The sequence below is a fragment of the Zosterops lateralis genome, assembly GCF_965231275.1.
Source record: "Zosterops lateralis genome assembly, chromosome: 4".
Lineage (NCBI taxonomy): Eukaryota > Metazoa > Chordata > Aves > Passeriformes > Zosteropidae > Zosterops > Zosterops lateralis.
This window is the reverse complement of record NC_139765.1, coordinates 73,296,915-73,367,068: the sequence shown is the minus strand read 5'-3', so window position 1 is coordinate 73,367,068 and position 70,154 is coordinate 73,296,915. Positions and strand designations below refer to the sequence as shown.

Sequence of the window (70,154 nt, the reverse complement as noted above, 5' to 3'; positions counted from 1 at the left end):
CTTTGGGGACAGAGCCATTGTCACCTCCTGTCCCTGATCCCAAAGATTCGTGTCCCTTTGGGGACAGAGCCATTGTCACCTCCTGTCCCTGATCCCAAAGATTTGTGTCCCTTTGGGGACAGATCCATTGTCACCGCTGATCCCTAATCCCATCTCTGATCCCAAAAATTCCATCCCGTGCCATGGGCAGGGCCTGGCACTCCCCTCTGGCCCTGGCTGGTGGCAGCACAAAATTAAATCAAAATTAAACATAGGGGTAGATGCCCCCATCATATAATAACCATCAGGGCTCTTGTTGCTTCATTAGGTGTAATTTATAATAATTAATGATATTCCATATTTGTTTGCCTTGATGGTAACTTCACTGTAGCATGACAGTGTTAATTATCACTAATTACCACCAAAATTTATTAGTGCATGTCATAATACTTATTTTAATATAATAATATTAATATATATTATTTCCAATAATTTTGGTAATTCTATAATGTAATAATATAAATATATATTATTTTTAATCATTTGTTTTAATTGTATTACTGTAATCCTATTGCTCACTATATATTGGTATCATTAGTTTGTATTACCACTAATATTTTATTTTAATTATTATTTTAATAGTATTTTAATTATTATTGGTGTTATTACATTGGGATTGCTAATAGTAAAGTGGTCTTGCTATTAATTTATATTCTTATTATTAGTCTGATTTTTACCACTAATATCACTCTATTAATTACCACACTCAATACTACATTGTGATTAATAATAGCAATATTAATACTAATAATCTCTATTTTTATCTATACTTTTATTATGTTATTATTATAACAGTACCACTACTATTAATTATTACTAATGCTGATGGTGTTTTATATTACAATGGGATTGGGCAAGAACAGTCGTTAATAATAAGAGTAATTTATAGTAATTTTAAGAAACTTATGGAAACAAAGGCACTGATCCTTGCAGTATGTGGGAAGTGATTTAATAGTGCTTTGTTCTACCTTAATGCCATTATATTATATAATATTATATTATATATTATATATTATATTATATTATATTATATTATATTATATTATATTACATTATATGCTATTATATTATATTATATTACATTATATGCTATTATATGTTACTATATGTTATTATATTATGCTATTATATTATATGTTATTTAAATTATATTATTATATTATTTAAATTATATTATTTAAATTAAATTATTTATATTGTGTTATATTTATATAATTTTTATTGTTTCATTCTATTCTATTCTATTCCTACTATATATATATTATATTATATTATATTATATTATATTATATTATATTATATATATTATATATATTATATTATATTATATTATATTATATTATTATAATAATTATATTTATTTTATTATATTATATTTATTATATTAATTATATTATATCATATTATATTTAGTCTATTATTTATATTCTTTCTATTACATTTTTGATATTTTAATTATCATTTTATAATAATATACTATTTATATTACTTTATTATTTAATATTATAGCATATCACGTTAAAACCCCTTTTCTACAAAACATTATTAGCCTAAAACACAAAACGTGTAATTTTTCTATACCCTTTAAACAACAGGAATTAATTTCCATACATTATAAAATCCCACAGACGCCTCCAATACAACAAAAAATAAACTTACAATAAGATTGCAGGGATACCTTACATAGAATATATTCATAAAACCAGGATCGGACCTTTCCCTGTGTTCCCTGTTCAGGACACAGCTGGATGGGGCGGGGGCACATCTGGGCGGGGCGGGGGCACATCTGGGCGGGGCGGGGGCACATCTGGGCTTGGCATTGGCACAGCTGGCGGGGAGAGAACTGAGTCACAGCTGGCGGGGACAGAGCCAGGTGAGTCACAGCTGGCAGGGGCACAGCTGGCAGGGGCACAGCTGGATGGGTGTGGCACATCTGGAGGGGTGTGGCACATCTGGCGGGGCGGGGCCGCGGCTGAGCGCGGCACGGGCGGGCGGCAGCCGGAGCCACGGTGAGGGGCCGGGCCGGGGTGTCCCCTGTCCCCGGGGGTGTCCCCTGTCCCCAGGGGTGTCCCCCCTGTCCCCGGGTGGGGCTGTCCCCTGTCCCCGGGAGGAGCCGCCCTACAACCCACCCCTGCCCTATAACGGCCCAGCCCCCAGCCCCATAAACCCCCCGCGCATGCCCTAGAAGTGTCCAGCCCCCAGACCCACAATGCCCCAGCGCATGCCCTAAAACCGCCCAGCCCCCCGCCCCATAAACCCCTCGCTCCCTGCCCTAAAACCGCCCAGCCCCCCGCCCCATAAACCCCTCGCCCCCTGCCCTATAACTGTCCAGCCCCCAGCCCCATAACCCCCCTATAACTGCCCAGCCCCATAAACCCCTCGCCCCCTGCCCTATACCTGCCTAGCCCCCAGCCCCATAACTGCTCTCTCCGGGTGCGGGGGGTTTGGATACCCCTGGGGTCCCTCCTTTGCCATGGGAGGCTGTGTTTGGGGTGTTCCCAGGGTTTTTGGGATGCCATAGGGTTTTTGGGGTGCCCCCAGGGGTTTGGGGTGCCCCCAGGGTTTTGGGATGCCCATAGGGTTTTTGGGATGCCCCTCTGGGTTTTTGGGGTGCCCCCAGGGTTTTGGGGTGTCCCCAGGGTTTTTGGGATGGCCCCAGGGTTTTTGGGATGCCCCTCTGGGTTTTTGGGGTGCCCCCAGGGTTTTGGGGTGCCCCACTATTGAGGCTGCGGTTCCCGCCCCCCCAGGAGGAGCTGCCCGGCCCGGGATCCCGGCAGGATGACTCTGGTCCCCATCGCGGCGCTCTGGGCTCTGTGTCCCCTCCTCACCCGGGCAGGTACCCAGGGCCGCGGGGTTGGGGGGTCCGGGCAGAGCTGCCCCATCCCCGGGGACCGACCCCCTTCCCAACCCCCCGTGCCCCGAGGGGAGGGCGGGGGAGCCGTTCCCGGCAGGCGGTGACTCACCGGGCGGCTGCTTGGCACCGCCGAGCCCCGCTCTGGCACTGATGAGTCCTGGTCCTGGCACCGCCGAGCCCTCGGTCCTGGCACTGCTGAGTCCTGGTCCTGGCACTGCTGAGCCCCCGGTCCTGGCACTGCTGAGCCCCCGGTTCTGGCACTGATGAGTCCTGGTCCTGGCACCGCCGAGACCTCGGTCCTGGCACTGCTGAGCCCCCGGTTCTGGCACTGATGAGTTCTCATCCCTGGCACCACCGAGCCCTCGGTTCTGGCACTGATGAGTCCTGGTTCTGGCACCGCCAAGCCCTCAGTTCTGGCACCACCGAGCCCTCGGTCCTGGCACCACCGGTCCTGGCACTGCTGAGCCCTCGTTCTGGCACTGCTGAGTCCTGGTCCTGGCACTGCTGAGCCCCCGGTCCTGGCACTAGCCGCTGCTCGGCCCCACTGCCACCTCCGGCCGTGTCCCCACAGATGTCCCCTGTCCCCGTGTCCCTGGCCCTACAGATGTCCCTCTGTCCCCATGTCCCACAGATGACCCCTGTCCCCATGTCCCCACAGATGTCCCCTGTCCCCATGTCCTCATGTCCCCACAGATGTCCCCTGTCCCCATGTCCCCATGTCCCCGGCCCCACAGATATGCCCTGTCCCCGTGTCCCCACAGATGTCCCCTGTCCCCACCCTCCACCCCTCTGTCCCCCACCCCTGTGCTCACCCCCCGTTGTGTCCCCCCGCAGACCCTCCTCCTGTCCCCGTCCCTGTCACCGTCACCGCGGCCATCGGCGAGGACACCTGCCTGCCCTGCGGCTCCCAGGCCTGGGCTGACCTGCGCGGGGTCACCTTGAGCTGCAGCCACCAGGCCGGCGGTGACAGCGCTGTCCCCGTGCTCAGCCACCGCCTGGGCTGGCACCCGCCGCCCCCCGAGCCGGCCTGGGACCCCCCCGAGCAGCCCCACGGCCGCTTTAGGGGCAGGGTGGCCTTCTGCCCCTCGGGGACAGGGGACAGCGGGGTGTCACTGCTGCTCAGGAACCTCAGCCATCCCGATTTTGGGAATTATTCCTGTTATGTGGCCCGAGCCGAGGCCCCGCAGCTCCTCTGCTCCCTGGTGCTGCAGCCTGCGGGGACGGGTGAGTGGGGCAGGGGGTGGCACTGTCCCCTTTGGGGTCCCTGTCCTGCCCTGGGGTGTCCAGTCCTGTCCCCAGCGGGGTGGTGACAGAATCTGGGAGTCCCCAATTCCCTGCTGTGTCTGTCACCTGGATTGTCCCCATGTCCAGCCCTGTCCCCGTGTGGGTGGTGACAGAATTTGGAGGTGTCCCCATTCCCTGCTGTGTCTGTCACCTGCCTTGTCCCCATGTCCATCCCTGTCCCCACCTGGGTGGTGCCCCCCACTTTTCACCCCTGGGCAATCTGGGGGTCTCCCCCCATTCCTTGATGCATCTGTCACCTCCTCCAGCTCTGTCCCCATCTGGGTGATGTCAGGTGTCCCTGCTCTGTCCCCCTGGCGTGTTTTGGGGTCCCCACATTCCCTGGTGTCCCCTTGTCCCCCCTGAGCTGTTCCAGGTGTCCCTACTCTGTGCCCTTGCCTTGTCTGGGGTCTCCACATTCCCTGATCTGTCTGTCCCTTGTCCCTGGTGTGTCTGTGACCTCCTCCAGCTCTGTCCCCATCTGGGTGATGTCAGGTGTCCCTGCTCTGTCCCCTGGCGTGTTTTGGGGTCCCCACATTCCCTGGTGTCCCTTGTCCCCCCTGAGCAGTTCCAGGTGTCCCTGCTCTGTCCCCCTGCCCTGTTTGGGGTCCCTGCTGTGTCTGTCTGTCCCCCGGGGCAGTCTGGGGGTCCCCCAGGCTGGCAGGGCACAGGGGCCGTGGGGTGGCCCTGTGTGGTGTCCCCACGTGCCGGTGTCACCCCGCAGAGGTCCCCAAGGAGCCGGACATGGTGATGGTGATCTGTGCCCTCACGGCCGCCTTCACCGCCGTGGCCATCGGGGTGTTGGTGTGTGCCCGCTGCCAGGGGCACTGCTGGGGGCGCCCAGGTGGGGGCACTGGGGGTGCTGGGGGGCACTGGGGGTGCTGGGGGGGCCAGGGGGTGTTGGTGTGTGCCCGCTGCCAGGGGCACTGCTGGGGGCGCGCAGGTGGGGGCACTGGGGGTGCTGGGGGGCACTGGGGGTGCTGGGGGGCACAAACGGGGGTGTTGGGGGGCCAGGGGGTGTTGGTGTGTGCCCGCTGCCAGGGGCACTGCTGGGGGCGCGCAGGTGGGGGCACAAAGGGGGTACTGGGGGGTTCTGGGAACACAAACGGGGGTGCTGAGGGGTGCTGGGGGGCACAAAGGGGGTGCTGGGGGGTTCTGGGAACACAAACGGGGGTGCTGAGGGGTGCTGGGGGGCACAAAGGGGGTGCTGGGGGGTGCCTGCTGCCAGGGGCACTGCTGGGGGCGCCCAGGTGGGGGCACAGGGGGTGTTGGGGGTGCTGGGTGCACAAATGGGGGTGTTGGGGGGCACTGGGGCACTGCTGGGGGGCACAAAGGGAGTTCTCGGGGGGACAGGGGGTGTTGGTGTGTGCCGGTGCCAGGGGCACTGCTGGGGGCACACAGGTGGGAGCTGGGGGAAACAAAGGGGTGCTGGGGGGCACAAAATGGGGTGTTGTAGGATGGGGGCAGTTGGAGACCCCTTGGTCCTGACTGGGAATGGGATTCTCTGTGGGGAGGGGTTTTCCAGCTCCCTTGGGGTGTTGGGATGGGATGGATCCATGGGATGGGATGGGATCCATGGGATGGGATGGGTTGGGATGGGATCCATGGGATGGGATGGATCCATGGGATGAGATGGGATCCATGGGATGGGATGGGTTGGGATGGGATCCATGGGATGGGATGGATTCCATGGGATGGGATGGGTTGGGATGGGATCCATGGGATGGGATGGATTCCATGGGATGGGATGGGTTGGGATGGGATCCATGGGATGGGATGGATTCCATGGGATGGGATGGGTTGGGATCCATGGGATGGGATGGGATCTATGGGATGTGATGGGACCCACGGGCTGGGATGGGATCTATGGGACGGGATGGGATGGGATCTATGGAATGGGATCCATGGAATGGGATGGGATGTGCATGAAGGTGAGGAGGGGATGGGGTGGGGATGAAGACAGAGCAGGGATGAGGACAAGGCTGTAGAGGGATGAGGATGAGGACAGGGTCAGGGATGGGGATGGGGACAGGGATGGGGACAGGGACAGGGACAGGAGCAGCTCCGTGTGGGGCCGGGGCTGTCCCATGGCCTCCCCTCACTGTCCCCTCAGCCCCAGAACCCGCAGCCGTGGCTGGAGGGGAGGAAGGAGAGGTGGCCCTGGGTGACCTGAAGAGTCACAACTCCTGAGGCCACCCCCGGCTGGACAGGCCCACGTGTGACACGGGGACAGGACACGGGGACATGACACGGGGACAGGACACGGGGACACGACACGGGGACAGGACACGGGGACATGACACGGGGACAGGACACGGGGACAGGACACGGGGACACGACATGGGGACAGGACATGACCCCGACTGCCCCAAATGGGGGACAGGACTGGGCTGATGCTCTGGGACAGGGGTGCAGGGTGGTTTGGGGGGGTGCACGATGGTTTGGGGTGGGGGGCTCTGCTGGGACCCCCCGGGATGGGCAGGGGACAGCTCAGGGTCCCCTCACCCTGCAGGGGACACCTAAACCCTGGGGTGACGTGGCTGGGGGGGAAACAAACCCCAAAACCCCAAATAAAGAGCCTTGCTCCAGACTGGGGGGTGACCCCTCCTTCCCATCTGTGAGGGCTTGGGGGGCTTGGGGGGTGGGATGTCCCCATTTAGGGACAGGCTGTGGGGTCTGTCCCGTTTAGGGACAGGCTGTGCGGTTTGGGGGGTGTCCCTGTTTAGGGACAGGCTGTGGGATCACAGAGTTTGTCTCCATTTAGGGACAGGCTGTGGGGTCACGGGTGTCCCCAGGTGTGCTCATTCCCTCATGGTCGCTGGGTGGCGCTGTCGGGGGCGGGGCCAGACTGGACACTCCCACAGACACGCCCACCACACCATATATGGCCATGTACAGACCTGCTTGCTTCCGTGGCCACGCCCCTTGTCCCACCCACATCCCAAAGGTTCCCGAGGGGGGGATATTTGGGGTCCCTCAGCATCCTAGGGGCTCTGCAGGGTCCCCGGCCTGCTGTTCCTCCTCATCCTCCTCCTCCTGTGGTGACCACTGCAGCTCAGGGTGGCCATCAGAGCCTCCCTGATCCTTCCCTGTGCCCTCCTCTTCCTCCCTGCCTGTCCCACCCCATGGATCCCATCCCATGGATCCCCATCTGATCTCATCCCATGGATGCCATCCCATGAATCCCATCTTATCCCATGGATCTCATCCCATCCCATGGATCCCCATCCCATGGATCCCCATCCCTTGGATCCCATCCCATCCTGTTCCATGAACCCCATCCCATCCCATCTCATGAATCTCATCCCATCCCATGGATCCCATCCCACCCCATGAATCCCATCCCACCCCATGAATCCCATCCCATGGATCCCCATCCGGTCTCATCCCATGGATCCCATCCCATGTATCTCTGTCCCATCCCATCCCATCCCATCCTGTTCCATGAATCCCATCTCATGGATCCATCCCATCCCATTGATCCCCATCCCACGGATCCCATCCCAAAGATCCCATAGATCCCATCCCGTCCCATGGATCCCATGGATCCCCATCCCATCAGGACACACCCGTGGGGACACATCCACAGGAGAACAGATCCCGATGGATGGACACGTGGATTTTTTTGGGGGATCTGGGTGGGTGGACATGCAGATCCAAAAAGGGTGGACAATCCAAATCTGACCTCCACAGGCCCCATCACGTTTATTGTAGGGCCAGAAACTCCCTCGTGATGTTCAACCCCACCAAGACCCCGTGGGGTGTCTCAGGGTCTCTCTGGAGACCCCCTGAGCATTTTGGGGGGTCCTGGGGGCTCCTCCCTGCCCCATCCCCAGGAAGTGACTCTTCTGGGGGTGGGACTGGCTCCTCTGTGACCCTAAAAAAGGGGAATTTGGGTTTTGGTTCCTCTGTCTGAAGCTCCCCCCTCACTCCGGAAAGGGCCGTGCCAGCAGCTGCTCCTGGGGGATTTCCAGCCGGGCATGGAAGAGAAATAATTAAAAATTGAATAATAATAATAATAATGAATTAAATTATAACTGCAAGTCTGTGCTCTCTCCAAGCAAAGGGTGATGGGGCTCTTGTCTCTGCCCAGGCCAGTCAAGAAAACTGAAATGTGAGGCAAAAAATAGGGCAAAATTCATCCCAAAAAAAATGGGATTTGAGGGTTGGGTATATAAAAAAAAAAAGGGATTTGAGGGTGGGATCCTGCTGGGGAAGGGAGCTGTCGGTTCCTGGTGTCCCGGGGTTCCCCAGAGCGCCCCGGTTTTGGCAGCAGAGGGGAAGGGGAGCAGTTTGGGCTCCACTTCCCTGCAGGGGAGAGGTCACCGAGGACACGCTGTCAGCACTGGAGCCTTTTGGGCTGATTTCAGCAAATTCGGGTCGGAGACTCAGCCACGCCCTTTCAGGAAAACCCCGAATTGTCTCAGCTGGGGTGACAACTCCCCTGTGTCCCTGCTGTCCCTCGTGTCCCTTCAGGGACTGTCACCTGGGGCAGAAATCAATTACAAATTACAGCCATAATTTAAAAATTCGACACTCCCTCCAAGCTGAGGGGTTCTCTGCATGGACCGCAGGCCTGGAGCACTTTTGGGAAGGGCGGGATGGTCCAGGCGGGATTTGGGCCGGACCCAAATTTGTGTTCCACGCGGGTGGGAGATGCGGTGCGCTGGCCCTTTAAGGCACCGACAGGTGCGCGGGGGAGGGACCACACGGGATGAGTGACGGGGAAGTTAACCAATAGCAAAGCAGAGTGAGGAGAGTCCAGCCAATGAGCTGGCGGGAATGGGAGGGGCGGGGCAGGGCTGGCTGCGGGGCGAAGCGGGGTCCGGTCCCGTTCGGGTCCTTTCGTCCCCGCTCGGGTCTGTTCGGCCCCGCTCGGCCCCGCTCGGCCATGGCGAGGCGGGCGGCGGCCCCCGCCGGGCCCCTCGGGGACGATTTCTCCTTCGTCAGCCCGGTGGCCAAGTACGTGCTCTTCTTCTTCAACCTGCTCTTCTGGGTGAGTGCGGGGCCACCGCCACATCCCCGTCCCGAGGGGCCCTGGGGCTGTCCCCATCTCTGCACCCCACTGGGACACGGCCATCCCCGGTATTGGTGGGACCCCCAGCCCTGAGATCCCACCGGGACCCCCAGCCCTGGAGATTGTCCCCATACCTAAACCCCATTGGGACACGGCCATCCCCGGTATCGCCGGGACCCCCAGCCCTGAGACCCCCACCAAGACCTCCAGCCCTTGGGATTGTCTACACCCCTGAATCCTATTGGGATCCTACTGGGGACCTTCATACCCGGGGATCCTCCATCTCTGGGGACCCCACAGCCCTTGGGACTGTCTCCATCCCTAAACCCTAGTGGGACCCCCGATCCTTGAGATCCCACCGGGACCTCCAGCCCTTGGGATTGTCTCCACTCCTGAACCTTATTGGGATCCTATTGGAAACCCTTATACCCAGGGATCCCCCATCCCCAAGGACTCCCAGCCCTTGGGATTGTCTCCATCCCTGAACCCTATTGGGACCCCACATCCCTAAGATCTCAGGGGGACCCCCAGCCCTTGGGACTCTCTCCATTCCTGAACCCTATTGGGGTTCCCTATCCCCAGGGAGCCCCCATCCCTTGGGATTGTCTCCATCCCTGAACCCTTTTGGGATCCTATTCGGAACCCCCATCCCCAGGGATCCCCCATCTCCAGGGACTCTCTATCCCTTGGGACTGTCTCCATCCCTGAACCTGACTGGGACCCCCCATTCCTTGAGATTCCACCGGGACCTCCAGCCCTTGGGATTGTCTCCACTCCTGAACCTTATTGGGATCCTATTGGGAACCTCATACCCAGAGATCCCCCATCCCCAAGGACCCCCTATCCCTTGGGATTGTCTCCGTCCCTGAACCCTTTTGGGATCCTCCATCCCCAGGGACCCCCAGCCCTCTCTCAACCCCTGGACCTATTTGGGACCCCACATTCCCAGGATCCCTCGACCCACCTCCATCTCCAGGACCCCAGGGGAACCCCTTGACTTTGGAGCTGTCCCCACCCCTGGTCCCCACTCGGGATTCCCTGGAACCCCCAAACCCCATCACCCCACTGTGACCCCTCATTCCTGGGAGTGTCCCCATCCCTGAACCCCACTGGGATCCCCCATTCCAGAACCTACAGAAGGAGTTTTTGGGGTCCTTTGGATCCCCATCACTTCACCAGGACCCTTCCTGCCCCCACACAGGTGACAAACCCCCAGAGAGGGGGACAGAGGTCCTTCTTGTCCCCAGCCCACTCCAGGGATATCTCCTGCAGAGAAGCCCCAGTTTTCTATGTTTGGGAGCCTTTTTCGATTTTTTTTTTAATGTTTTGAGGGGTTTTTACGTTTTTTAGAAGTTTTGTGTTTTGAGTATTTTTTATTGTTTCGGAGACTTTTGTACTGCTTAGGAGTTTTGAGGTTTTTTTATGTTTAGGGGTTTTTTTTAAATGCTTTTGCAGGGTTTTTTTTGGAGGGTTTTTTTGCGGGTTATTTCCTTGTTTGCAACCTTATTTTTGAGGAAGTTTTTTGCTTCTGATAAACCACATCCCTGTGTCCAGTCACCCATAGAGGAACAGTGCTGGCTGGGTGACCTCAAGGGAGGTGGGGACAGAGGTGACCTCAAGGGAGGTGGGGACAGAGGTGACCTCAAGGGAGGTGGGGACAGAAGTGACCTCCCATTAGGTGGGGACAAAGGTGACCTCCCACTAGGAGGGGACAGAGGTGACCTGGCTGTAGGAGGGGACAGATGTGATGACCTCTCAATAGGTGGGGACAGAGGTGACCTGGCTGTAGGAGGGGACAGAGTTGACCTCCCACTAGGAGGGGACAGAGGTGACCTCAAGGGAGGTGGGGACAGATGTGACCTCCCACTAGGAGGGGACACAGTGGACACCGGTGTGACAAGGGGAAACTGAGGCAGCTCACCAGGGCACCCCTGACTCTGGGGGGCTGCAGGTGGGGACGTGGCTGTGGCACAGGGGTGGTGACACCCTGGGGTCCCCTCTGTCCCTGCGCAGATGATCTCCATGGTGATGGTGGCCGTGGGGGTCTATGCCCAGCTGCTGAAGCACGCAGGTGAGCCGAGGGCCCTGGCGGGGGCACGGGGGGTGGTGGCCACCCTGGTGACAGCTGGTGGCTGTGGTGACCATGCTGGTGGCCGTGACAGAGGCGGCCGTGGCGTGCCTGGCGGTGGACCCTGCCATCCTTCTCATCATGGTGGGCGTCCTCACCTTCCTCATCACCTTCTGTGGCTGCGTGGGCTCCCTGCGGGAGAACATCTGCCTGCTGCAGCTGGTGAGTGCTGGGACACTGCTGGGACACCGCTGGGGACACTGCTGGGACACTGCTGGGGACACCGCTGGGACACTGCTGGGGACACTGCTGGGACACTGCTGGGACACCGCTGGGACACCGCTGGGGACACTGCTGGGACACCGCTGGGACACTGCTGGGGACACTGCTGGGACACTGCTGGGACACTGCTGGGACACCGCTGGGGACACTGCTGGGACACTGCTAGGACACTGCTGGGACACCGCTGGGACACTGCTGGGGACACTGCTGGGGACACTGCTGGGACACTGCTGGGGACACTGCTGGGGACATCTCGGTGTCCCTCCCGTGGTGCCCTCACTGTCATAATTCCTTTTCCCTCACAGTTCTCTGTCTGCCTGACCATCATCTTCCTCCTGCAGCTGGCGGCCGGCGTGCTGGGCTTTGTCTTCTCTGACAAGGTACAGGGGGAAGCAGATATATATATATATATTAAAAACCATATATTTTAATATACATATTAATATATATAATACCATATATTAATATATAACTATATAATATATAAATATATTAATATATACTTATGAATATATCGATATATAATTATATATAATTATATAATATGTTAATACATTAATATAAATATAGTAATATATAATTATAGATGTAATTATATTTTATATATTAATATATGGTTATTATAAATATATACGTTACTTACTATTAATATATTAATTAATTGTTATTAATAGAAATTATAATATATATAGATATTTTGCTGTATAACTATATATATAAATTATTAAACCCATATTGTTCTATTATATATCCAAGCATGAATTCTTGTAGTTTCCATCAGGCCCAGTTCCCCAAACATCGTCTTCTCATGATTCTTAAACAACATTCATATTCAATTACCCAACAATCATTACAATTAACAATCACATCATTTATCATATGATGATGATGCAGGTGCCGTAGTTTTGGTTCCCTTTCCCAGGCCTACCCAGGCCCAACCTTTTTCTCCACCTCCCCTGAATCTGTTGTACACAATTCCCAGGATTTTTAGACTCATTTTAACCCTGTGCTGTCCCAGGCTCGGGGCAAGGTCAGCGAGATCATCAACGGGGCCATCGTGCATTACCGGGATGACCTGGACCTGCAGAACCTCATCGATTTCGGGCAGAAGGAGGTGACCAATCTGGGGGGGCTCTGCAGGGTTGGGGTGTCCCTCCAGTGGGGGAGGACTCTGGGAAAGGGATTTGTAGGGGATTCTTAAAGCTTGACAGGAGGCTCACACAGTTTTGTGCATCTCTGTGCAAATATTGAGGTAAGAAATACTGATTTGGAAATGCCAAATAGAACAGGACAGACATTGTTGAGAAAAAAATGGAACTGGAAACAAGTTTCAAAGGATGGCCTTGCAAATAAGACTGGATACTTTCACCTTTCTATATCTATTATACAAATAATACCAGATATAGAAAGATGAAACTATGAGGATGGAACTGTGAAAGGTGCATTGTAGCAGGACCCATCGGGGTAATTTTAGATGATTGGCTTTAAGGCATTAACAGCATTGTGTGACAAAAGCTGGAAGGTCAAAAAATGCTTATAATGTGTTATAATTAGGAAATAATTTGGCTTCTGATTGTGCTGGTGTGAATTGTAACATCTGTATTGTCTCACCCCTCATATGAGAGTAAAAATAGAAAAAAAGCTTCTCACTTGCCCCATCTGTAAGTCAGAAAAGGGCATAATCCCACAGAGGGCACGTCCCTATTCTGTGTCAGGCTGAAATCTGTGGGGCAGCACAGGCTGGGGACATTGGATGGCTCTTCCAGGAGGATTTGATGTCCACTCTGATGTGCTGCCCGGGCAGGGGGAGAGCTGGGGGCACAGAGTGTCCTGGGCTGGGGTCCCCTCCTCGCTGAGCCCCATGCCCTGCCCACAGTTCAGCTGCTGTGGGGGTGTCTCCTACAAGGACTGGTCCCAGAACATGTACTTCAACTGCACAGCCACCAACCCCAGCCGGGAGCGCTGCTCTGTGCCCTTCTCCTGCTGCCTGCACAACACCAGCCAGGTCAGTCTGGGGTGGCCTCATCCCCTAGGGGCTGATCCCCTGTCCTGCCATCCCTGGGGCTCTGTCCTGCCATCCCTGGAGCTCAGAGCAGGTCAATCTGGGGTGGCCTGGGGGACCTGCCCTGAGCCTGTCCTGGCATCCCCTGGGGCTGTGCTGAGCCTGGAGCTGATGGCAATGTATGGACCCTATCCACCTTTGGGGTTTGGGTTCCCCATCTCACATTCTGGGTTTGGGTTCCCCTTTCCACACTCTGGGTTTGGGTTTCCCACATTCTGGGTTTGGATTCCCCCATCCCACACTGTGGGTTTGGGTTCCCCACATTCCACACTCTGGGTTTGGCTCCCCATCCCAGCCTCCAGGTTTGGGTTCCCCCATTCCACATTCTGGGTTTTTGTTCCCCCATTTCACACTCTGGGTTTGAGTTCCCCATTCCACACTGTGGGTTTGGGTTCCCCACATCCCACACTCTGGGTTTGGGTTCCCCACATCCCACACTCTGGGTTTGGGTTCCCCCCATCCACACTCTGGGTTTGGGTTCCCCCATCTCACACTCTGGGTTTGGCTTCCCCACATTCTGGGTTTGGGTTCCCCCGTCCCACATTGTGGGTTTGGATTCCCCCATTCCACGCTCTGGGTTTGGGTTCCCCATCCCACACTCTGGGTTTGGGTTCCCCATCCCACACTCTGGGTTTGGGTTCCCCACATCCCACACTCTGGGTTTGGGTTTCCGACACTCTGGGTTTGGGTTCCCCACATCTCACACTCTGGGTTTGGGTTCCCCCATCCCACACTCTGGGTTTGGGTTCCCCACATCTCACACTCTGGGTTTGGGTTCCCCACATCTCACACTCTGGGTTTGGGTTCCCCATCCCACACTCTGGGTTTGGGTTCCCCACATCCCACACTCTGGGTTTGGGTTCCCCACATCCCACACTCTGGCTTTGGGTTCCCCATTCCACGCTCTGGGTTTGGGTTCCCCCATCCCACACTCTGGGTTTGGGTTCCCCCATCCCACGCTCTGGGTTTGGGTTCCCCACATCCCACACTCTGGCTTTGGGTTCCCCACATCCCACACTCTGGGTTTGGGTTCCCCCATCCCACACTCTGGCTTTGGGTTCCCCACATCCCACACTCTGGGTTTGGGTTCCCCTATCTCACACTCTGGGTTTGGGTTCCCCACATCCCACACTCTGGGTTTAGGTTCTCCCCATTCCACCCTCCAGGTTTGGGTCCCCAAATTCACCCTCTGGGTTTGTGTTCCCAAATCCACCCTCTCAGTTTGGGACCCCCATCCCAACCTTTGTGTTTGGGGACTGCTGGGTGGGAATGCTGTGGTGAGGGTGGGGAGAAGTCTCCCTCCCCAGAGCTGGAATTGGCTCTGTGGGCTGGCGTGGGGACACCGAGGAAGGGGACACCCCACCAAGGCAAGTGCCAGTGCTACTGGTCACCCCAGGGGTGCCCCCCAAGAGCAGGGACCCCGGGGTGTCCTGTCCCCAGCCCCTCAGTGCCGTGTCCCCTCTGCCAGGCTGTCATCAACACCATGTGTGGCCACGGGATGCAGGCCAGGGGCTACCTGGAGGCCAGTGCCTTCATCCACACCAACGGCTGCATCGACAAGCTGGTCAACTGGACCCACAGCAACCTCTTCCTGCTGGGGGGCATCACCCTGGGGCTGGCCCTGCCCCAGGTACGGGGCACTGGGGGGTAGAAGGGGCCGTGCCAAGGCTCTGCTTTGTGGGGTTTTTATGGGGAGCTGCCCTAATGGCAGCTGATGGCGACATGGGGGAGTGGGATGGGATTTGGGCTGGGGGAGTGATGCCAATGTCAGGCACGGGGGGTGTGGGGTGACACTGCCTGGTGTTGCTCAGTACCTCCCTCTCCCCTTCCTCTTCCTCCCTGTCCCCCCTCCCTCTTGCTCTTTTTCTCCATTTCTCTGGCTTCTCTCCTTCCTCTTCCTCTCTGACTTCTCTCTTCCCCTTCCCTCCCTCTCCCTTTCTCTCCTCCTTTCCTTTTCCCTTTTCCCTTCCTCTCTCATTTCCTTCCCTGTTCCCCTTCCTCTTCCTTTCTCCTCCCTCTTCCTCTCCCCCCTCCCTCTTGCTCTTTCCCTTTCTCACTTTTCTCTCCTTCCTCTCCCACTTCCCTCTTCTCCTTCCCTCCCTCTCCCTTTCTCTCCCCCTTTCCTCTTCCCTTTCCCTCTTTCTTTTCCTCTTTCCTTCCCTGTTCCCCTTTCTCTTCCCTTCTCCTCCCTCTTCCTCCCCCTTTCCTCTCTCCGTCCCTTTATCTCACTTTCCCTTTCCCTGTCCCCATCCCCACCCTCTCCTCCATCTCCCCCTTCCTCTTCCTCTCCTTTCTCTCCTTATCTATCCCCCTTTCCTCTCCCGTCCTTTTCCCACTCCCTCGCTCTCCCTTTCTCCTCCCTCCCCGTCCCTCCAGCTGGTGGGCATCATCCTGGCTCAGCTCCTCATCAACCAGATCCGCGACCAGATCAAGCTGCAGCTCTACAACCAGCAGCACCGGGCAGACCCCTGGTACTGAGCGGTGCTCCCGGGGGACATTCCCAAACCCCGGATTCCCGAGGGGATTCCCTGGAGAAGGAGGGAATGCGGACACTCCGTGCCTTTGGTGCTGGGCTCGGCCTGGAGGTGCCGAGCTAGAGCAGGAATCGCTGTCTGTCTGTCTGTCTGTCTGTCTGTCCACACAAAGCTTCGCAGTGGGATGTGCTTCCCTCTCTCCCGCGTGTGCTGGAGGAGGATGTCTGTGTGTCTGTCTGTCTGTCTGTCTGTGTGTCCGTGCACCGAGCTGCCTTCGCCCAGGCCGGGCTGCGGGACTGGTGACATTCCCCCCGCATGGCCCTGGTGTCCGTGTCGGTGTCGCCGTGTGCAGGGACAGCCCAGGGCACGGCCGGTGCCGCTTCCTTGGCTTTTCTCACGGACAATAAAGACACGAGGCCGGACGCTCCGAGCTCTGCCGGGCTGCGCTGGGGACACCGCCATGGCCCTGGGGACAGCCAGGGGGACACCACGGTGGCCCTGGGGACAGCCGGGGGACACGGCGGTGGCCCTGGGGACAGCAAGGGGACACTGCGGTGGCTCTGGGGACAACCAGGGGACACACCGCGGTGGCTCTGGAGACAGCCGGGGGACACACCACGGTGGCTCTGGGGACAGCCGGGGGGGACACTGCGGTGGCCCTGGGGACAGCTGGGGGACACACCACGATGGCTCTGGGGACAACCGGGGGACTCCACGGTGGCTCTGCCGGGGGACACACCGCTGTGGCTCTGAGGACAGCCAGGGGACATCACGGTGTCTCTGGGGACAGCCGGGGGACACCGCGGTGGCCCTGGGGACACACAAAGGCCACCCGCGCCCCGCGCTGTTGTGAGACCCCAAAACAAGGCGGGGAAAAGCTGCCCCGAGGCCTGGGAGGCCCGGCCCGGCCTCTCGGAGCTGTCGCAAACCCGTGGGTGGAGTTTTTTCGGGGTTGGGTTTAATTTTTTTTTTCTTTTTTGCATTTAATTTTCCCTTCGGCTCGGGCTGGGTGGTCCCTCCCGCGGGGGGAGCCGGGATACGGCCCAGCTCTTTGTGTGCGGGCCGGGACGCTTCTCTCCCATCAAAAACCCACATTTTTTTGCTTTTTTTCCCCTCAAAATCCACCTCATCCCCCCGTCAAAATGTAAATTCTTCCCCCAAAAGTTGTTGCTTCTCTGAGGAATGGCACCTCCCTGCAAAAAAAGTGATTTTTTCGCTCCAAAATTCACTTTTCTTCCCCTCAGAGGAGCTGCTTCTCCCCACAAAAAGCGAGTTTACTCTGAGAAGTGGCTGTTCTCCAAAAAAAGTGGCTTTTCCCCTCCAAAAAAAACTTCTTTTCTCCTCAAAAAGCAACTTTTCTTCCCCCAAAAGGGACTTGTCTGCAAAAAAACAACTTTTCTTCCCCTGAAAGTCTTTTGTCTCCACCAAACTGATTTTTTCCCCCTAAAAAAGTGACTTACCCCGAAAAAAAGGAACTTTCCTCCACAAAAATCAAGTTCTCTCCCCCCAAAATCGTCTTTTCTCTCCTAAAATTGATTTTTACCCCCAAAAAGAGTGTTCCCCCCTCAAAAAAAAGTTACTTTTTTTCCCCCAGAAAAAGTGTCTTTTGTCCCTGGAAAGTGACTTTTACCCCACAAAAAGTAACTTTTCCCTTTAAAAAGTAACTTTTCTTCCCTGAAAAATGACTCGTGTCCCCAGAAAGTGTTTTCTTCATAAGTGTTTTCTTCATTTCCTCACAAATAGCGACTTTTTCATCACAAAAAAAGACTTTTTCTTTAAAAACAGGAACTTTTCCCTCACTAGAGACGACTTTTTCTTCATTAGTGAATTTTTTCTCATGAAAAGGGAACTTTTTCCTCACAAAAGGGACGTTTTCTTCACCAAAAGGGACTTTTTCCTCACAAAAAGTGACTTTTTTTCCTCAGGATTGAGTTTTTCCACACAAAAATTAACTTTTTCCCTCAGAAAAAGAATCTTTTCCCCCCAAAAAAGTTACTTTTCCCTCAAAAACAGCCACTTTTTCCTCACAAAATGCGACCTTTACCTCAGAAAAAACCAAACTTTTCCTCAAAGAAACTCTTTGCTCACGAAAGGAACTTTTTTCCTCACAAAGAAAAAAATCAAAAAACTTCTCCCTCACTTTCCAGCGACTTTTTCCCTCACAAAAAGTGAGTTTTTCCTCACAAAAAGCGAGTTTTCCTCAGAAAAAGGAAACTTTTCCTCACCGAAAGTGGCTCCCTCCTCACGAGAGGAACTTTTCCCTCACAAAAAAAGGGAACTTTTCCCTCACAAAAACAAACAAAAAACAAACCCCAACAAAAAAATCTTTTCCCTCACTTCTCAGCGACTTTTTCCTCACAAAAAGCGACTTTTCCCTCACAAAAAGCGACTTTTCCCTCACAAAAAGCAAACTTTTCCTCACGGAAAGCGCCTCCCTCCTCACGAGAGGAACTTTTCCCTCACAAAAAAAAACCTCACAAAAAAAACCCCAAAAAATCCAACAAAAACACTTTTCCCTCACTTCTCAGCGACTTTTCGCCTCACAAAAAGCGACTTTTTTCCTCAGAAAAAAAAGCAAACTTTTCCTCATCGAAGCGACTCCCTCCTGAGGGGGAGGAACTTTTTCCTCACCAAGAAAACTCAAAAAAAAAAAAAAAAAAAAAAAAAACCCAACAAAAAACCTTTCCCCTCACTTCTCAGCGCCTCTTCCCCCTCACAAAACGCTCCTTTCCCCTCACAAAACGCTCCTTTCCCCTCACAAAAATCTCCTTTCCCCTCACAAAAATCTCCTTTCCCCTCACAAAACGCTCCTTTCCCCTCACAAAACTCTCCTTTCCCCTCACAAAACTCTCCTTTCCCCTCACAAAAATCTCCTTTCCCCTCACAAAACGCTCCTTTCCCCTCACAAAACTCTCCTTTCCCCTCACAAAACTCTCCTTTCCCCTCACAAAACGCTCCTTTCCCCTCACAAAACGCTCCTTTCCCCTCACAAAACTCTCCTTTCCCCTCACAAAACGCTCCTTTCCCCTCACAAAAATCTCCTTCCCCCTCACAAAACGCTCCTTTCCCCTCACAAAACGCTCCTTTCCCCTCACAAAAATCTCCTTCCCCCTCATAAAACGCTCCTTTCCCCTCACAAAACTCTCCTTTCCCCTCACAAAAATCTCTTTTCCCCTCACAAAACTCTCCTTTCCCCTCACAAAACTCTCCTTTCCCCTCACAAAACTCTCCTTTCCCCTCACAAATCGCGTCCCTCGCCCTGGCGGCGCTGCCCCCGCGGTCCCTCCCTCAGCCCGCCCCGGCGGGGGGCGCGGGCCGGGCCGGGCCGCGGGCGGCGGCGGCGGCGGAGAAGGAGAAGGAGGAGGAGCAGCCTGAGCCCCGCTCCGCTCTCTCCCGGCCACCCCAACAAAGGGCCATGGCGGGCCCCGAGCCTCTCTCCCAACCTCCCTAAAGCCCTCCCGAGCGCCGCCGCGATGTGGCCGGGCCGAGGCGGGCGGCGCTGGGCTCTGGCGCTGGCCCTGGCGCTGGCTCTGGGCGGCCGCTGCCCCGCCGCCCACAACGCCTCGGCCGGGCCCCCGCGCTGCCGCCGCCCCGCGCCCTGCGAGAGGCTCCGCTTCGGAGCCTGCCTGGGCTCGGCGCTGCCCTACGCCGCCACCTCCACGCTGCTGGCCGCCGACTCCGCCTCGCAGGAGGAGGCGCACGGGAAACTGCTGCTCTGGTCCGGTACGGACGGGACGGCGCCGCCGGGGAGCGGGGAGAAGGGAGGGAGAGGCCCGGGATGGGGATGGAGGGGGATGGGGAGCGCTGCAGGGAGGGAAGGGAGCGGGGGAGCTTGGAGGGGGAGTTTGGGTTTAGTCTAGGGAGGTTGGGGATGAGGACGGGATAGAAAAGTGGGTAAGAGGGGGTTGGGGGTGGGTAGAGTGTAGAAAACTTTATAGAGGGGGGCTGGGAATGGGTAGAGTGTAGAAAAGTGCATAGCAAAGGCCTGGGAATGGGTAGAGTGTAGAAAAGTGCATAGCAAAGGCCTGGAGATGGGTACAGGATAGAAAAGTGCCTGGGAGGGGGCTGGAGATGGGTACAGGATAGAAAAGTGTGTAGAGGGGGGCTGGGGATGGGTAGAGTGTAGAAAATTGCATAGCAAAGGGGTGGAGATGGGTACAGGATAGAAAAGTAGCTAGGAGGGATCTGGGGATGAGGACAGGATAGAAAAATTTATAGCAAAGGGCTGGGGATGAGTAGAGTGTAGAAAACTGCATAGGAAAAGGCTGGGCATGGGTACAGTGTAGAAAAGTGTATAGAGCAGGGCTGGGGATGGGTGAAGTATAGAAAACTTGCTAGCAAAGGGCTGGGGATGGGTACAGGATAGAAAACTTTATAGTGAAGGGCTGGGGATGGATAGAGTATAGAAAACTTTATAGAGGGGAGCTGGGGATGGGTAGAGTGTAGAAAAGTGCATAGAGAGGGGCTGGAGATGGGTACAGGATAGAAAAGTGCATAGCACAGAGCTGGGGATGGATAGAGTGTAGAAAAGTGCATAGAAAATGGCTGGGCATAGGTAGAAAACTGTATAGAGGGGGGCTGGGGATGGGTAGAGTGTAGAAAACTTTCTAGAGGGGGAGTGGGTATAGGTGAAGTATAGAAAACCATGTGTCACTGGCCTGGGGAAGGGTACAGTGTAGAAAACTGCACCCAGGGGGGCTGAGAATGAGTACAGTACAGCAAAGTGTGTGACAAAACATCATAGATGGGTATGGCACAGAGGGCAGCAGTAGATTGGGGTACGGGGGGTGGAAATGGGATAGCATAAACCCAGGGGTGGGTGCAGTATAGAAAACTATAATGGGGCACAGGGGATGGATGCAGTATTCATAGGAGCAGTGGGTTGGACCCAGAGATAGGTACAGCACAGAAAACTGATTAAAAAAGACTGGAGATAGGTGCAGTGAAGAGGGGAGCAGTGTACTGGGTGTCTGGGCATGGGCACAGTACAGAAAACTCTATAGCAGAGGAGTGGAGACAATGAATCGTGGAGAGGAGCAGGAGATTGGGGTTCAGGGGGTGGGATAGAGGGGGAACAGCACAGAACAGCCTCAGAGGTGGGTATGGTACAGAAAACCCTACAGCAGGAGTGTGGGGTGGGTTAATATAGAGGGGAGCAGGACAGTGAGAGGCAGGGCATGGCTGCAGGACAGATACTGGTATAGCAGAGCCTGGGGATGGGTGCAGTATAGAAAAGGGTTTATCAGGGGCTGGGGACAGAGAGAAAATGGTTTATTAGGGGCTGGGGGTGGGCACAGTGTGGACAGGAGCAGTACAGGGGGTACAGTATGGAGGGGCAGACTGGAAATGGGCACAGTGCCCCAGAGGCCCCACAGAGGGGTCCCAGTGCCATGTGGGTGCTGTGAGGACAGCAGGAGAGCCCTACAGAGAGGTCCCAGCACTTTGTGGGTGGTATGGGCACAGCAGGAGAGCCATACAGAGGGGTCCCAGTGCCCTGTGGGTGCTGTGGGGACACCAGGAAAGCCCCACAGAGGGGTCCCAGTGCCCTGTGGGTGCTATGGGGACACCAGGACAGTCCCACAGAGGGGTCTCAATGCCCTGAAGGTGCTATGGGGACACCAGGAAAGCCCCACAGAGGGGTCCCAGTGCTGTGGGGACAGCAGGAGGGCCCCACAGACGGGTCCCAGTGCCCTGTGGGTGCTATGGGGACAGCAGGGGGTGGCCGTGCCAGGGGTGGTGACACCGCTGTCCCCTCCCCGCAGGCCTGCGCAATGCCCCGCGCTGCTGGGACGTGATCCAGCCCCTGCTGTGCGCCGTGTACATGCCCAAGTGTGAGGATGGGCACGTGGAGCTGCCCAGCCAGACCCTGTGCCAGGCCACACGGGCCCCCTGCACCATCGTGGAGCGCGAGCGCGGCTGGCCCGACTTCCTCAAGTGCACCACCGACCGCTTCCCCGAGGGCTGCCCGGTACGGCACGGGCATGGCGAGGGGGAAAGGGGTTGGGAGAAAAGCCTGGGGAGGAGAAGGCTCCAGGGGGAGCTTCCAGAACATTCCAGGGCTAAAGGGGCTCCAGGAGGGCTGGAGAGGGACTGGGGACAAGGCCTGGAGGGACAGGACACAGGGAATGGCTTCCCACTGCCACATGGCAGGGATGGATGGGATCTTGGGGATTCCTGGCTGGGCTGGAATTCCTAGAGAAGCTGCGGATCCCTGGCAGTGTCCAAGGCCGCTTGGAGCACCCTGGGACAGCAGAAGGTGTCCTTGACATGGCAGGGGTGACGCTGCCTTTGAGGTCATTCCCACCCAAACCATTTCATGATCCCGTGGTGATTCCATGAAACCCAGCTGCCCCTTGCCCTCCCCAGGGGACTGGTGTCTGTGTTGGCCACGGGGGTGTCGTCATCTCCTTGTCCTCCTTGTCCTCCTTGTCCTCCTTCTTCTCCTTCTCTTCCTTCTCCTTCTCCTCTGCTGTCCTCCTTCCCCTTCTCCTTTTCCCCTTCTCCTTTTCCCCTTCTCCTTTTCCCCTTCTCCTTTCCCCCTTCTCCTTCTCTTTCTTCTCATCCTTCTTCTGCTCCTCCTTCTCGCTCTCCTCCTTCTCCTCCTCCTCCTTCTCTTCATTTTTCTGCTCCTTCTCCTGCTCCTCACGGCCTCATTTTCCCCATGTCAGAACGAGGTGCAGAACATCAAGTTCAACAGCTCGGGGCAGTGCGAGGCGCCGCTGGTGAAGACAGACAACCCCAAGAGCTGGTACGAGGACGTGGAGGGCTGCGGGATCCAGTGCCAGAACCCGCTGTTCACCGAGCGGGAGCACCGCGAGATGCACGTCTACATCGCTGCCTTCAGCTCCGTCACCATCTTCTGCACCTTCTTCACCCTGGTGAGAGCTCCTGAGGCCCAGATTCCCCTTGGAACAGTGTGTCTCTTTTGGGGTGCAGCCCTTTTGAGATCCCAGTCAGCCTCTCCGGGGGAGAAACTGCTGGAGAAGGATTCAGGGAGTAAATCAAGCTCACACATCCACACACGTTACAAGGCTGAGCTCAGCAGAGAGGCAGAGCAATTCCAGCAGGTGTTTATTCCATGTGCATCATAACCAATGGAAAAATGGGGAAAGGAGATATCATGGGAAGGGTGATGGACTTGAGAAACCCAGAGAGAAGATTGCACAATGTTTGCCATGGGGGAGAAGCCTTTTGTTACACCTGGGGTATCTTTAATCTTCACTTTTCCAGGGCAGGGCAGTTGGAAATTCCTTTAATGACAAAGGACTCCACATCTGTAACAGTGTGTCTTTTCAGAGTGTAGCTAAGACCTTTCTAGATCCCCATCAGCCTCTCCAGTGGAGAAACTGCTTGAGAAGGATTCAGGCAGCAATTCGACCTCACACATCCGCACACGTTACAAGGCTGAGCTCAGCAGAGAGGCAGAGGGCTCCCGTGTGTGCTTTGGCTCTCTTGGCACATTTTCAAGGCAATGTATCATCTTAGAGTCTGTGTTCTTCTCTTTATCTGCACCCTTAACCCTGTTATTCTCTTGTTCAGGCAAGTTCTTCTAGTTCTTCTTCTGAGTATGCTGAAGGTTTCCCATACTTGTGGTGCTTCAATACATGAAAAAGGGTAACAGACACATATATCCTAAAATACCACTTAGAATACATTCTAACATACAGCAGGACCTTTAATCTACTACAAAAGGGATTTCTCCAGTCTCCGTCTCAGAGATGACCCCAAAAAGGGGACGAGGCACTGAGCTCAGAGATAACCCCAAAAACAGGACGAGGCACCAAGCTCAGAGGTGACCCCAAAAAGGGGACGAGGCACTGAGATGACCCCAAAAAGGGGACGAGGCACCGAGCTCAGAGATGACCCCAAAAAGGGGACGAGGCCCTGAGCTCAGAGGTGATCCCAAAAAAGGAACGAGGCACCGAGCTCAGAGGTGACCCCAAAAAGGGGACGAGACACTGAGCTCAGAGGTGACCCCAAAAAGGGGACGAGGCACCGAGCTCAGAGGTGATCCCAAAAAGGGGACGAGGCCCTGAGCTCAGAGGTGATCCCAAAAAGGGGACGAGGCACCGAGATGACCCCAAAAAGGGGACAAGGCACCGAGCTCAGAGATGATCCCAAAAATGGGATGAGGCACTGAGCTCAGAGATAACCCCAAAAACAGGACGAGGCACCGAGCTCAGAGGTGACCCCAAAAACAGGACGAGGCACCGAGCTCAGAGGTGACCCCAAAAAGGGGACGAGGCACCGAGCTCAGAGGTGACCCCAAAAAGGGGATGAGGCACTGAGCTCAGGGGTGACCTCAAAAAGGGGACGAGACACTGAGCTCAGAGATGACCCCAAAGAGGAGGCGAGGCACTGAGCTCAGAGGTGACCCCAAAAAGGGGACGAGGCACCGAGCTCAGAGGTGACCCCAAAAAGGGGACGAGGCACTGAGCTGAGAGATGACCCCAGAAAGGGGACAAGGCACTGAGCTCAGAGGTGATCCCAAAAAGGGGACGAGGCTCCGAGCTCAGAGATGACCCCAAAAAGGGGACGAGGCACTGAGCTGTCCCTTTCCCCACCCCTCCAGGCCACGTTTGTCGCCGACTGGAGGAACTCCAACCGCTACCCGGCCGTGATCCTGTTCTATGTCAACGCCTGTTTCTTCGTGGGCAGCATCGGGTGGCTGGCACAGTTCATGGACGGCGCCCGCGACGAGATCGTGTGCCGGGCCGACGGCACCATGAGGCTGGGAGAGCCCACGTAGGTGTCACCTCCAGCTGTCCCCTTGATTTATTAAAAAAACTATGGATATTAATCTAACTATGACAGACAAAGACTCTCTAACAGTTTAAAGTTAGAAAGTGTGTGTTTATTACGATGCCGGGCAGCGTGCGGGGTCGCTCCCAAATACACACCTCAATCCACAGATGGTCACAGGGTCTTTTATGTCCAGGAGTATTGAATACCCAAAACACAAATGCATATTCATAACTCTGGTACATCCCATTCCCCGCTTCGTATGGTAATTAGCCCAAAAAGCCATTAAGCATGCGTAGTTTGTTATTTAAAATGGGTCGGTGGTATTTTTTTATAGGGTGGGATAATAACATGATCAAGTAAGATGGGTCTTCCTCCCTTGACTTTTTAACCTTTAGTGTTCGTGACAGCTAAATCCTGTTTTTTCCAGGACTGTTTGATTTATGATTGTATTGTGTTCACGGGGTCTATTGATTATTCAAGATGCAAAAGCCTAGTTTGACAGCTTTCATGATTTATCAGTTCCTTCCAAGATTTATCAGTTCCTTCAGTCTGGCTTCTGTTAGCAAAAGGGAAGTCCTAGCTACATTATCTCAGCACTATCAATTTTGACTACAGTCTTTAATTTTTCTAAATCAATGCCTCACGCTGTCACTGAGGAGGGTGAGACAACCACGCTGATGTTGTTGTGTCTCTGCAGCTCCAACGAGACGCTGTCCTGCGTCATCATCTTTGTCATCGTGTACTACTCGCTGATGTCGGGCGTGATCTGGTTTGTCATGCTCACCTACGCCTGGCACACGTCCTTCAAGGCTTTGGGTACAACCTACCAGCCCCTGCTGGGCAAGACCTCCTACTTCCACCTCATCACCTGGTCCATCCCCTTCGTGCTCACCGTGGCCATCCTGGCTGTGGCGCAGGTAATGGGGATGCTGTCGTGGGGAGGGGTGGCTCAGGGGGATAAAGAAACAGAGAAACAACCTTAAAAAGCTTTTCCCTCATTTCTCAGCGACTTTTTCCCTCACAAAAAGCGAGTTTTTCCTCACAAAAAGTGACTTCTTCCTCACAAATGCAACCTTTACCTGACAAAAAGTGACTTTTTCCTGATGAAAAGTGAGTTTTTCCTCACAAAAAGGTGAGTTTGACCTCACAAAAAGGCGAGCTTTGCCTCACAAAAAGCAAGCTTTACCTCACAAAAAGTGAGCTTTACCTCACAAAAAGTGACTTTTCCTCACAAATGTGACCTTTTCCTCATAAAAAATGACGTTTTCCTCAGAAAAAGCGACTTTTTCCTCACAAATGTGACTTTTTCCTCACAAATGTGAGCTTTTCCTCACAAAAAGCGACTTTTTCCTCACAAAGGCAAGCTTTACCTCACGAAAAGTGACTTTTTCCTCACGAAAAGCAACCTTTACCTCACAAAAAGCGACTTTTTCCTCACAAATGCAACCTTTACCTCACAAATGTGACCTTTACCTCACAAATGCAAGTTTTACCTCACAAAAAGGCAAGCTTTACCTCACAAAAAGTGACTTTTCCTCAGAAAAAGTGACTTCTTCCTCACAAAAAGCGACTTTTTTCCTCACAAAAAGCAAACTTTACCTCACAAAAAGCGACTTTACCTCACAAAAAGTGAGCTTTACCTCACAAAAAGTGAGCTTTACCTCACAAAAAGTGACTTTTCCTCACAAATGTGAGCTTTACCTCACAAAAAGCAACTTTTTCCTCACAAATGCAACTTCTACCTCACAAAAAGCGACTTTTTCCTGACAAAAAGCAGCTTTTTCCTCACAAATGTGACCTTTTCCTAAGAAAAAGCGACTTTTTCCTCACAAAAAGCGACTTTTTCCTCACAAAAAGCAAACTTTACCTCAACGAAACCCTTTCCTCACGAGAAACCCCATCTGAGCCCGTTGTCCCCACCCCGGCAGGTGGACGGCGACTCGGTCAGCGGCATCTGCTTCGTGGGCTACAAGAACTACCGCTACCGAGCCGGCTTCGTGCTGGCCCCCATCGGGCTGGTGCTCATCGTGGGCGGCTATTTCCTCATCAGGGGTACGTGTGGGGAAGGGGAATGGGGTCATTTTGGGTGTCCCCACGTGTTGGAATTTTTTCCGTGGAAGGCAGGGACAAGGAACTCTGCACACCTGAGATGCTCTGGAAACTCGTGGGTTTATTATCACAAGGGTGGTGGGTAAAGAGGGCTTTGCCTTCAGCCACCAGCCTGGGCTGGAGCAAAGCCCTAAAGAGAGAATGCGGAGAGAGAGAGAGAAGAGCTCAGGGGTAAAAACGGGGCAGGAGCAGGGGAAAAACGTGGGGAGAAAACAGGAGCAAGTGAGGTGAGAGAGAGGAGAGGGGATGGGCCAAGAGAGGTGAGGGAAGAGGGTGAGAGGGCCAGAGGAGAGAGGTGAGGGCAAAAGGTAGGAGAGCCAGGACAAGAGAGGGGAGAAGAGAGGAGAAGATGGGAGAAGAGCGGAGAAGAGCACGGTCCTCTTGTTACAATACAAATATCTTTTTTTCTGTTGAATATTCTAATTCACATTGACCAACCGGCGTGAGATACAAAACCTACAAACTTTGCATGCAGCCTATAAGAACTACTACATCACCATGTCATTTTACTTTCTAAACTCTATAGACTCCTTTCTTATGCCCTTGTTCCCGGATGTCTTTGCCAAGGTGGAAAGGCAACATTCTTGTCTTTTTGTCAGCTCATCCCCGTCTTCCTGCCTGCCATGGTCACATTTTGAAACTGGCTTTCATTCCTATTTCACTTAGGTTTTACATCTACAGTATTTCTTGCCATGCAGTCATATTCATAAGTCCTTCCTGTCCCGTCTTTCCCAACACCCACACCCTGTGACCCCCTCGCTGTCCCCCACAGGGGTCATGACGCTCTTCTCCATCAAGAGCAACCACCCCGGGCTGCTGAGCGAGAAGGCGGCCAGCAAGATCAACGAGACCATGCTGCGCCTGGGTGAGGCTCCACCCGGGGAAACCCGGTGGGAATGGGGAGGTTTTGTCCCCTGGTGTCACACACAGCCCCTTCCTGGGGTGGTGGGAGTGAGGGACAAAGCTGTAGTGGTGGTGGCACGGTGTTTGGATGAGATGGGGATGGATGGATGGATGGATGAATGGAGGGATGATGGAGGGATGGAGGGATGGATGGATGGATGGATGGATGGATGGATGGAGGGATGGATGGAGGGATGGATGGAGGGATGGAGGGATGGATGGATGGATGGATGGATGGATGGATGGAGGGATGGATGGATGGATGGATGGATGGAGGGATGGATGGATGGATGGATGGATGGAGGGATGGATGGAGGGATGGATGGAGGGATGGAGGGATGGATGGATGGATGGAGGGATGATGGAGGGATGGAGGGATGGATGGATGGATGGATGGAGGGATGGATGGAGGGATGGATGGAGGGATGGAGGGATGGATGGATGGATGGATGGATGGAGGGATGGATGGATGGATGGATGGATGGATGGAGGGATGATGGAGGGATGGAGGGATGGATGGATGGATGGATGGATGGATGGATGGATCCAGGGATGGATGGATGGATGGATGGATGGATGGATGGATGGAGGGATGATGGATGGATGGATGGATGGATGGATGGATGGAGGGATGGATGGAGGGATGGATGGATGGATGGAGGGATGGATGGATGGATGGAGGGATGGAGGGATGGATGGAGGGATGGATGAATTCTCTTCTCTTCCAGGCATCTTCGGCTTCTTGGCCTTTGGCTTCGTCTTCATCACCTTCGGCTGCCACTTCTACGACTTCTTCAACCAGGCCGAGTGGGAGCGCAGCTTCCGGGAATATGTCCTGTGAGTGTGACAGGGACAGGGACAGGGACAGGGATAGGGGGTGACAGGGACACGGTGGCACCTCACTGCAGCGAGGACAGCCCCCTGTCCCTCAGCAGCAGTGCCTGTTTGGGAAAGATAAAACAAAAAAGGCCTACAGATATGATTGCTTGGCAAGAGATTCTAAAAATATTGAACCTGTGAGTGAAATAGAAATGAAAGCCAGCTCTGAGATGTGATCATGGCAGGCAGGAAGACGGTGATTACCTGGAGGTGGGTTGAGTGATAGCAAACAAAGGGACCTAAGGGAGTAGCCCCACCAAGGTATCAAGGAAAAGGTAGATAAGAGAGCAGCCTTTAGAGTTTAGAATACAGAGCGATATGGTAACATAGCAGTTCTCACAGGCTGTGTGCAAAGTCTGTAGGTTTTGTATCTTGGGCGGGTTGGTCACTGTAAATTAGAACATTCAACACACAAGGAGATAGAATGTATTGGAACAAGGTCCTCACTCTCTTGCTCTTACCTCTTACTCCTTGCCCTTGTGCTCTCTCTCTTCCTCCCTCTCTCTTTGGGGTTCCCTCCAGCCCAGGCTGGTGGCTGAAGTCAAAGCCCTCTTTACCCGCAACCCTTGCAATAAACCCACGAGTTCTAGAATATCCCAGATCTGCAGAGTTCCCTCTCCCTGCCCTCAACAGATGCTCCCACAGGTGCCACCCCATGTCCGCCCTGCAGGGCTGTGGGGTGTCCCCCCTCCTGACAGCCGCTGTCCCCGGGGTGTCCCCGCAGGTGTGAGGCCAATGTCACCATCGCCACGCAGACCAACAAGCCCATCCCAGAGTGTGAGATCAAGAACAGGCCCAGCCTCCTGGTGGAGAAGATCAACCTCTTCGCCATGTTCGGCACCGGCGTCTCCATGAGCACCTGGGTCTGGACCAAGGCCACCCTGCTCATCTGGAAACGCACCTGGTGCAGGTGGGACCACAAGGGTGTCACCCCAGCTCCCTGCAGCCCTTCCTGCCCCGTCCAGTGGGATGTTGGAGGACATTCCCAGGTGTTTGTCCTTCAGCTCGATGAGCTGTGGGCTGGTGGCAGCTCGGGGATGGGCGGCTTTTCCCATTTGTGGGACACCTCCTTCTCCAGCCTGGTGTCCCCATCCAGAATGGGTTTCCTGTGCCCCCAGCTGTGACAGCTGTCCCCCTCCTGTCCCCTCGGTGTCCCCAGGCTGACGGGGCAGAGCGATGACCAGCCCAAGAGGATCAAGAAGAGCAAGATGATCGCCAAGGCCTTCTCCAAGCGCAAGGAGCTGCTGCGCGACCCGGGCCAGGAGCTGTCCTTCAGCATGCACACCGTGTCCCACGACGGCCCTGTGGGTACGTGCCTGGGGCAGGGGACATCCCTGGGGTCCCCAAAGTGTCCCCAAAGTGCCCTCCTTGACCAGATCATCCCCCTGTCCCTGCAGCCGGCCTGGCCTTCAACATCAACGAGCCGTCAGCCGATGTGTCGTCGGCGTGGGCACAGCACGTCACCAAGATGGTGGCCAGGAGAGGAGCCATCCTGCCCCAGGACATCTCTGTGACACCTGTGGCCACACCTGGCAAGTCCTTGGGGACCCTGGGGGGGATTTCTGGGGGGTGAGCTGGGTTGGGGGTTTGTTGTAGGTAGAACATGAAAGAATGAAACTTGCTGTCAGGGTGAGAAGTGAGGAAAGAAAGAGCCAATTTATTATGATTTGGAGTTTAAATAGGGTTTGGAATTTGATCAAGGATTGGGGGGATGCAAAGACCACCTCTCTGACCCCAGTGGTCAACTCAGAAGTTCATCAATTTGTCCTTCCCCTCTAGAAAGATTGTTCACAAAAACATCAATCTTTGTTTATGTTGAAATCATGAGAAACTCCAGTAGAAAAATGAGAACAAAATCAGAAGGCTGAAAATCAGGGCGACAGGGGTTGGAGAGGGAAATGAGCCACTGAACAACAGAACCAATATGATTCCAACAGAAGCTGTTTATTGTTCACATCACATGGCAGATATAGATATAGATATAGATATAGATATAGATACAGATATAGACTCTGGCTTGGCTGAGCTGCCCCTTCCTGAGGCAGACACACATCTTTCAGGACATCCAACTGGTCAAGAGTCACTTTGTGCTCCCCCTATCCAGGCTTTACATCTTTTGCAGACATTTTCTCAGGCTCTCTTCTTACTTTTGATCCTTCTATTTTCTCAGTAACCTCAATGAATCCCTGAGAGCTCTGACAACAAAACTGCAGGTGGTTTGGTGATAATACTCACAATCAATTTGGCTTCAGAACGGGCTGTCACACAGATCCATTGCCACAGGGGGTGTGCAGGGAGGCAGAGCTGGGAGGTGACAAGGCAGGATTTGGCCACTTACAGCCACTTCATGTCCCCCCAGTGCCACCAGAGGAAAGAGCCAACCTGTGGGTGGTTGAGGCTGACGTGTCCCCGGAGCTGCAGAACCGCGGCGGCCGCAAGAAGAAGAGGAGGAAGAAGAAGAAGAAGGAGGTGACCCCCGACCCCGAGCTCTGCCTGGGGCACCCCGATGTCCCCAGCAGCGTCCCCCGCCTGCCCCGCCTGCCCCCCCAGCCCTGCCTGGTGGCTTTTGTCCCCGACGTCCCTCCGGCCGTCCAGCCCCGCGCCGCCTTCCCCGGGCTCCGAGCCGACGTCCTGCACGTCATCAGCAACCCCTTCTGCCCCGAGAGCCGGCAGCACAACGGGGCAGGCCCCCTGTGGGGCCCCCTGCCCCACCCCGGAGTGCCCAGGACTCACAGTCACCACCCAGGGCTGGCACCCATCCACTCCAGGACCAACCTGGTGGAGGCCGAGCTGCTGGAGCCCGACTCGGACTTCTGAGGTGGTGACAAGGCTGGGGTGACACCCCAAAGGGGAGGGGACACCACAGTTGTCACACAAGGAATGAGGCAGGCAGCAGAAGGTCAGGCAAGGAAAGGTTTGGTTTTATTTTTTTGTTTTATGTACATTTTGATCAGAGGATTGGCTGTGCAGGTCGCCACCTCATCGACCTCGTTGGTGAGGAAAGGAAATCAATATTGATATCACCATCAATCAGGTTTTCTCCTCCCAGAGGAGAAACGTGCAAACAAAAGTAGGTAAGTTCTAAAAAAACATTGTTTTTATGAAGCTGCCTGAGAATCTTCACTGCAACAACTCAAACATTCAAAAGCAAGGAAGTTCAGAAGCAAAAAAGTTTAGGACAACACAGAGGACTCTCCTGATTGCCATGGGGGGATCCATCCCAAATCTCCCATCAGCCTGACTACATCCCATTTCTCCCCCCTTGGAGGATCCATCTCCAGCCTGCAGAGGTTTTGGGATCCCCTCTGGCATCACAGCAGGAGGAAGGAGCTGGGAATGGAACCAGCCCCAGCTCCCAGAGGGATTTAAGGACCAGGGGGGACAGCCTAGATCAGGGTAGATTTTTTTGGGGGCAGCAGCTCTGCCCCACCCACAGCTAGAGGTACGTAGAGCTCACCCCCCACTTTGTGCCAATAGCGAATTTATTTTTTCATTTTTCTGCTTTTTTAAGAAATTTTTTTTACTGTTTGTATCGTGATGGGAACATGGTGGTGCCTGCCCCTAATTTTGGGTTCAGAGCCCCTCCAAAAGTGCCTTCCAGCTCCCCAGAGATCCCCAAATCAGGGTCAGTGGGGTGGCAGCACCAGGGAAATGGGATGGGAAACACCTCCTGAGCACAAAATAAAACTCTCCCAAAAAAACCTCGGGGTGCTCCAGGTGGATCAGGGTCAGCAACCCACAGAGCAAAGCTTTTTTTATTATTTTTTTAGGATAAAAAATAAAATTAAAAAAAAAATCAAATCACAGCAAACCCAGCAGAGCCCTGAGACAGGAGGGCTCCAGTCAGTCCCTGCTGGTTGTTTGGATTTTCCCTGGTTTTTTATTAAGTCCTGGTAGGCTCTTGGCTTTTTTTTTTTTAATTTTTATTTTATTTTTGCTATCCCAGCGACTTCCACGGGTTCATTTTTGCTGTGTAAAGGAAAAGAAAAAAAACAAATCCTCCTGTATCAGTATTAAATTTACAGATTTTCAATCCCAGTGGCTGCTCTGGGCTCTTTTGGGGAGGGATCCGGGTGGGAAAACATTTCATTTTGGGGGTGGGAGTTGTCCTTTCTCCTAAAAACTCTCCTTTAAAAACTGCTTTAAAGTGTTTCAAACTGCTTAAATAGACTTAAAAACAGTTTGAAAGTGTTTCAAGCCACTTTAAAACGCCTTAAAAACTGATTTAGTGTTTCAAAGCCTTTAAAACACCTTAAAAACTGATTCGAAGTGTTTTAAACTGCTTTAAATCACCTTAAAATGCTTTAAAGTGTTTCAAACCTCTTTAAATCATCTTAAAAACTGCTTTAAAGTGTTTCAAGCCACTTTAGATCACCTTAAAACTGCTTGGAAGTGTTTCAAACCCTTCAAATTACCTTAAAAACTGATTTAAAGTGTTTCAAACCACTTAAAATTACCTTAAAACTGCTTTAAAGTGTTTCAAACCACTTAAAATTACCTTAAAAACTGTTTTCAAGTGTTTCAAGCCACTTTAAATCACCTTAAAACTGCTTTAAAGTGTTTCAAACCCTTTAAGTCACCTTAAAACTGCTTGAAACTTTCAACCCACTTTAAATCACCTTAAAAACTGCTTTAAAGTGTTTCAAACCCTTTAAATCACCTTAAAAACTGTTTCAAACCACTTCAAATCACCTTAAAACTGCTTTAAAGTGTTTCAAACCCTTTAAATCACCTTAAAAACTGATTTAAATTGCTTTGAACCCTTCAAATCACCTTTAAAACTGATTTAAAGTGTTTCAAATCCTTTAAAACGCCTTAAAACCTGATTTAAAGTGTTTCAAACTGCTTTAGATCACCTTAAAAGCTGCTTTAAAGTGTTTCAAACTCTTTAAATCACCTTAAAAACTGATTTAAAGTGGTTTGAACCCCAGTTCCACCTGCAGGAGGGAGCTGGAAACGCCCTCGGCCGCCTTGGGGACAATTTGGGGACAGTTTGGGGACAACTTGGGCAGTTTTGGGGACAAACTGGGAGCTCTGGGAGGGGCCCTTTGCCAGCAGGTGGCACCACGGGGTTAAAATATTAAAATATCCCCCCAAATTTGGGGCTGCCCAAAATTTTGGGGGTTTCTGGGTGGGGTCTCACTGAGGCATTCACTTTTTTGGGGGAAAAAAAGCCATTTTTTGAAAAAAATAATCCCTTTTTTATTTTGATTTATCCTTATTTTGGTCACCCTGCAAAGCAGACCCTGAAATTTAAGTGGAATTTGTCAGTGAAAATTATATTTTTTTCCAGTGGTTTGGAGTTTTTTGGGTTTTTTTGGTTTTTTTTTTTTTTGGTTGATCCTGCTGCAGAGTCAAAGCTGGATTGTCTAAAATGAAACAAAATATTTATTTTGATCTCCCTTTCTTTTTAGACTTTTTTTTCTTTCTATATATTTTATTTTGTGGCTTTCTCAGTTAAAAACCCAGTTCTAACCAAACTATTCCTAAAAGATTTGCCATTTTGAACCAAAAAAAACCCCAAAATATTTTAATTTTGGAAGGGGCAGGAGATGTGCTGAGAACCACATCCCCTCCCAAAAAAAAAAAACCCAACTTGGTTTGGTGCAGAGAGAGAAAAATTTTAAGGAAGAAAACACAGAAAAAAATGCCAAAATTCAGCAAATTTCTCTGAAATATCCTTTGGGAAAAGCTCCAAGATTCAAAAAAATCTCCAAAATTGCCATGAGAGGTGCAGGGGAGCGAAGCACAGAGGGTCACACATCAAAAAATTGTCCCAAAATCGTCCAAAAATCACCCAAAAATCGCCCAAAAATCACCCCAAAGTTGTCCAAAAACAACCCAAAAATTGTCCAAAAATCCTCAAAAAAATCGTCCAAAAATCATTTAAAGTCATCCAAAAATCACCCAAAAATTGTCCAAAGATCGGCCAAAAATCATCCAAAAATTGTCTAAAAATCACCCAAAAATAATCCAAAAATCATCCAAAAAATTGTCCAAAAATCACCAAAAAATGTCCAAAAATCACCTAAAAATCATCCAAAAATTGTGCAATAATCACCCAAAAATCAGCTAAAAATCCTGCTGAGGGACCACCTGGAATCCTGGGGTCACTTCTGAGCTCCTCAATTCAGGAAAGACCTTGAGGGGCTGGAGAATGTCCAGGGAAGGGTCTGGAGCCCCGGGAGGGGCCGAGGGAGCTGGGGAAGGGTCTGGAGCCCCGGGAGGGGCCGAGGGAGCTGGGGAAGGGTCTGGAGCCCCGGGAGGGGCCGAGGGAGCTGGGGAAGGGTCTGGAGCCCCGGGAGGGGCCGAGGGAGCTGGGGAAGGGTCTGGAGCCCCGGGAGGGGCTGAGGGAGCTGGGGAAGGGTCTGGAGCCCCGGGAGGGGCTGAGGGAGCTGGGAAGGGGCTCAGCCTGGAGAAAAGGAGGCTCAGGGGGGACCTTGTGGCTCTGCACAAGTCCCTGCCAGGAGGGGACAGCCGGGGGGGATTTAGGATCTTATCCCAGGGAACAGGGACAGGAGGAGAGGGAGCGGCCTCAGGCTGGGCCAGGGGAGGTTTAGATGGGATTTTAGGGAAATTTCTCCATGGAAAAGGTGGTCAGGTCTTGGAACTGCCCAGGGAGGTTTGGGATCCCCATCCCCGGAGGTGTCCAAGGAAGGCCTGGATGTGGCACTCAGTGCTCTGGGCTGGTAACTTAAGGTGGGGATCAGGCACACTCTCTCTGGTCCTGAAAGTCTTTTACAACCTCAGCGATTCTTCCATTCCGCTCCCGGCGTCTAAAAACACTAAAAATTCACCAAAACCTGAAAAACCCCACCAAACCCCTTCACAGAGCGCGGACTACAACTCCCATCATCCCCCGCGTCTCCCCGCGAGAAAGCGGGGGGCGCGGCGTCGCGCCGCAGGGAATGCCGGGATCTGTAGTCGGCACGGGGCGGAGCGCGGGCGGGAGGACTACATGTCCCAGCGTGCATTGCGGCGGGGCGGAGCGGGGCGGGGCCGGCGGCCCAGAGGGAACCGGAGCCGGAGGAGAAGGAGAAGCCGGAGCAGTTCGGCGGCGATGTCGGTGCAGGTGGCGGTAGCCGCGCCCGCCGTGGAGCTGAAAGAGCTCGGCGGCCCCATGGACAAGCCGTGCGAGCCTGTGGGCGCTCACGCAGCGGGGCACGGCGTGGCGGCGGCGCCCGCCTGCCCCGTGCCGGGCGCCGAGCGTGAGGCGGCCCCGGCCCCCTCCGCCGAGCGGCCTCCGGGCAGCGCCTGCCCCGGGCTGTCCTCGGCCGCCGCAGGGCTGTCCTCGGCCCCCGGGCTGTCCTCGGCCGCCGCCAAGGTGCCGCAGGCTTCGGCCATGAAGAGGAGCGACCCGCACCACCCTCAGCACCGGCACCGCGACGGCGGCGACAGCAGCAGCGGCGGCGGGGGCGCCGCGGCCGAGGCGCTGGTGAGCCCCGACGGCTCCGTCACCGAGGCGCCGCGCACCGTCAAGAAGGTAACGGGGGCCGCACCGGGAGCCGCTGTGTTCGGGACATCCCCGCGGGCACAGAGCCTCGGTGGACACCGGGATGCGGCGGGCAGGCCCGGCTCGGGGTGCGGGACATTCCCCGGGGTGTCGGTGACCCCGCGGGGGAGCTCTGGGGCTGTGCCTGCGGTTTGGGGATGGGATGGGTTGTGCCGTGTCTGAGGGGTCTGTCTGCGCCTCGCCTTGTGCCCCGCCGTGTGTGTCCCCGTGGTGGGGACGTGTGGGGTGACACTGCGTGGGTGCCTTTGCCCCTCTGGATGACACTGGGTGCCTTTACACCCCATTTCCTCACCCTGAGGTGACACTGGGTATGTTTGGGATCCCTATTCCTAAACATCCCCACCCATTCCCTCACCTTTAGGTGACACTGAGTGCCTTTACACCCAATTCCTGCACCCCCAGGTGCCACTGGGTGCCTTTACACCCCATTCCCTCACCCTGAGGTTACACTGGGTGCCTTTACACCCTGTTCCTGTACCCTGAGGTGACACTGGCTGTGTTTATACCCTATTCCCTCACCATCAGGTGACATTTGGTGTCTTTTCACCCTGTCCTATCACCCTGAGGTTACACTGGGTGTCTTTTCACCCCATTTCCTCACCCCCAGGTGACACTGGGTGCCTTTTCACCCTGTCCTATCACCCTTAGGTGACACTGGGTGCCTTTTCACCCTGTCCTATCACCCTTAGGTGACACTGGGTGCCTTTACACCCCATCCCCACACCCTGAGGTGACACTGGGTATGTTTACACCCAATTCCCTCACCTTTAGGTGACACTGGGTGCCTTTACACCCCATCCCCACACCCTTAGGTGACCCTGGGTGTGTTTCCACCCCATTCCTGCACCCCGAGGTGCCTGTGGGAAGTGCAGTGTGTGCTCTCCGGGGTGTGTGTGGGTTCACAGCAGGTTCAGGCTCCCCAGGCTTATCTGGGAATTGTGGATAAGATAAACCCTTATCCCAGGAGCCCTTGGGGATGTTGGCACTCGGGGCAGGGCTGGGTGTGCCCTTGCCTGGCTGCTGTGGCTGTGTCAGGGTGGATTTTGGGGTGTCCCAGCCTGGCTGTGACCCCACAGCTGCACCCCAAAGCTGTGTGGGGATCCTGGTGGGTCTCCCTCTCCTCAGGTGGGCACAGATCCTCCCTGGGGCAGGGGGTTTTAGGGAAATAAATCACATTTTCCTGGTGTTTTAGCGCCTGGCATCCTTCCTGTTGGAAACATCAGGAGAAGGAGTTGTCCCCTGGTGAAACTTTTAGGGGAGTGTAGGGAAATAAGTGTCCCTGTCCTAAGGGAGCCTCTCACCCCATTAAACTTTGGGGTGAGCACCTCACCTCCCCTACTGATGGACTTCCAGCTTCTTTTCGGGTTGGTCTAAAATTTCCTTTTCACTCCATGAAACTTTGTTTGGGGTGAAGACCTAAACTCCCCTACTGCTGGACCTCACCTTCTTCTGGGGTTGCCCTAAAACTTCATTTCCACCTCATGAAACTTTGGGGTGATGATTTTACCTCCCGTACTGCTGGACTTCCACCCCATTTGGGATTGCCCTAAATTTTCTTTTCCACCTCATGAAACTTTGGGGTGAAGATCTCACCTCCTCTACTGCTGAACTTCCACCCTCTTTTGGGGTTATCCTAAAATTTCCCTTCCACCCCATGAAAGTTTGGGGTGAAGATTTTCCCTCCCTTGCTAATGGGCTTCCACCCTCTTTTGGGATTACCCTAAAATTTCTACCTCATTAAACTTTGTTTGGGATGAAGACCTCACCTCCCTTTCTGCTGGACTTTTATCCTCTTTTGGGATTGCTCTAAAATTTCCTTTCTACCTCATGAAACTTTGGGGTGAAGACCTAAACTCCTCTACTGCTGGACTTCCACCCCGTTTGGGGTTTCTCTAAAATTCCCTCTCCCTTAGGAAGGCTCAGGGTGAGGGGTTTTGTCTCCATAAATGTGATTTCCTTCCCTGAACTTTCTCCTTGGAAGAAGCACAAGGATTGAGGTTTTTTTCATCCCCCAAAAATCCCTCCTGGGGGATTTTATTGCTCAATAAAGGAATTTTTTTTTTTTTTTTCTGGCTCCCGTCCCATGTTTGGAATCTTTTCCCTTTGATATCCTGATCCCATCCCTGTTTTTTAGAGAGCACAGTCCAGGTCCTCTCATCCTCAGGAGGAGTTTTGGAAAGAAATAATCTTCAATATCCTCGTGTTACTGAAATAAAACTCGGATTTTGGAGCTGCCAAATTGTCCCTCAGGTTGTGGCTGTAAAATTGGGCTGAAGCATCTGGTGAAATGAGGTTTAGGATAAAAATAAGATATTTTTTTTAATCAGATCCAGCAGAACTTTGCTGAAATAGAGGTAAAAGTCTAATTAAAACAGACGAAATTTGTAGTGGAATTTTTGTTTGATTTTTAAGAGTCTTTGGCAGAAACAAAATCTCTGCATTTTTTTCTTGTCTGCTTTATAGAGATATATTTTTCTTGGGTTTATTTTTTTTTCCTTCCCTTGCAATCCTCACACCCATCCTCAAGTGCCACTGAATTGGGATTTTTTTTGCACTTCTGAGACAAAAAAGAGTTCCCAGAAAACTGCAGTGACTTTTCCTCTCTACTGCCACTCTCATTTTAAACCTTCTTCTCTGTCACTTCAGCATTTTATTTCTCTCTCTGTGCCTTTAGATATTCTCATTTGTATTTTACCTTCGTAGAGTAAAAATAAAAAAAAAAAATTACACCTTCATGGGGTGTAAAATAGGAAGTGATAACTGGGGTAGATGATATATTTTTATATAAATTTATATGCACACATTAGAGATGGTGCTGGGCTTTCCTCTGCCACCTGCAGAGGTCAAATCTCGGGGAAAAATCCCTGGAATTTTCATTTCCCTTTGGATTCTTGCTGGAATTCCTCATTGCTGAGGTGAAATTGGACTTTTACAGGTGATTCTGTGTCTGATGTGTGGGATAAAAAGTTTTTCTTGGGGGAAAAAATCCCTAGAATTGTTGTTCCCTTTGGATTCTTGCTGGAAATTCTGGAATTCCTCATTGCTGGGGTGAAATTGGACTTTTACAGGTGACTCTGTGCCTGATGTGTGGGATAGAAAGTTTTTCTTGGGGGAAAAATCCCTGGAATTGTTGTTCCCTTTGGATTCTTGCTGGAATTCTTCATTGCTGAGGTAAAATTGGACTTTTACAGGTGACTCTGTGTTTGAGGTGTGGGATAAAAAGGTTTTTCTTGAAAAAAAAAAAATCCCTGGAATTGTTGTTCCCTTTGGATTCTTGCTGGAATTCCTCATTGCTGGGGTGAAATTGGACTTTTACAGGTGTCTCCATGCCTGAGGTGTGGGATAAAGATTCCAGATCTTCTCCTGACCCTCTTTTTTTTTGACTTTTGGGGTCAGGGCAGAGCTGGGAATGCAGAGGGAGCTGGAAAAGCCCCTCCAGGATTTGGGGTGAACCCAAAAGCTGAGGAACAGCTCCAGGTGTGAGTCAGGCCCTGAGTCAGCTCCACTTTGGGATTTTAATAGTGTTTTGATGATGAGATGATTGCTGATCAAATTTAGGGGGTGGTGGCTGCTGGTTTTGGGGTTTTATGGTGTTTTTATGATGAAGTGATCACTCATTCAGCTTTAGGGGCTGCTGGTTTGGGGTTTATGATGTTTTTATGATGAAGTGATCACTCATTCAGCTTTAGGGGCTGCTGGTTTGGGGTTTAGTGATGTTTTGGTGATGAGGTGATCACTCCCCAGCTTTAGGGGCTGCTGGTTTGGGGTTCAGTGATGTTTTGATGATGAGGTGATCACTCCCCAGCTTTAGGGGCTGCTGGTTTGGGGTTTTATGATGTTTTGGTGATGAGGTGATCACTCCCCAGCTTTAGGGGCTGCTGGTTTGGGGTTCAGTGATGTTTTGATGATGAGGTGATCACTCCCCAGCTTTAGGGGCTGCTGGTTTGGGGTTTTGATGGTGTTTTGATGATGAGGTGATCACTCGGCAGCTTTAGGGGCTGCTGGTTTGGGGTTTTATGATGTTTTGGTGATGAGGTGATCACTCACCAGCTCTGGGGGTGGTGGATGCTGATGTGTTAATTCTCAGAACATTCCCAGGTTCCAGCAGCTGAGAATCTCAGGATTTGTGGGAATCTTGTTATTAATGAGAAAAGAATCTTAATTAAAACTCTCAGACTGATTAACTGGGCAATCCCAGCCTTGTCATCACAACTCTGGGCCCTTTTCTTCAGCTGGGAGAAGAATCGTGGGTTGGGTTGGAAGGGACCTTAAAAACCATCCAGTTCTGACCCTCAGCCACAAGAAAAACTTGGATTTTATTGATTTAATTCTCCAACCAAGAGAAGAATTGTGGGTTGAGTTGGGAGGGACCTTGAAGCCCTCCCAGTTCTGACCCTCAGCCACAAGAAAAACTTGGATTTTATTGATGTAATTCTTCAGCTGAGGGAAGAATTGTGTGTTGGGTTGGAAGGGATCTCAAAGCCCATCCAGTTCTGACCCTCAGCCACAGGAAAAACTTGGATTTTATTGATTTAATTCTTCAGCTGAGGGAAGAATCGTGGGTTGGGTTGGGAGGGACCTTAAAGCCCATCGAATTCTGACTCTTGTCACAAGAAAAAGTTAATTTTAATCAGATTTAAGTGTTGATTTAATGATTGTGAAGTGACAACTCTGTGCCTTTTTCTTCAGCTGAGAGAAGAACCACAGGGTGGGTTGGAAGGAACCTTAAAAACCATCCAGTTCTGACCCTCAGCCACAAGAAAAAGTTAAATTTCATCAGATTCAGGCCATGATTATTAAATTAAATTATGAAATGACAGCTCTGTGCCCCTTTTTTCAGCTGAGAGAAGAATCGTGGGATGGGTTGGGTCAGAAAGGACCTTTAAACCACAAGAAAAAGTTAAATTTAATCAGATTCAACTCTTAATTCAGTGACTCTGGGACTTCTTCCACCCCACTTGGGAAGGTCAAACCCCAACAACTGCTGAGTTTTCTACTGAACAAACAGCAACCTACAAACCAAAAGGTGATTTTTAAATTATTATTATTATTATTTTTATTTTTCCCCCTATCCCAACCACTCTACAGCAAACCCAGCAGCCTGTTCATCCTCCCAGCTGTTTCCTTGTGCTCCTTGCCTTGATTAAATTTGATTTTTTTGGGGGTGTTGGGAAGGAATTGATTTGATTCATTTAATTAATTTGATTAATTTGATTCATTCCGTGGGTTTTTGTCACCCTGTGAAGGTGCCACAGCCCCTCGTGTCACCCCACTCAGCTCTGGGGAAAAAAATGAGTTTCATTCTCTTAGAAATAATTTATGAATTTAATAAAAATCAAAAATAGACAGTTAGGAGATAGAAAGGTGAATTTTTCACCCCTTCACCCTCTCGGAGTTCTGTCTTTGAGTATTCAAAAGATCTTAATAAATGATTCAAAAGTTCTTTTTTGAGTTTTTAAATCTGTTTTAAGTGTCCCTCGATCATTTTATCTGATAGATTTGTTTGTGGGTGGCTCCACTCTCTGTCTGGGATCATAAATTTCCTCCTGAGGTTTTTCTGGTTCTTTTCATTTTGGATAAGAAAACAGAAAATTAGGAGTTTTTTCTGCAGGGTTACAAGGTGACTCATCTCCCCATAACCTCTGGCTTGGTCACTTTAGATGTTACAAAGAAAAGAGGAAAAAAAAAACCAAAAAAAAAACCTTTTTTTTTTGCTCTTAAGCCTTTGTTATAATCAAAAAAATATACTTTTATCACCTTTCTAAACTCTATTAATAAAACATAACACGGTACAATTATACATATAATATTTATATTAATATTTGGGAAAAGACAACTTTATAACAGCTCTAAAACCTCCTGAAAAAAGAAAATACATTAAAAAAAGAGAAAAATATATACTTTTATCACCTTTCTAAACTCTATTAATAAAACATAACACAGTACAATTACACACATAATATTTATATTAATATTTGGGAAAAGACAACTTTATAACAGCTCTAAACCCTCTTGAAAAAAAAAAAAGAAAAAGAAAAAAAAAAGGAGAAAAAAATAAACCTCCATCACCTTTCTAAACTCTATTAATAAAACATAACACAGTACAATTACACACATAATATTTATATTAATATTTGGGAAAAGACAACTTTATAACAGCTCTAAACCCTCCTGAAAAAAAAGAAAAAAAAAAGAGAAAAAAATAAACCTCCATCACCTTTCTAAACTCTATTAATAAAACATAACCCAGTACAATTATACACATAATATTTATATTAATATTTGGGAAAAGACAACTTTATAACAGCTCTAAACCCTCCTGAAAAAAGAAAATACATTAAAAAAAAAGAGGAAAATAATATACTTTTATCACCTTTCTAAACTCTATTAATAAAACATAACCCAGTACAATTACACACATAATATTTATATTAATATTTGGGAAAAGCCAACTGTATATGACATGCAACTCTAACAGCTCTAAACCCTCCTGAAAAAAGAAAATACATTAAAAAAAAGAGAAAAAAAATACCTCCATCACCTTTCTAAACTCTATTAGTAAAACATAACACGGTACAATTATACACATAATATTTATATTAATATTTGGGAAAAGCCAACTTTATAACAGCTCTAAACCCTCTTAAAAAAAAAAAAAAAAAGGAGAAAAAAAATATCTCCATCACCTTTCTAAACTCTATTAATAAAACATAACCCAGTACAATTATACATATAATATTTATATTAATATTTGGGAAAAGACAACTTTATAACAGCTCTAAACCCTCCTGAAAAAAGAAGAAAAAAAAAAGAAAAAAAGGAGAAAAAATATACCTCCGTCTCCTTTCTAAACTCTATTAATAAAACATAACACTGTACAATTATACACATAATATTTATATTAATATTTGGGAAAAGCCAACTTTATAACAGCTCTAAACCCTCATTAAAAAAAATAAAATAATAAAAAAAAAAAAAATAAAAAAACAACCCCTCCTGTGAAATTCCCCGGGGTGGAGGGAATTCCATCCCCAGAAATTCCTGCTGCTCACCGGGGCTGATCTTGGTGAGGGTTTTTTGTGCTCAGAAATGTAAAAACTCTCCTGTGGCTCCTCTAAACGCTGACTCTGACCTTGTTCCCCAGCACGTTTCGCTGCCATCAAAGTCTGGCTGCTCCCATGGAAATTCCCAGTTATATTTGCTTTTGTGGCCCTGGGAAATGATAAATTTTGGAGGATTTTTCCTTCTCCAGGAGAGCACAAACTCCTTTTCTCAACAGGAGAGGATCAGGGTCAGGATTTTTTTCCTTGGGTTTTTTTTTGTGGGATCTGTGGCACCAGGAAATAATAAATTTGGAGGATTTTTCCTTCTCTAGGAGAGCACAAACTCCCTTTCTCTACAGGAGAGGATCAGGGTTAGGATTTTTTTCCTTGGGCTTTTTCTGTGGGATCTGTGGCACCAGGAAATAATAAATTTTGGAGGATTTTTCCTTCTCCAGGGGAGCACAAACTCCTTTTCTCAACAGGAGAGGATCAAGGTCAGGATTTTTTTCCTTGGAGGTTTTTTGTGGGATCTGTGGCACTGGGAAATGATAAATTTTGGAGGATTTTTCCTTCTCTGGGGCAGCACAAACTCCTTTTCTCAACAGGAGAGGATCAGGGTCAGGATTTTTTTCCTTGGGTTTTTTTTTTGTGGGATCTGTGGCACCAGCAAATAATAAATTTTGGAGGATTTTTCCTTCTTTAGGGCACCACAAGCTCTGAGCAGGGTCAGGATTTTTTCCTGGGCCAAAACAACCTGCTGGGTTCTTTGTGGGATCTGTGGGACAAGGAAATGATAAATTTTGGAGGATTTTTCCTTCTCTAGGAGAGCACAAACTCCCTTTCTCTACAGGAGAGGATCAGGCTCAGGATTTTTTCCTTGGGCTTTTTTTGTGGGATCTGTGGCACCAGGAAATAATAAATTTTGGAGGATTTTTCCTTCTCCAGGGCACCACAAGCTCTGAGCAGAGGATCAGGCTCAGGATTTTTTCCTTGGGGTTTTTTTTGTGGGATCTGTGGCACTGGGAAATAATAAATTTGGAGGATTTTTCCTTCTCTGGGGCAGCACAAGCTCATAGCAAGCTCAGGATTTTTTCCTTGGCCAAAACAACCTGCTGGGTATTTTATTTTTTTCAGTTTGCGGCAGAGGGATGAGTGAATTTTGCTTCCATTAAGGATTATATTTTTTCTCTCTCCGTTTTTCCCTTTCTAACCCTGAACCATCCCTTGTGCCAGGTGATAAATGCTCCTTTCCCCGGGGCTGAATTTTCAGGGAATGAGCAGGAAAACCTTCCCGGGGGAGGTGAAATCCTTTAATAGATCCGGGTTAATTTTAGCAGGTTGATCAATCCTTCAACCTTTGGGGCTGAGGAGTGGAAAGATGAAAAAGAGAAAGGGAAATAAAGGCTGTAAAACTCGAGATCAGGAGGGAACCTTGGACTGGGAATGGCCGAGCTGCCCTTTGTCAGAATTACAGAATTACACAAACAAACAAAGATTTTTTTTGTGCTGGAGCTTTCCCAGAGGGGCAGAAAACAGAATTTCCAGGCAGTTAAATGTTCATAGATGTTTTGGCCCCTGAGCTGGTGGATGAAAAATGATCCAGGGGAGAGGAATTCCAGCTTTGGGTTCTGCCTTTGACCTCTCAGGTTTTGTTTTTACCTCTGGCTGGTGGATTGTGGAATGATTTGATTGATTTGAGAGGAGGAGATGGGGCTCAAAAAGGAAAGAAGGAGCCGGGGTAGCTCAGGTGTGACAGGAAGATTTAAACACATTTCTCCATTTTGGGTTTTAAATTAAATTAAGGAATGGAATTCTCAAAATGTTGAATGATAAAGTACAAAACCAAAATATTTCTTTCTCCAGTATTTGGAATAAAGAGATATTTAGGGTGAGCTTGGGGATGATCCTGAACGTCTCTTCCAGCCCAAACCATTCTGTAATTCAAGGATTTATTTTCCATTTCAGTTTTGCTGACTGATTCCTTTTCTATTTCAATTTTTTTGCTGATTCAAAGCCAAAGGTCCGAGAGCAGAACTTGAGTCATGGCAGGGAAAAATCTTCCTCCTCCTTGGGGTAAATCCTTGTGTGGAAAGGGGAAATGTGGGTCCCAAAATGGGAGTGAGGAATGACAGAGAGACACAAAAACAGCCTGAGAAATGAGATCCAGCCTGGAAATAAAAATCCTGGGGGCTGTTTGTGAGTCCAGGTGAGGTGTGAGACTCCAGGGCTTGCAATGAGCAGCCTGGGGAGGAAAAGAGGGAGTTCAGCCTAAAATAAACTCCTGATATTGTGTGAAAATCCCTTTGAAATGTCTAAATTTCATCTTGGAGAAACCACCTTGAGTTAAATCCCTCCCTTTGGTGCATCCAGAGGCTGCTAAATGTGTTTTCTGGGATGGAAATTTTGGGAATTAGGAGCAGGAGGTGTTTGTGTGAGACTCCAGGGCTTGGAATGAGCAGCCTGGGAAGGAAAAGAATATTCGATATTGTGTGAAAATCCCTTTGAAACGTCTAGATTTCATCTTGGAGAAACCACCCTGAGTTAAATCCCTCCCTTTGGTGCATCCAAAGGAACCACCCTGAGTTAAATTTCTTCCTTTGGTGCATCCAGAGGTTGCTCAGGACATTTTCTGGGATGGAAATTTTGGGAATTAGGAGCAGGAGGTTGGTTGTGTGAGACTCCAGGGCTTGCAATGAGCAGCCTGGGCAGGAAAAGAGGGAGTTCAGCCTAAAATAAACTCCTGATATTGTGTGAAAATCCCTTTGAAATGTCTAAATTTCATCTTGGAGAAACCACCTTGAGTTAAATTCCTCCCTTTGGTGCATCCAGAGGCTGCTAAAGGTGTTTTCTGGGATGGAAATTTTGGGAATTAGGAGCAGGAGGGTGTTTGTGTGAGTTCCAGCTGAGGTGTGAGACTCCAGGGCTTGGAATGAGCAGCCTCAGGAGGAAAAAAGGCAGTTGAGGTTAAAATAAACATCAAATATTGTGTAAAAATCCCTTTGAAATGTCTAAATTTCATCTTGGAGAAACCACCTTGAGTTAAATTCCTCCTTTTGCTGCATCCAGAGGCTGCTCAGGGCGTTTTCTGGGATGGAAATTTTGGGATTTAGGAGCAGGAGGTGTGTGGAGCTGACGCAGGTGGCAGAGGAGAAGAATGGAGAATATTTTTAGTCTCAGCATCAGCTGCTCCCAGCAACGTCTGAGGTGGAATTTCGGGAGGAGGTTAAAGGAGAACAAAAGGAGGGGGAAGGTTTTTAGTTTTGCTCCTTTGGCTGCTGCAGCTGGGAGGGATTTCTCAAAAGCTCCAGGTGATTTTTTGGGATCCAAAATTTCAGTGTTGGTGTCCTGGATTAACCAATTTTTATGGAATAATTCCCAGCTCTGGGAAAAAATCAGTGAATGAGGAAAGAAACCTGAGGAAAACAGGGAGGCATTTTTGATGTCCCAAATCTGTCCAGCTTTTCCCAGAGCCTGATGGAGCTGCTGAAGGAAATTTGAAATTTCTGATATTTCATCAGGTGCAGCTCATGGCATCAGTGCTCACTCCAAAATAAATAATAATAATAATAATAATAATAATAATAATAATAATAATAGTAATAATAATTCAGGTGCAGGTCTTGGCATCAGTGCTCACTCCAAAATAAATTCATTATTATTATTATTAATAATAATAATTCATCAGGTGCAGCTCTTGGCATCAGTGCTCACTCCAAAATAAATTCAATAATAATAATAATAATAATAATAACAATAATTGAGGTGCAGCTTGTGGCATCAGTGCTCACTCCAAGGTAAATTCATTAATGATAATAATAATAATAATAATAGTAATAATTCATCAGGTGCAGCTGATGGTATCAGTGTTCACTCCAAAATAAATTAATTATTATTATTATTATTAATAATAATAATAATTCATGAGGTGCAGGTCATGGCATCAGTGCTCACTCCAAAATAAATTTAATAATAATAATAATAATAATAAATTCATCAGGTGCAGGTCATGGCATCAGTGCTCACTATAAAATAAAATAAAATAAAAATAAAATAAATAAAATAAAAAAAATAATAATAATTCATCAGGTGCAGCTCATGGCATCAGTGCTCACTCCAAAATAAATTTAATAATAATAATAATAATAATAATAATAATAATAAAAAATTCATCAGGTGCAGGTCATGGCATCAGTGCTCACTATAAAATAAAATAAAATAAAATAAAAATAAAATAAATAAAATAAAAAAAATAATAATAATTCATCAGGTGCAGCTCATGGCATCAGTGCTCACTCCAAAATAAATTTAATAATAATAATAATAATAATTTATTCATTATTAATTTAAAAATCCATAACAAATTCTTATAAATGAATTCTCTCAACTGCAATAAAATAATTTGAATTTTAAAAATCCCCCCAGTGCCACTTTCCTCCCCCCTCAGCTCATTCTGAGCTTCTGAATAACCAGAATTTGTTACCCTTTAACAAACCCCGCGTGGAGCTGATTCAATTGGCACTAATTGGCCAATAATAATAATAATAATAATAATAATTCATGAGATGCAGCTCACAGCGTCAGTTCTCACTCCAAACTAAATTCATTAATAATAATAATAATAATAATAATAATAATAATAATAATTTAGGTGCAACTCATGGCATCAGTGCTCACTCCAAAATAAATAAATAATAATAATAATAATTCATCAGGTGCAGCTGATGGCATCAGTGCTCACTATAAAATAAAAATAAAATAAAATAAAATAAAAATAATAATAGTATTTCATCAGGTGCAGCTGATGGCATCAGTGCTCACTATAAAATAAAATAAAATAAATAAAAATAAAATAAAATAAAATAAAAAAAATAATAATAATTCATCAGGTGCAGCTCATGGCGTCAGTGCTCACTCCAAAATAAATTCAATAATAATAATAATAATAATTTATTCATTATTAATTTAAAAATCCATAACAAATTCTTATAAATGAATTCTCTCAAGTGCAATAAAATCCTGGGATAATTTGAATTTTAAAATCACTTTCCTCCCCCCCCAGCTCATTCTGAGCTTCTGAATAACCAGAATTTGTTACCCTTTAACAAACCCCGCGTGGAGCTGATTCAATTGGCACTAATTGGCAGCTCTGGAACAGTTTGTGCTGCTGAGAAAACCTCCAGCTTTTAATTGTTAATTTTTAAAAAAAGCCTTTGCATTATTATTGCTGGGAGATGGATTTTTCTAATTCTGTAAACAGACATTGAAATCTCTCTTTATTATTTTTGTTGTGATGGAGTTAAAAAGCTGAGAGTTCCTTGTGATTTTCCAGAAGGTTTTATTAAAATAAATCACATTTTGCAGGGATTTTCAGAGGTTTCCTGGTTCAGGTGAAAGGAAATGTAATTTTGGAGCATTGGGATGATTTTGGGAAATGTTCTCCAGCTTTTCCCAGGTGCTTCATCCTGGATTTTCCATCCCTGGAAATCTTAATTCCAGGAGAATTTATTTACAGTTCCCAGGTTTAATATTTCCCTGAACCTTGGGATGCTGCAGGTGCCCACCTGGCTTTGAACTGGAAGTGCTGGAATAATTTATATTATTTCTTCTTTTTTTTTTTCTTTAAATAAACAGCTCATTGTGTTTTGTGTCAGTGTCAGAAAGAGGAGGAAAAAACAGCTGAAAAATTCAGAATTTGCAAAGAATTCCTGAATTACCCAGTGGGAAATTTGATCACAAAAGGAATTAAATTTATATTTAAATAAGAGGAGTTTGATGGTGCCTCGAGCTGAGAGTTGGGAAGTTTTGCTCCTGATTCATCCCACGGAGTAAAATCTCAGGATTTTTAATGCTGAGATAAAATCCAGGGAATGGTTTGTTCCCAAAGAAACCAACCTGTTCCCATAAAAACCAACCTGTTCCCATAAAAACCAACCTGTTCCCATAAAAACCAACCTGTTCCCATAAAAATCAACCTGTTCCCATAAAAATGACTTTGGGGAACTTTGTACCCAAAGCTGAACTTTCTGTGCTCATTTCCCACCTTCATTCCAGGGGTTTTTATTCCTCCCAGATTTAATTTCCAGCCTTTTCCTAAACCTTGGGATGCTGCAGGTGCCCACCTGGCTTTAAACTGAAAGTGCTGGAATAATTTATATTATTTCTTTTTTTCTCTCTCTAAATAAGCAGCTTGTTGCATTTTGCATGAGTGTCAAAAAGAGGAGGAAAAATCAGCTCCAAAATTCAATATTTGCAAAGAATTTCAGAACCACTCAGTGGGAAATTCAATGCAAAAAGGAATTAAATTTTTATTTAAATAAGAGGAGTTTGATGGTGCCTTGAGCTGAGAGTTGGGAAGTTTTGCTCCTGATTCATCCCACGGAGTAAAATCTCAGGATTTTTAATGCTGAGATAAAATCCAGGGAATGGTTTGTTCCCATAAAAAATGACTCAGGGACCAGTTTGGGCAGAGATTTTCCTGCTGCTGTTCCCAGGATTGTCCTTCCCTCGCTGCTGACTCAGCCCTGGAGCTCTGCAGGAGCTTCAGGAATTCACCCTGGATTTTCCTTTTCCTTTTCCTTTCCTTTTCCTTTCCTTTTCCTTTCCTTTTCCTTTCCTTTTCCTTTCCTTTTCCTTTCCTTTCCTTTCCTTTCCTTTCCTTTCCTTTCCTTTCCTTTCCTTTCCTTTCCTTTCCTTTCCTTTCCTTTCCTTTCCTTTCCTTTCCCTTTCCCTTTCCTTTCCCTTTCCTTTCCCTTTCCTTTCCCTTTCCTTTCCCTTTCCCTTTCCCTTTCCCTTTCCCTTTCCCTTTCCCTTTCCCTTTCCCTTTCCCTTTCCCTTTCCCTTTCCCTTTCCCTTTCCCTTTCCCTTTCCCTTTCCCTTCCTTTCCCCTTCCCTGTATATTATTATACATTTTATATTGTATATATAATATCATATAATATCATATTATAGGTAATACATATTGTATATAATATATTTGTATGATATATATAATCATTTAATCACAACTGTGGCAAAAAGAAGATAAAATGTCAAAGTGTCCCCCTGCTGTGGTGGGACAGTGTCACAGAGCAGCCCCTGGGCTGGCTCAGGGCCCCTGCAGGTCCTGCCTTGAGCCAACCCCAGCAATTCCAGCTCCTTGTCCTGATTTCTGGCTCTGGTGAGAGCTCCAAAGGCTTGAAATTATTATCCTGGGCAGTTCCTGCTTTGGAATTTTGTGTGGAAATAATTCAGGTGTCATTTCATAATTAAACAGTTTGTTCTTACTTGTAGAGAGAGAGAGATGGGGCTCCATTTTTACTTTGTTAGCCAGAACTCACGGTTTGTGAGACTGTAATGTAGATAAAAATGAATAAACATCTGAGTCTGAACAAGAAATATGGTCTGGACTCTGGCAAAAAGAAGATAAAATGTAAAAGTGTCCCCCTGCTGTGACACTTGTCCTGATTTCTGGCTCTGGTGAGAGCTCCACAGGTTCAGGAATTGTTGTCCTGGGCAGTGCCTGCTTTGGAATTTTGTGTGGAAATAATTCAGGCATCATTTCATAATTAAACAGTTTGTTCTTACTTGTAGAGAAAAGAGAGATGGGGCTCCATTTTTAGTTTGTCAGCAGAAGTGCTGTAGAACTCATGGTTTGTGAGACTGTAATGGAGATAAAAATGAATAAACATCCGAGTCTGAACAAGAAATACTCTCTGGACTCTGACAAAAAGAAGATAAAATGTAAAAGTGTCCCCCTGCTGTGACACTTGTCCTGATTTCTGGCTCTGGTGAGAGCTCCACAGGTTCAGGAATTGTTGTCCTGGGCAGTGCCTGCTTTGGAATTTTGCGTGGAAATAATTCAGGCGTCATTTCATAATTAAACAGTTTGTTCTTACTTGTAGAGAGAGAAAGAGAGATGGGGCTCCATTTTTACTTTGTTAGCCAGAACTCATGGTTTGTGAGACTGTAATGTAGATAAAAATGAATAAACATCCGAGTCTGAACAAGAAATACTGTCTGGACTCTGGCAAAAAGAAGGTAAAATGTCAAAGTGTCCCCCTGCTGTGGTGGGACAATGTGACAGAGCAGCCCCTGGGCTGGCTCAGGGCTCCTGCAGGTCGTGCCTTGAGCCAACCCCAGCAATTCCAGCTCCTTGTCCTGAATTCTGGCTCTGGTGAGAGCTCCAAAGGCTCAGGATTGTTATCCTGGGCAGTTCCTGCTTTGGAATTTTGTGTGGCTGGAGAGCAGAGGGACAGCACAGAATCCCAGAATCCCAGAATTAATGAGGCTGGAAAAACCCTCTGGGATCACCCACTGAGTCCAGGCTGTGCCCAGAGCCCCGAGTGCCACATCCAGGAATTCCCAAAGAGAGACTCCAAACCTCCCTGGGCAGCCCCTTCCCAATATTTAACATCCCTTTCCATGAAGGAATTTTCCCTAAAAATCCACCCTGAGCCTCCCCTGGCCCATTCCCTCTCCTCCCATCGCTCCAAATTCCTTAAAAACAACCTGAGGGAGCTTTAAATCCCCTTCCAACCCGAGGCATTCCCTGATTTTATAATGATTCCGTGATTCACAGAGGAATAATGGGGGAGAAATCCTGAAATGTCACAGCTGGGTGGAAAAATTTGTCATAGAAATTTTTTTTTTTAGGAAAACCTTGGGAGTATCAAATCTCTCCTCGTGCTGTGGGGCCACTTTCAAAACCCAAAGCTTTTTTTTTTTTTTTCTAATTTTTATTTTAGTTTCACCTGTTGTTTATGTCCATCCTCTGTTATTTTTGAGTAAAAAAATATCAAATTTCATGCATTCAACAGCAGCTCTGTGTTTAACTGCTCATTCTTCTTTTTTTTGGTTTTTTTGGGATTATATTTGTGGCAGGTGAATTTTGAAATGTCCTTCCATGTGTGGAACAGCTGCTTGGCAGATGATTTTTCAAACAGATCAATTGTTTTGGTCAACATGTGGAGGAAAAGAAAAAAGAGAGGAGGGGAAAAGAAATTGGATTTTTTTTTTTTTTTTTGATTATCAAATAGGATGTGTGATGTCCAGGTTTGTGTTTTTCTCTTGGAATTTTTGTTCCTGATGGACACGGTGACAGAACCTCCACTCCTGGGAAAGGCTTCACACCCTTTATTTTGTATTTTTATTTCCCTTTCCTACAGACTTAGAGCCCAGAATGTTTAAGCTGAACCTGCTCCAAACTGACACAGAGTAGGAGGAAAAAGAAAAGGAGAGAAAAATTTAAAAAAAATCTAAACTAGTTTCAAATCTGGTTCAAAATTCTGATGTTGAGTGTCCACAAGAGATAGAGGAGAGGTTCAGGGAAGGGAAAATTTGTCCCAGAGTGGTTTTGGGGTTGTGGGATGAGGAGAGGGATCGGGATGGAGCCAGGGTTTGGACCAGAACACGACAGTCAGGGTGTTCTGGGGATGGATGTGTTGAGTTGGTACAACCAGGAGGAGATTTGGGCTGGAAGGGACCTGAAAAATCTCCAATTCCAACCCAGCTGTGGGCAGGGGTGTCACCACAGGGCCAGGTTTGTCCCCAGGGGTGTCACCACAGGGCCAGGTTTGTCACCAGGGGTGTCACTACAGGGCCAGGTTTGTCCCCAGGGGTGTCACCACATGGCCAGGATTGTCCCCAGGGGTGTCACCACAGGGCCAGGTTTGTCCCCAGGGGTGTCACCACAGGCCAGGTTTGTCCCCAGGGGTGTCACCACAGGGCCAGGTTTGTCCCCAGGGGTGTCACCACAGGGCCAGGTTTGTCCCCAGGGGTGTCACCACAGGGCCAGGTTTGTCACCAGGGGTGTCACCACAGTGCCAGGTTTGTCACCAGGGGTGTCACCATGGTCCCTGGTGCCAGGAGTGAATCTCAGGGGGTAAATCAGAGCAGAATTCTGCATTCACAGCATTCCCTGTCAAATCCAGGTTTGGGGAGCTGTGTCTGTCCCAGGTTTGGGGAGCTGTGTCTGTCCCAGGTTTGGGGAGCTGTTCCAGGTTTGGGGAGCTGTGTCTGTTCCAGGTTTGGGGAGCTGTGTCTGTTCCAGGTTTGGGGAGCTGTTCCAGGTTTGGGGAGCTGTTCCAGGTTTGGGGAGCTGTTCCAGGTTTGGGGAGCTGTGTCTGTTCCCAGGTTTGGGGAGCTGTGTCTGTTCCAGGTTTGGGGAGCTGTTCCAGGTTTTGGGATCTGTTCCCAGGTTTGGGGAGCTGTTCCCAGGTTTGGGGAGCTGTTCCAGGTTTGGGGATCTGTTCCCAGGTTTGGGGAGCTGTGTCTGTCCCAGGTTTGGGGAGCTGTTCCCAGGTTTGGGGAGCTGTGTCTGTTCCCAGGTTTGGGGAGCTGTGTCTGTCCCAGGTTTGGGGAGTTGTGTCTGTTCCCAGGTTTGAGGAGCTGTTCCCAGGTTTGGGGAGCTGTGTCTGTTCCAGGTTTGGGGAGCTGTTCCAGGTTTGGGGGGCTGGGTCTGTTCCCAGGTTTTGGGATCTGTTCCCAGGTTTGGGGAGCTGTTCCAGGTTTGGGGAGCTGTTCCAGGTTTTGGGATCTGTTCCTGTGGGTTCAGAACAAACAGGTGCAGACCAAGTCCAGGCACAGGAGGCAGCCCCGAGGTGTTTTGGGGAGAAGGCCCAGCTGCAGATCGGGGCTTGCAGAGCTTTGTGCAGCTCCCGGGGCCTCAGATGGGCAGATAGGGGAGCCCTGGGAGCTGGAGCTGCGTGCTGATCCCAGGAGAAGCTGCAAACCAGGGCTGGTTGGTGTCTGTGTGAAGGGAGCTGCTCCCAGGACTTGTCTGGGATGTTTCATTCTCCATCAGCAACAGGCACAGAAGGGCTGAATGTCAGTTCCTGACAGAAGGAGAAAAACACTTCAGTTTGTGCTTTCCTGGCTCAATCCTCACTCACTCTCAGCACTGAAGGGTTTTTGTTGCTCTGTGTTTGGTGGCCTTGTGCAAAGCTGGAGCTGTTTTGTGCTCTGGGCCTCACTGTGGACGTGCCAGCCCAAATCTCCCCCAAAGAGCAGAGGGAAAAACCAAGAGACACCAACTCTGATTGTTCAGGAGGGGTTCCCAGAGAGGTTCTGCATCCCTGGCAGTGCCCAGGGCCAGCCTGGAGCAGCCTGGGACAGTGGGAAATGTCCCAGCCATGCAGGGGGGGCACTGGAGGGGCTCTGAGCTCCCTTCCAACACACCATCAGCTCATCTGTGAGGTGGGAAAGGTGTTAGAAACAGGGAATGAGGAACAGAAAATCCCCCCAGCTCTGCCTGTGCCTTCCTCATTCCCCTGCCCGGGCAGTGTTTGTGCTCTGCTGTCTGGAGATCACCTGCAATTCCAGGAGAGATGAAATCACCGTCCACTCCATGTTCCAGCAGAGCTTTTTTGTCTGGCATCTCCCTGTTAACTCCCTGCTGGATTATTCCCTGCTCCAGCTCTGTTTGTGTGCCTGGACAGCAGCCAGCCAGCCGTCCATCCATCCATCCATCCATCCCTCCATCCCTCCATCCCTCCATCCATCCATCCCTCCATCCATCCATCCATCCATCCATCCCTCCATCCATCCATCCATCCCTCCATCCATCCATCCATCCCTCCATCCCTCCATCCATCCCTCCATCCATCCCTCCATCCATCCCTCCATCCATCCATCCATCCATCCATCCATCCATCCATCCATCCCTCCATCCATCCATCCATCCCTCCATCCCTCCATCCATCCCTCCATCCATCCCTCCATCCATCCCTCCATCCATCCATCCATCCATCCATCCATCCATCCATCCATCCATCCATCCCTCCATCCATCCATCCATCCATCCCTCCATCCCTCCATCCATCCCTCCATCCATCCCTCCATCCATCCATCCATCCCTCCATCCATCCATCCCTCCCTCCATCCCTCCATCCATCCATCCATCCATCCCTCCCTCCATCCATCCATCCATCCATCCATCCCTCCATCCATCCATCCATCCATCCATCCATCCATCCATCCATCCATCCATCCATCCCTCCATCCATCCCCACATCCCAACCCTTCCAGCATCCCCTACAAACCTGCTCCAGGTTTTAGGATCCCAAGGATTCATCCCCAGACTCTGCAGAGCTCAGGGGGAAGGATCCTGAGAGGATGGGCCAGCAGCACTTGGGTGTGGAGGGGAATTTGATCCCAGCTGTGCTCACTCTGTCACTCTGTTCCAGGATGTCTTTTGAGCTTTTCAAAGATGAAAAAAGGTGGTTTTTTCGTTCTAAAATTCATTCTAAACTAGATTTTTTTTTTTTTTTTTTTTTTTTTTTTTTTTTCTCTCTCTCAAATAAAATCTGCGATGACTCAAACACCCATAAAAGCGTCTGGCAGAGTTCTCCAGCTCTGCATTTTCCCTCGTAAAATGTCATTTTTGTGGGAGTCTCTTCAAGTGGAGTGGGGCTCTTTGAGACAGGGCACAGCCCCCGAGCTCCACTTTGCAGCACCGGCTGAAAAGAATTATTTTGGGCTGATTCCAGCAGAGGATTCTGCACGAGCTTTGGGTTATCTGCTCAGCACAGCAGAGCAGCAGTTGGGTAACTCCGAGTGCCAAGAACTTTCTGTGCTTTGCTTTGCTTTTCATTCTCCTCTGATTTTTTTTTTTTTTTTTTTTTTAATTTTTAATATAAATAAGCTGCAACATTTTCTGGTTTCCCTGCAGCACAATGACCACAGATGACTCACGGGGCTGCCTGAACATGTAAAGCATTTTCACTGTTGCTCGTGTGATACATTTTTGTGTGTCTCACCCGACTCTGGAGACAAAATCTACACGAAAACTCCAACAAAAAGCTGCTTTGGAGCCGGAGTTTGGGATTGTGAAGCTCTGGCTGATTCATCAAGTGATTCTGGGTGGGATTTTCAGATTTCTCTGGCTTGGGTTACTCGAGGAGAGCTGAGTAGGTGTGTGCAGACCTTCCTTGGCCCAAACCCAGCCCAGACAAAGCTCTCCTTGTTCTCTGGGGCTCTGGAGCTGCTTTTTTCCTCCTGTTTATTTGTTCTTTGTGTCCTGCCCTCTGTTGTTTGTGTGCAAATGCTGCTTGTCCTTAAAGGGACATTCTGGTCCTGCCCCAACCTTCCAGGACGGGAAATTCAGGTGGAAAATCCACAACTCCTGGAAAAATTGGGAATTTTTTGGCCTTTGGGTTGTGTCAGGCACAGAATTTTGGGATGGTTTGGGTGGGAAGGAGCTCAGAGTCCCTCCAGTGTCACCCCAGCCATGGCAGGGACATTTTCCACTGTCCCAGAGTGTTCCAACCTGGATTTGGACATTCCAGAGATCCCAAAAAGCCACAAATTCTCTGGGAATTCCATCCCCACCTTCCCAGCCAGGAATTCTTTCCCATAAAACCATAAATAAAAATGACCTTACTTTAGAGCTCAGGTGAATTCTGATTTTTTTGGTGATTTCTCTGGACTTCCTTAACCGGGTTTGGGGTTTTTAAAATTTGATTTAATATTTTTTAAATTGTTTTTGGTGTGACAAGAGCTAAACTCCCCATGTTTTGCTGTTAGGGAAGTTTTCCCTTTTTCTCTGAATCATTTTTAGACACAAAAATGCCTTGGCCTGTCCATCCCTGTCTGGAATCTCAGCAAGAGGAGATCCCTTGGCTGCTGCCAGTGTGTTCAATTTGCATTAATTGTATTTTATTTTAGCTGAACTCAGGGAGCTGCTGGAGCATTCCAGGTATTGACCTTTTCCCTCCTTTTTTCCTGACTTTTCCCTTCTCCTGATGCCACAAACCCACTGGAGCAGCCCCAAACCTTCACCTGTGGATTTTCTCCTGTCCCTGACCTTGGCTGACACCAATCTTTGGGGTTTCCTCACTAAAACCAAAAAAAAACTAAAAAAAACCTAAAAAACCCTAAAAAAACCCTAAAAAAAACACCCGAAAAAACTAAAAAAAAACCCTAAAAAAAAAAACCTAAAAAAAAAAAACAAACAAAAAAAAACACTAAAAAAAACCCTAAAAAAACTTTAAAAAAAACTAAAAAAACTCTAAAAAAAACCCCAAACAAACAAAAAAAAACCACTAAAAAAAAACCCTAAAAAAACTTAAAAAAAACCCAAACAAAACAAAACCTAAAAAAAACCCCCCTAAAATAAAACCTAAAAAAATATTTAAAAAATAATTAAATAAAAATAAAATTAAAATTTTAAATTTAAAAATCTCTCTTTGAAACCAGGATGGCAAATTCTGGACAAATCTGGGTTTGGGTCGTGTCAGAATGAGAAAAATCACTTTTGATTTTCCACACTTGAGAATTTCAGCCTTTTCTGGGAGGTTCAGCTTTGCCTCAATTCTGGGATGTTTTTTTTTTGCACATGAAATTCCTGCTCTGCCAAACTTTGGTGTCTCAGTTCAGTCCCTGAGGAATTTCAGAGCAGAGAGGGGAAAAAAATGGGAGAGAATCAACTCCAGAACCAAATAAAGTGGAGAAAACATGAGCAAAAAACCCCCTGGAAGGGGTTAAATCCCTTGTCAGTCACTGAAGGTTTTTGATCCTGTTGATTTTGAACTCCCCCTGATTTTATCCCTTTTCTCCTTTTTCTCTCTGTTTAAAATAAATTTAGATTGTCCAAATAAATTTAGATTGTCCACTCTCTCTGTAACACCAAACTCAGCAGAGCTGCCACATCCTGCTTTGGCAGCCAGGAAAAAAAAAAAATTCAAATTTTACCTTTTTTTTTGGTTTGTTTTGTTTTATCAGCACCACAAATCTTTGCATCATCATTTCCCAGCTGGAATTAAACAATTTATTTGTCTGTGTCCTTTGAGTCCACAGAGGTTTGTTCAGTATTGACATCGTGATATTTGGAATTTCAAATAAAATTTAAATTTCCCTGAGGTTTTGGTGATTAGGACTTTGGGGAGCTGATTTTGCTGGGAATTGGTGAAATTCCAGATTTGGGAAATCCCAAATCCATCAAAAGGATTGAGGTGTCCAAACCCAAAGATCTGGGTGGTTTTCACTGGTTTAAATGGGATTGTTTCAATGAGTTTCAGCACAAATAATAAAATTTATTTGTAGTTATTTATATTTATTTAGATTTCTGAGCTGGAGTTCATTTAATTCATAATTATGAGACACTTCCCACTATCCCAGATTTCTCCAGCCTTTCCTTGGGCACTCCCAGAGATCCAGGGGCAGCCACAGCTTCTCTGGAAATTCCATCCCAGCCAGGAATTCCCTCCCAAATCTCCCTTTTTTCCAGTCTGGAGCCATTCCCTCCATCCTTTATCCCAAATCCCTCTCCTGGAATTTTCCTCATCCACTGCAGCTTTAATTTCACCTCAATTAAAAAAACCTGCTCGATTTTTGGGTTTATTTGGAGTCTGTGGGATGGAGAATTCCTCAATAATTGACTTTGAGCTGGTGGTTTTTATTCTTGTCCCTGCTTGTTCCATCCATAATTTCCATTATTTTAGAGTGAAACATTCAGGAAAACCTGGATGGAATTTTGGGATTCTGGACTCTGGATCCCCCTCAGCTTCCATTTCCCACCATTATTATTATTATTATTATTATTATTATTATTATTATTATTATTATCTGGATCCTCCCAGCTTCCATTTCCCACCCTTGTATTATTATTATTATTATTATTATTATTATTATTATTATTATTATTATTATTATCTGGATCCCCCCAGCTTCCATTTCCCACCCTTGTATTATTATTATTATTATTATTATTATTATTATTATTATTATCTGGATCCCCCCAGCCTCCATTTCCCATCCTTGTAGTATTATTATTATTATTATTACTATTATTATTATTATTATTATTATTACCAATTAATCACCCTCATCCAGAGTGTCCTTGTTTTCCCTGGCTGAGCACAAGAGTCCATTTTGCTTCTTAATTATGATTTTTAAAAAAACCCCCACAATTAATTAAAAATTACATTTTAAATTTTTAAATTAAAATTAAAATTTTGATTTTTTTTTTTAAAATTAGATTTTTAATTTTTGCTGCCTTCTTGAGTTTTGGCTTCGTCAGGAAGGGCCGCAGGGAGTGGAAGGTGGGGAATGGGAATTTGTGATGGGAAATGGGAATTTGTGGTGGGAAATGGGAATTTGTGGTGGGAAATGGAATTTCACTATGGAAAATGGAAATCTGCCTCGAGGAAATGGATTTTTGCCGTGGGAGATGGAATTTCATGGTGGAAAATGGAAATTGCGTCGTGGAAAATGGGAATTTGTCCTGGAAAATGGGAATTCGTCATGAGAAATGGATTTTTGCTGTGGAAGGTGATGGAATTTTCCCGTGGAAGATGGAATTTCATCATGGAAAATGGAATTTTGCTGCGAGGAATCGAATTTTGCCGTGGAAAGTGGAATTTTGTGGTGGAAGGTGGAATTTCAGTGCGGGAAATGGAAATTTGTCACAGGAAAATGGAATTTTGTGGTGAAGGATGGAACTTTGTCATGGGAAATGGAAATTTGAGGTGGAAGATGGAATTTCATTGTGGAAAATGGAGTTTTAATGATGGAATTTCATCGTGGTAAATGGAAATTTGCTGTGGAAGGTGGAATTTCATCATGGAAAATGGAAATTTGTCATGAGAAATGGAATTTTGCCATGGACGATGGAATTTTGCAATGGAAGATGGAATTTCATCCTGGAAAATGGGAATTTGTCCTGGAAAATGGAAATTTGTCGTGAGAAATGGATTTTTGCTGTGGAAGGTGATGGAATTTTGTCGTGGAAAATGGAATTTCATTGTGGAAAGTAGAATTTTGTCGTGGAAGGCGGAACTTTGACGTGGAAGATGGAATTTTGTCGTGGGAAATGGGTTTTTGTGGTGGAAGATGGAATTTCATGGCGGAAAATGGAATTTTGCTGTGGAAGGTGGGATTTCATCGTGGAAAATGGAAATTTGTCATGAGAAATGGATTTTTGCTGTGGAAGGTGATGGAATTTTGTCGTGGAAAATGGAATTTCATCGTGGAAAGTAGAATTTTGTCGTGGAAGGCGGAACTTTGACGTGGAAGATGGAATTTTGTCATGGGAAATGGATTTTTGTGATGGAAGATGGAATTTCATGGCGGAAAATGGAATTTTGCTGTGGAAGGTGGAATTTCATAATGGAAAATGGAAATTTATCATGAGAAACAGAATTTTGTTGTGGAAGGTGGAATTTTGTCATGGGAAATGAGATTTTGTGGTGGAAGATGGAATTTCATAATGGGAAATGGAATTTTGTCGTGGAAGATGGAATTTTACCATGGAAGATGGAATTTTGTTGTGGGAAATGGATTTTTGTGGTGGAAGATGGAATTTCATAGTGGAAAGTGGAATTTTGCTGTGGAAGGTGGAGTTTTCTCATGGGAGATGGAATTTCATCATGGAAAGTGGAAATTTGTCGTGGGAAATGGAATTTTGCCATGGAAAATGGAATTTTTTCACAGCTCCCTCATCCAAAGGCTCCGAATGAAAATGGCCACCAAGCCACATTCTAAACCAAACCATGATTTAAACCCTGAAAACCTCCCATTTAAAACACCTCATTTTAAAATAACCACATTTAAAATACCCCCATTTAAACCCTCCCATTTAAAATAACCCCAAATTTAAACACCCCATTTAAAACCCCACATTTAAAATGCCCCATTTAAAACCCCACATTTTAAAATAACCCCATTTAAAACCCTCCATTTAAAATAACCTCATTTAAAACCCTACATTTAAAACACCCCATTTAAAACACCCCATTTAAAATACCCCCATTTAAAACACCCCATTTAAAACAACCCCATTTAAAACCCCCCATTTTAAAATAACCCCATTTAAAAGAATCCCATTTAAAACCCTCCATTTAAAACAACCCCATTTTAAAATAACCCCATTTAAAATAACCCCAAATTTAAACACCCCATTTAAAATGTCCCATTTAAAAGACCCTCATTTAAAACAACCCCATTTAAAATACACCCATTTCAAACACACCATTTAAAATACACCTATTTAAAATATCCCCATTTGAAACACTTATAAAACACCCCCATTTAAAACCCCCCATTTAAAACCCCCCATTTAAAAAACCCCATTCAAAATGCCCCATTTAAAACAACCCCATTTAAAATACACTTATTTAAAAAAAACCCCATTTTTAATACCCCATTTAAAACCCCCCATTTAAACCCCCCATTTATAAGACCCCATTTAAAACACCACATTTAAAATAACTCCCATTTAAATGCCCCATTTAAAACATCCCATTTAAAACAACCCCACTTAAAATACACTTATTAAAAAACAAACATTTTAAATACCCCATTTAAAACCCCCCATTTATAAGACCCCATTTAAACCCCCCCATTTGAAATATCCCCATTTAAAATACCCCGTTTAAAACCCCACATTTAAAATGCCCCATTTAAAACAACCCCATTTAAAAAGCCCCATTTAAAATAACCCCATTTAAAACACCCCATTTTCTGTCACCCCGTTTAAAATAACCCCATTATAAATACCCCATTTAAAACACCCCATTTAAAACATCCCCAATTTAAAATCTCCCATTTAAAATGCCGCCATTAAAAAAAAAAAACATTTAAAATACACCTATTTAAAATAACCCCATTTTAAATACCCCATTATAAATACCCCATTTAAACCCCCCCATTTAAAACACCCATTTAAAACACCCCATTTAAAAGACCCCATTTCAAACACCCATTTAAAACACCCCATTTAAAAGACCCCATTTCAAACACCCCATTTAAAATAACTCCCATTTAACTGCCCCATTTAAAACATCCCATTTAAAACAACCCCATTTAAAATACACTTATTAAAAAAAAAAAATTTAAATACCCCATTTAAACCCCCCATTTTCTGTCCCCCTTTCCCCTCCCTCCATCCCCTGGATTTTCCCCACTCAGATTCATTCCCAAATCCACGTTCTGTTCATCCATCACCTCCAGGTTCACAAACCCCCCTCTCCTTCCCCTCCAGAGGGGACATAAATCATTTTCCAATTAGGAAAAGAACCTGCTTTGTTCATCCCATGGGATTCTCCAGGCTGAGGAATGTTCCTGCAGCTCCACATTCACAGCAATTCAGGATAATAAACCCTAAAAAAATGTCATTGGGGAAGGAATTTAATTTTTTTTTTTTCTCTTTTTTTTTTTTTTTTCCCAATTGGATCTTTTTTAGACTTTAAAAAAAAAAAAAAAAAAAGGAAATTTGAAATGGTGGTAATTGAAGCCATCAAAGGCTCCGGGGTAATTAAGATTTTATTGGAGAAAGGAGGAGGAAGAAAGGGGATGTTTTATGTTTTATTTGGTGCTGCTGAGGATCAGACAGACTCCGCTTCCTCTTTTATTTATTGTGTGTTTATTCCAGTTTGGAGTGGCAAATCCTGGAAATTCCCGTGTCTGGAAATCCCCAAAATAAACCAAAACCACCTCGGGTCTGGTTTGTGCTCCTGAAATAAATGAGAAATTGGTTTTTCACAGTCAAATTCAGGATAAAATCCCCGAGGGGATGGAAGGAATGAGATGGACACAGAGAAAATGGGATTTGGGAAGGAATTCCTGGCTGGGATGGGATTGACCCCTGGAGCCCTGGAATTGTCTGAGGATAAACTGGGAAAGGTTTTGGGCACCCTGGGAATAGTGAAAGATGTCCCTGAGAAGTTGTTCTGGTGTGAGGGTGATGCTGCAAGGGCTAAAATGTCAAATTTTTGCTGGGAAAACTTAGGAAAAAGGTTAAAATGTCAAAATTCTGCTGGAAAAGCTCAAGAGAAAGGGCCAAAATGTCAAAATTTTGCTGGAAAAGCTCAAGAGAAAGGGCCAAAATGTCAAAATTTTGCTGGAAAAGTTGAGGAAAAAGGACTAAAACATCAAAATTTTGCTGGAAAAGCTCAGGAGAAAGGACTAAAATGTCAAATTTTTGCTGGAAAGGGCTAAAATGTCAAAATTCTGCTGGAAAAGTTGAGGGAAAAGGGCTAAAACATCAAAACTTTGCTGGAAAAGCTTAAAAGAAAGGACTAAATTGTCAAAATTTTGCTGGAAAAGCTCAAGAGAAAGGGCCAAAATGTCAAAATTTTGCTGGAAAAGTTGAGGAAAAAGGACTAAAACATCAAAATTTTGCTGGAAAAGCTCAGGAGAAAGGACTAAAATGTCAAATTTTTGCTGGAAAGGGCTAAAATGTCAAAATTCTGCTGGAAAAGTTGAGGAAAAAGGGCTAAAACATCAAAACTTTGCTGGAAAAGCTTAAAAGAAAGGACTAAATTGTCAAAATTTTGCTGGAAAAGCTCAAGAGAAAGGACTAAAATGTCAAAATTCCACTGGAAAAGTTGAGGAAAAAGGACTAAAATATCAAAATTCTGCTGGAAAACTCAGGAGAAAGGGCTAAAATATCAAAATTTTGCTGGAAAAGCTCAGGAGAAAGGACTAAAATGTCAAATTTTTGCTGGAAAGGGCTAAAATGTCAAAATTCTGCTGGAAAAGTTGAGGAAAAAGGACTGAAACGTCAAAATTTTACTGGAAAAGCTTAAAAGAAAGGACTAAAATGTCAATTTTTTGCTGGAAAAGACTAAAATGTCAAATTTTTGCTGGAAAAGTTGAGGAAAAAGGGCTAAAATGTCAAAATTTTGCTGGAAAAGGGATAAAATGTCAAAATCTTGCTGGAAAGGACTAAATTGTCAAAATTTTGCTGGAAAAGCTTAAGGAAAAGGGATAAAATGTCAAATTTTTGCTGGAAAGGACTAAAATGTCAAAATTCTGGAAAAGTTGAGGAAAAAGGACTAAAATGCCAATTTTTTGCTGGAAAAGTTGAGGAAAAAGGGCTAAAAAGTCAAAATTCTGCTGTAAAAGCTGAGGAAAAACAGCTAAAAAGTCAAATTTTTTGCAGGAAAAGTTTAGGAAAAAGGGCTAAAATGTCAATTTTTACTGGAAAAATCTTAGGAAAAAGGGCTAAAAAGGCAAAATTTTGCTGGAAAAGCTGAGGAAAAAAGGCTGATTTACCTTCCCCAGCCCCCAAACCGAGGTTGGAGAAATCAGAGGAGGAAAAAGCTTTTAATCTCTGTGAGAAAATCTGATGTTTGGAATCCTTTAAATCTACAGAATAATCCCTAAACACACCCTGGCACCGCGGGCAGGAAATCCCACAGAGCTCAGTGTCAAAAATAAAAATTGAGTTTTTCCTTCCCCTGGGGCTGTGGGTGCAGCAGGGGAGGGAAAATCCTGCAGGAAGAGCTTTGCTTTGGATAAATTTTGGGGAGATTTTGGGGGTTTTTTTTGGTGTGTTTTGAAGGTTCCCAAGGCCACCCCCAAGTGCCGCTTCCAGGGGCTTTGAAATCCCTCCAGGGGTGGGAACTGCAGCTGTGCCAACACTTTTCCATGGAAAAATGATCCCAAATATTCAATCCAAACCTCCCTGGGCACCAAATACTCAATCCAGACCTCCCTGGGCAGCTCCTTCAACAACCTGATCAACCTTTCCATGGAAAAATTCCCAAATATCCAATTCAAACCTCCCTGGGCACCAAATATCCGATCCAAACCTCTCTGGGCAGCTCCTGCCAAGGCCTGACCACTTTTTCCATGGAAAAATTCCCAAATATCCAATCCAAACTTCCCTGGGCAGCTCCTTCCAAAGCCTGATCACCTTTTCCATGGAAAAATTCTCAAATATCCAATTCAAACCTCCCTGGGCACCAAATATCCAATCCAAACCTTCCTGAGCTGCTCCTCCAAAGCCTGATCACCTTTTCCATGGAAAAATTATCCCAAATAATCCAAATCCAAACCTTCCTGGGCAGCTCCTTTCAAAGCCTGACCCCTCTTTTCCATAGAAAAATTACCCCAAATATCCAAACCAAACCTCCCTCCTTTCAAAGGCTGACCCCCCCTTTTCCGTAGAAAAATTATTCCAAATATCCAATCCAAAGCTCCCTGGGCAGCTCCTTCAACAACCTGATCACCCTTTCCATGGAAAAATGATCCCAAATAATCCAAATGCAAACCTCCCTGGGCAGCTCCTTTCAAAGCCTGAGCACCTTTTCCATGGAAAAATTCCCAAATATCCAATCCAAAGCTCCCTGGGCAGCTCCTTCCAAAGCCTGATCACCTTTTCCATGGAGGAATTACCCCAAATATCCAATCTAAACCTCCCTGGGCAGCTCCTGCCAAGGCCTGATCACCTTTTCCATGGAAAAATGATCCCAAATATTCAATCCAAACCTCCCTGGGCATCAAATATTCAATCCAAACCTTCCTGTGCAGCTCCTTTCAAAGCCTGATCACCTTTTCCATGGAAAAATTCCCAAATATCCAAACCAAACCTCCCTGGGCACCAAATATCCAATCTAAACCTCCCTGGGCAGCTCCTGCCAAGGCCTGACCACTTTTTCCATGGAAAAATTCCCAAATATCCAATCCAAACTTCCCTGGGCAGCTCCTTCAACAACCTGATCAACCTTTCCATGGAAAAAATCCCAAATATCCAATCCAAACCTCCCTGGGCAGCTCCTTTCAAAGCCTGATCACCTTTTCCATGGAAAAATTCTCAAATATCCAATCCAAACCTTCCTGGGCAGCTCCTGCCAAGGCCTGATCACCTTTTCCATGGAAAAATTCCCAAATATCCAATTCAAACCTCCCTGGGCACCAAATATCCAATCCAAACCTCTCTGGGCAGCTCCTTCCAAAGCCTGATCACCTTTTCCATGGAAAAATTATCCCAAATAATCCAAATCCAAACCTTCCTGGGCAGCTCCTTCCAAAGCCTGATCACCTTTTCCATGGAAAAATTATTCAAAATATCCAATCCAAACCTCCCTGGGCAGCTCCTTCCAAAGCCTGATCACCTTTTCCATGGAAAAAATCCCAAATATCCAAACCAAACCTTCATGGGCAGCTCCTTCCAAGGCTTAACCCCCTCTTTCCATGAAAAAATTACCCCAAATATCCAATCCAAACCTCCCTGGGCAGCTCCTGCCAAGGCCTGATCACCTTTTCCATGGAAAAATGATCCCAAATAATCCAAATCCAAACCTTCCTGGGCAGCTCCTCCAAAGCCTGATCACCTTTTCCATGGAAAAATGATCCCAAATATCCAATCCCAACCTCCCCTGTCTGGGCTGAGGCCGTTCCCTCTTTTCCCAGGGCTCATTCCCTGGATAACCGGGATGTGCTGGGAATTCTCATGGGGGTGTGAGCACACAATTCCCAAATTCTCCAGCCTGGGAGAGAATCCCAAGGGCACCGAGCCCCGGCTGTGCCCGACGCCCCCCAGAGCCCCGAGTGCCACCTCCAGGAATTCCCTGGACACCTCCAGGGATGGGGATTCCAAATGTCCCTGGGCAGCTCCTGCCCAGGCCTGAGCACCTTTTCCATGGAAAAATTCCCAAATATCCAATCCAAACCTCTTCTGGCTGGGCTGGGGCTGTTCCCTCTTTTCCCAGGGCTCATTCCCTGGAGCAGATCCCGATCCCAGCTGGCTCCTGGCAGGAGCTGTGCAGGGCCACAGGGACATTCCCCATCCCTGTCCCCATCCCAGGCCTGATCCCACTTTTCCTGAATTCTCCTTTATCCTGAATTCTCCAGGGAGCACCTGTAGAGATTTTCTGCTGTGGAATCCTTGTGTCACAGAATTGGGAAGACCCTCGTTGGGTTTTGTTCCAGCCCTGCTCCCACACCCCACAATCCCAAACCCGCTCTGGGATCCGAAGGCAGAATTCCTGTGGTTGGGAAGAGGAGGAAAGCAGAGCTGACACTCAGGGAAACCCAGGAATTGTTAGAGCTCAGTTAATTAATGGATTCTGTGCACAGGGTGTTAATTACTCACTCGAGGCCTTGGCTGCTCAGAGCCTGGCTCCAGGATATTCCCAAATTTGGGAAGAGTCTGATTTTCCACTTTTTCCACTGTATCCATCCAGAACTTTATTCCCAGAACCTTTATGGCCCAAGCAGTTGAAGGAGAGATTTGGGATGAAAGGAGAGGTTTGGGATGAGGGAGAGCTTTGGGATGGGGAAAAGCTTTGGGATGGATGGAGGGAGAGCTTTGGGATGAAAGGAGAACTTTGGGATGGATGGAAGGAGAGGTTTGGGATGGAAGGAGAGCTTTGGGATGAGGGAGAACTTTGGGATGGGGAAAAGCTTTGGGATTAAAGGAGAGCTTTGGGATGGAGGAGAGCTTTTGGATGGAAGGAGAGCTTTGGGATTCTTTCCCTGTTTTCTGTGTCACATTAAGAATATTTCATTCAATCCTCTTCAATCCAACACCTGCACAACCCACATTCCACCAGCCCAGCCAATTTCTTTCTCTAAACCCAGTTTACCTTTAACTTTGCCATTAATTTAATGAACCCCAGAGCAGTGATTGAATTATTTCAGCTGCCCCAAACACGCGGAGCCCTTCCCAGATCTCAGATTGAGGATTTTGGCAGAGGGAAAGGAGCAGGAACGACTTGGGGCTGCTCTAATCTCATTAACTGAAATATTTTCTGACCTGCCAGTGACTCTCAGGGCACGAGGAGCACAAAAATCAAAGGTTTGGATGGCTGGGGATAAAAAAAATCACCATTAATGCGATTTTGTTGCCTTGACCTTTGTGTCTCCCTCCCAAAATGAATCTGGGAATACTGAAGCAAAGCCAACAAAACAAGTTCCCACTTTTTGCCAGGAGAAGGCTGAGGAATCACCTTTTTCCTTGGCTCCCACTCCTTTATCACAGAACTCCTTGGAATTTTCCATTTATTTATTGAAGCTGTGCCTTGTCTTCTTTGATAAATGGAATTTTCCCAGGGAAAATCACCATAATTCCATACACACTTCTATATTTTACGTGCATTTACCAGTAAAAAATCTGCCTATAAAAACATGATTACTCCAGGCAGGATTTTTTTTTTTATTTTTATTTTTTTTTTTTTAAATTACTTTTCCTCCCCAGACCCAAAATTTTGGGGGAGATTTGGAGCTTTTGCTGCTGCCTCCATCAGCATTTCCAGCCTGATCCCACCTGGAATGTCCCAGAAATTTTCTCCCAGTGCTGAGGAGGGAAGAATTATGAATTTCTCCTGTTTTTCTGCTGTTTGCACACTGAATTTCTGTGAGTTTTAGAGCTGAAACCTTCCTTAAACTCAGTTTTACCAAAGCTGCCTCCAGTTCTTGTACAGCAAGAAAAAATTTCAAACCAAATTTCTCCTTCAAAAAAAAAAAAAAAAAAAAAAAAAACACTGGGAAAGGTTTTTTGGGTGTCAAAAAGTCCCACGTGGAAGGTTTGGTTTGGTTTGGGCAACACAAACAGAAATTCATCAAAGATAAAACCCAATTAATCCTGTTAATTAGGCAGGAATCTGTATTTTTAATGAGATTTTGCCCTTTTTTTAACCTGGAAAAGCATCAAAAGCCAAAAATTTTTGATTGTTCAGCGGGGTGAGGAATCAACGTGGGGATGGGACAGAAAGGTCAGCAAAGACTTTGGAGTTTATTTTTTGTTGATATTGTGATTATTTGTGTGTTTCACAAATCCTTCTCTTTTTTTATCTTTGAACACCTTGGCCAAAACTTCAGGGCTTTAATCCTGGAATTATTTGTGTGTTTCACAAATCCTTCCCCTCTTTTTTTACCCTTGAACACCTTGACCCAAACTTCAGGGCTTTAATCTTGTAATTATTTATGTGTTTCACAAATCCTTCCCCTCTTTTTTTACCTTTGAACACCTTGACTCAACCTTGAGTGAACAAATCTCAGAGAATTTTCTCCTCCAGCTGCAGAATTCTGCTGTGATCCCACTTTGGGTTCAGCTTTTCCCTTTCCTGTGCTTTTCCTCCCACACCCTCCCTCAGCCTTTCCTTTTCCAAACCCCCACAATTTGAATTTCTCAGCCTTTTCCCTGCCATTATCTCCGTGGGTTTTCTTGAAATGCGAGCACAAATCTAAATCCAGGGCTCTCAAATTGTTCTTTTTCACTTTTTCCTCATTAAATCCCATTTTTTTTCCAAGTTTTTGGGGATGCTGCTGAGTTCAGGATTCCTCTGGGGTTCAGATTTTTTTGTGAAAAAGGGCTCAAATTCCCTCCTGCAAATATCAAAATCTGCAGATTTTTCACTTCCCTTTTAGGAATTATTATTATTTTATTGGGAGGCTGAAATGAGGAGGAGAGGGGGAGCTGGAGGATGTGGAGGAGCCTTTGGGAGAATCCCAAATTTGGATTTCCGAGGAGAAAATCCATGGGAGTTTTAAACGGAGAAGTGTAAAAATGCTGTAAATGCTGGGAAATGAAAATTCTAAAAATGCCATAAAAATTGGAAAAGAAAAACTCTAAAAATGCCGTAAACTCTGGAAACTCTAAAATTCTATAAATGCTGGAAAGGAAAACTCTAAAGGTGCCATAAACATTGGAAAAGGAAAATTCTAAAAATGCCGTAAACTCTGGGAAAGGAAAACCCTAAAATTCTGTAAACATTGGGAAAGGAAAACTCTAAAAATGCTGTAAATACTGGAAAATGAAAATTCTAAAAATGCCATAAAAATTGGAAAATGAAAATTTTAGAAATGCCGTAAACTCTGGGAAAGGAAAACTCTAGAAATGCCATAAAAATTGGAAAAAGAAAACTCTAAAAATTCTACAAATACTGGAAAACAAAAACTCCAAGGGGCTCCAGGAGAGCTGCAGAGGGACTGGGGACAGGGACAGGACACAGGGAATGGCTTCCCACTGCCACAGGGCAGGGCTGGATGGGAGATTGGGAATTGGGAATTCCTGCCTGGGCTGGAATTGCCAGAGAATCCCTGGAATGTCCAAGGAAGGATTGGAGCCCCCTGGGATGATGGAATTGTCCCTGGAATGAGCTCTGAGGTCCCTTCCCACCCAAACTGCTCCTGGGATTCTGGGATTTGGGACACTCAGAATCCATCCCGAGGGGTTTGGATGG

At 47.7% G+C, this 70,154-nt stretch overlaps 2 protein-coding genes and 1 long non-coding RNA gene across 3 annotated transcripts; all 3 read left to right on the top strand.

The window, feature by feature from the left end:
- Nucleotides 1–9,050: 9,050 nt before the first annotated feature.
- TSPAN33 (tetraspanin 33) lies at nt 9,051–16,506 on the top strand. The gene is made up of 8 exons (XM_083860709.1): nt 9,051–9,170; nt 11,205–11,262; nt 11,354–11,481; nt 11,847–11,921; nt 12,560–12,655; nt 13,418–13,546; nt 15,072–15,233; nt 15,980–16,506. Exons 1-8 carry the CDS (start codon nt 9,066–9,068, stop codon nt 16,079–16,081), a joined length of 855 nt encoding a protein of 284 aa, XP_083716835.1. The 5' UTR covers nt 9,051–9,065; the 3' UTR covers nt 16,082–16,506.
- A 5,339-nt stretch (nt 16,507–21,845) lies between these two features.
- Nucleotides 21,846–31,868, top strand: SMO (smoothened, frizzled class receptor). The gene is made up of 11 exons (XM_083860330.1): nt 21,846–22,045; nt 22,746–22,955; nt 24,650–24,822; nt 25,520–25,739; nt 26,751–26,874; nt 27,704–27,796; nt 28,563–28,671; nt 29,438–29,623; nt 29,873–30,021; nt 30,111–30,245; nt 31,073–31,868. Exons 1-11 carry the CDS (start codon nt 21,899–21,901, stop codon nt 31,528–31,530), a joined length of 2,004 nt encoding a protein of 667 aa, XP_083716456.1. The 5' UTR covers nt 21,846–21,898; the 3' UTR covers nt 31,531–31,868.
- A 15,164-nt stretch (nt 31,869–47,032) lies between these two features.
- On the top strand, nt 47,033–48,138 carry LOC310908870. Its single transcript, XR_014589961.1, has 2 exons — nt 47,033–47,981; nt 48,062–48,138. It is a non-coding gene; the product is annotated as an uncharacterized lncRNA (long non-coding RNA).
- Nucleotides 48,139–70,154: the final 22,016 nt, after the last annotated feature.

Coding starts and splice junctions, on each gene's coding strand:
- TSPAN33 (XM_083860709.1), top strand. CDS start 9,066: ATGGCGAGGCGGGCGGCGGCCCCCGCCGGGCCCCTCGGGGACGATTTC. Junction 11,482..11,846: donor ACATCTGCCTGCTGCAGCTG/GTGAGTGCTGGG, acceptor TTTCCCTCACAG/TTCTCTGTCTGCCTGACCAT. Junction 15,234..15,979: donor TGGGGCTGGCCCTGCCCCAG/GTACGGGGCACT, acceptor CCGTCCCTCCAG/CTGGTGGGCATCATCCTGGC.
- SMO (XM_083860330.1), top strand. CDS start 21,899: ATGCCCAAGTGTGAGGATGGGCACGTGGAGCTGCCCAGCCAGACCCTG. Junction 22,046..22,745: donor GCTTCCCCGAGGGCTGCCCG/GTACGGCACGGG, acceptor TCCCCATGTCAG/AACGAGGTGCAGAACATCAA. Junction 29,624..29,872: donor TGGAAACGCACCTGGTGCAG/GTGGGACCACAA, acceptor CGGTGTCCCCAG/GCTGACGGGGCAGAGCGATG.